This window comes from Pinus tabuliformis, chromosome J (assembly GCF_031772625.1).
Source record: "Pinus tabuliformis cultivar Carrire ecotype Pingquan chromosome J, CPIR1, whole genome shotgun sequence".
Classification (NCBI taxonomy): Eukaryota; Viridiplantae; Streptophyta; class Pinopsida; order Pinales; family Pinaceae; genus Pinus; species Pinus tabuliformis.
The window spans coordinates 394,241,533-394,309,413 of record NC_142295.1 but is presented as its reverse complement, the minus strand read 5'-3'; the positions used below and the strand labels follow the sequence as shown (position 1 = coordinate 394,309,413).

The following is a 67,881-nucleotide window of genomic DNA, read 5'->3' as shown; positions in this document are numbered from 1 at the left end:
AATATATATATATATATATATATATTTATATATATATATATATATATAATACTTATCAAATAATGTCTATTTTACCATATCAATTTAAAATAAGATTTCATAAACCATTAACTTATAATATGATTTTTTTACAATACCCTGGACCAATATCTAGAAGAGAAAGATGGAGAGAGGGAGGGAAAAGTGACAGGAGGGAAGAAAATCATAATTCTATGGGCTAATACCATGGTCTATCAATACCATGGCCATCTAGGATTTTGATTATTATGTTATGGATCTAGGCTTCTATTGCAATATCGTGGGCCAATACCAAGGCTTATCAATACTACATGCCCAAAAACCATAACTGATCTAAAAATTAACATATTTTTCAAATACTTTAATTTAATTTAATTTATTAACAGTTTTTAACTAGCATTTCAACTACATGTTGCAAAGGAAACGCCATAACGCATAAATTGAGGAACAATTTAATTAAGATGCAAAGATGTAGCAGAAATGAAATTGTAAAGTTGTATAAATTGAAGCTGATTTTGTGTGCCTAAGACTATATTTTATATTAATTATTAAATTAATATTGCATATACATTTCATAAAATTCAACCAACTAATAATTCAGGGCAATCTCTAAGTTTGGCTTTGGGTCATTACATGGTGATGCTTTGTCTCAACCACTAAACCACCATAGTAAACCCAATGAGTCTATACACAAGAATTTATTCTTTATTAGAAGAGCAACGATTCTACACACAAGAATTTATTCTTTACTAGAAGAGCATATTTCTTACCCATATCCACAAAAAGAATGCAATGTGGAAAGCATTCCACAGAACAAAATCTCTGTTATTATAACTTATAGCATTGTTCAAACAACAACAAAACCATCTGCACATTTTGGAAGATCAAATGGCAAATAAGTTTTGAAGAATTCCATTAGAAAATGTCCAAGATCATTTGCTCACATGATTAATGTTACCCTACACACAAGAATTTATTCTTTATGGAAAAGCATATTTCTTACCCATATCCACAAAAAGAATGCAATGTGGAAAGCATTCTACAGAACAAAATCTCTGTTATTATAACTTATAGCATTGTTCAAAACAACAAAACTATCTGCATATTTTGGAAGATCAAATGGCAATAAGTTTTGAAGAATTCAATTAGAAAATGTCTAAGATCATTGGCTCACATGATTAATGGTACCCTGTCCCATGAATCTAATATTTTTATGCACTTACAATTAAGGGAGAAAACAAGATCCAAAGAATGTATACCACAGGGACCAATAAACAGTTTATTTGATCATCCTTGTTAGGCTCAGCAATTAACCTTTGGAGTCTCTTTCATTTTCATCTTCATATTCAACTTCAATATTTCCCACTTCATCTTCAAGACAAGAAAAATCACAACAACCTGTTATATTTAAGGCAAAAAAATTGTTGACACCTAATCTTCGTGATTGGGGAATTTGTGTAAATAAATAAATTAGGAATGTGAAGAGTCATCGGGAGATGAACTGAACAATCACTCCTAATTGTATATAACAATAGCCTACCTATGGAATAAAATACCAATCAGTTTTTTCTGCCCTTGGAGAGTTACTGCCTAGTCTGACATGGTATTAGAGCCAACTCCTTTTTAGCTTTTTTTTTCCTTGTAACTCCCTCTGCATATTCTGCTCATATCCTGCCCATGTTCTGCAGGCTGACATGTCTGTCATATCCCTGCGAAATCTCAGTCATTGTTTAGTATATTCGTTGTGTGTGAATTCAATTTTGCTATGCGTTTCAACCCAAGCCTACGCCTGACATATTCTCTGACCACTGACCATTCGTTTGAATGCGTTGAGTTACTGTGTGGTGTTCCAAAGCATCTACCTGTGGTTCGAATGCTTGGACGGGATTAACGCTGAGGTATATCACCGGGTTTCAACGATTTGTGAAGATTGTTTTGGCATTGTATTCACTGGTTGACATATAACATTGAACTGTACATTGAATTTTTTTTAAATGCCACATGTTTCTACGCTCCCTGCATAACTCGCTTTGAACTCAACCCAGAAACCGTGTTCATAGAAAGTATCTTGGTTTCCGTCTGCCCTTTTCCGGGGTATAACCAGTGGAAGATTAGCCAGTATTATGTTGACGTGATCTTTGAACTTCTTCGCAGACTCTGAGTCGAGTTTCTTAGTGCAAACATAGTTGCACAGCATGTTTTCTCTCATTTGAAAAACATATGGAGAGTTCTCAATATCGTCACCACATGTTTTTGCTGGTTCGCTGATATAGGGAAAAACGATTGGGGTTGTTGAAACTATTCTGATTGACGGTTTTATGAATCTGGGTGCACTGTGGTGGTGTGACAAACCTTTTATATCGATCTGCACACTCCTTTGTAGCATGTTCGATAGAATACGTGAATCACAAGTTTGACACAGTTGAAGACGGTGGCTTGGTCATCAAGTATCCTCACCTTCGCTTACCGAACCCGTATTCTTGGTGAACACGTCATTTGAAGTCAAGGTTGTCTGCAGATCTAGAAGCATAATTTTCAAATCGAATGGTGGCACGGTGTTATTTTTATTCTTCAGTCAACGATGTAACAGTTTTTCGCAGGTATTAAAACCGTCATCTGAGAGAAAGGGCCGAGCATAAAATGAAATCCTGGTGATTTCAATAGATTTTGAAATGATGGCTGCGGTATTTTTCCTGTGCATATTTGTTGGGCATTCCTTTTTGGTGTTAAAATATTAAACTATGACTGTATGTCACTTCAAATGTGTATTATTTTTTTCCATATTACCTTTACATGATGGACATGGCATATAATACGGTGAAGATTTTTTGGTTATCAGCATTCCTTTCAAAGGTCAATGATATATAAAAATGGCGTAGCAGAATTCTATCCCTGCTCAGATTTTGGATGGTTTTGAATACACTTTCATATCAGAATCATTTTTTTAGCAGCAGAAGTTTTTTTTCTCCAGAAGAGCACATTTTTTGCCATCAGAAATATTTTTCTATCAGCAAAAGTTTTTTTTACAGAATGCATTCAATCATCTCTATGGTAGGAATAGTTCTCACTGGCAAGGAGAACTATCCTGAATGGTCCCGGATGATAAAACACACCCTCATCTTCAATGATTTGTGGAAGGGAGTGTGTGTCGGAGAAGGAGACAATGACACAGTACAGCCTACATCAGACAAAGAGCTCGTCATTTGGGATAACAAGAACAACAAAGCATATGCATTAATCGAAACATCTGTAAATGAAGAAGTAAGTCACCATATTTCATCATATTCAACTGCCTTTGAAGCTCTACAAAAGCTCAAAGAACTCTATGACTCACATTCTGCACTTGAAGTTGTTCAGCTCATGATTAAACTCTTCACTCTTGAACTGAAAAATAATGATCCTCTTGCTCTTGCATCTGAAGTAAAATCCATAATGCATGATATCAAATCCACTAAGTTTGAGCTGGATATCCCTCTTATTTCTTTTCTCAAGGCACTCTATCCTACTTACTCCAATTATCTTGAGTCTTTACAAGCAAATGGAAATCTTAAAGATATAACCTTTGACTCTCTTCTGAAAAAGTTTGCTGAAAGAGAGAAAGCATTTGGAAAGAAGACAGTCCTTGAATCTTCTAAAGAGACTGTTTGCCTTGCTCATAAAGAAAAGCATCTTGCTCAAGATTCTACAAGAGGAAGAGGTGGACGAAGAGGAAGAGGAAGATACTTCAGAGGTAGGGGGGGCAGACATTCTCAAGGAGAAAAAGCAAATCTGCATTGCATTCGCTGCAAACGAAATGGATCACATGATGCTTCTACATGCAAGCTACCATGGGACAAAATTGAGCAGAAAAGAAACCAGTAGAAAGGTAAAACTGATGATACAGACAAAGGTAAAGCACGTGAATCTGCTCACTATATTGAGGCACAATGTAACATTGGAGTAAATGAAGATTTGTTTAATGCTTCACTTGCTTCATCGAAAAATGATTGGTTGCTTGACTCAGGAGAAACCTGTCATATGACTCATAGGAAAGATTTTTTTGAAGATTTCACTGACAATGTTGATGGAGCAGTATACTTTGCAGATCAGTCAAAAATCAAGCCATTAGGGCTTGGCACAATCAGGCTTAAACTGCCTGGTCTTCCAGACTTTCTTCTGGATCATGTTCTATATCTCCCACAGCTCAAGAGAAATTTGTTGTCCTTGGTCCACATCCGCCAGCAAGGTCACTCTATTCATATGTTTGATGGCAAGCTTGAGGTAAGAAAAGCATCTGACCACTCACTTGTCATGAGGGGAATATAAGAAGAAAGACTTCTCAAACTGCAATGAACCTCTGCTCATGCACAACATTTCTCATATATTTCTCATCATGAAGAAGGTACACTTCCATCAAGTTTATTATGGCATGCTAGATTTGGACATTTAAATTATGACAGTCTCCGCTTATTGAAGAAAAATGGTGTTGCTAGTTTGCCTACAATTCCTAGGAAACATAAGCAATGTGATGCTTGCATTCTAGGAAAGCATAGCAAACAGTCTTTTCATGATTCACATTCAAGAGCACATAGGAAGCTTGAACTCATTCATTCAGATTTATGTGGTCCAATGCCTGTTCCTTCTGCAAATGGAAATAAATATATCATGACATTTATTGATGATTACACCAGAATGTGTTGGGTTTATTTATTGAAGAACAAATCTGATGCCTTTCAAACATTCAAGAATTTTCATAAATGGATTGAAAATGATGCACAATCTCATATTGGGTCTATTTGCACTGATAATGGAAAAGAATATACATCAAATGAATTTGAAAACTATCTTCTCCAACATGGGATCAAACATCAAACAACTGTGCCTTATAATCCCCAACAGAATGGTGTAGCTGAAAGAATGAATAGAACAATCTTGAATATGGTACGATCCATGCTTTTCTTCAAAAATGTAAAGATAATGTTTTGGGCCGATGCTGTTCTATGTGCTGCATATATAAAGAATAGATGTCCATCTAATGCTATAAGAAACAAGACTCCTTATGAATTGTGGTATGGACATGTTCCTTCGGTAAAACATCTCAGGATCTTTGGTTCCACCTATTATGCTTTGATACCAAAGGTACATAGAAACAAACTTGGTGCTAGAAGTCGTAAGTGTATCTTCCTGGGGTATTCAAACACCTATAAAGCATACCGCCTCTATGATGAAGTAAATAAAAAGTTTGTTGTATCTAGAGATGTCATTTTTCTTGAATCATCCAAATCTGACAATGTTGTTGAGCGGCGACTTGATCGCTTGGATAGATTCGCAAAAACGAAATCATTTCTAGAATTTGATAATCAGATTCCACATCTTGAAGGGGGATTCCTATACTAGAACAACATGTGGAATCTTCTTCTGAAGAACAATCTCCTCTGCATGAAACTCCAACAACGGATGATGCTTTAAGTGATGTAATTGATAGAATTGGGAGACTCAATCTTGATTCAGTCCCAACTCAATCAACAGAGTAGCCTGGACCATCTCAGAAAGGTCCCCCAAAGTGGCTGACAAAGACACTTGAAAGTGTTCATCCTGATGAAATTGGAAAAACAGGAACCAGAAATTCAAACCGACAAAATGGAGGTGATGTAGATGACTCTAATTCACCTGTTGATATGGATGTTACTTATGATTGTGAATTGAACTTGTCTACAGATTTTGAACCAACTTCCTTCAAAGAAGCTACTTCTCATGATGAATGGAAAGAAGCGATGAAAAAGGAGTATGATGCCCTCATAAAGAATGGCACTTGGAAGCTGGTTGATCCTCCATTTGGAACCAAACCAATTGGCTGCAAGTGGGTCTACAAGAACAAGTACAAAGCTGATGGCTCACTTGACAAGCACAAAGCTAGGCTTGTGGCAAAAGGCTTTGCACAGAAGGAAGGGGTCGATTATGAGGAAACTTTTTCCCCCACAGCAAAATGGGCCACCATCCGGACACTCTTTGCACTAGCTGCTCAGAACGGTTGGAAAGTCCATCAAATGGATGTAAAAACTGCATTCTTGAATGGAGATCTAAAAGAAAATGTTTTTATGTCCCAGCCTGAAGGATTTTCTATGAAAGGACATGAACATAAAGTATGCAAACTTGTGAAGTCCTTGTATGGCCTCAAACAAGCACCGCGAGCCTGGTATGAAAAACTAACTGAGCATCTTCTGAAACTCAACTTCAATCATTTTGATCTTGATGATGCAACTTTATTTGTCAAGAAAGTTGGCAAAACAGTTGTGTATCTTGTGGTATATGTAGATGATCTTTTAATGACAGGGAACAATGAAAGCTACATTGCATCCATAAAGAAGGAATTAGGGAAAAGTTTTGAAATGACTGATTTGGGCTATGTTCATTACTATCTTGGCATTGAAGTAACCCAACATCCAAAATCCATATTTCTTTCTCAAAAAAAATACATTGGAGATTTGTTAAACAGATTTGGCATGATAGAGTGCAATCCTCTTTCTACTCCAATGGAACAAAACTTAAAGCTCACATCTATTGAAGGAAAGGAATTTGAGGATGCAACAAAGTATAGACAGCTTGTAGGAAGTCTCATCTACCTCACTACTACTAGACCAGACATTTCATTTACTGTTGGAATCCTCTCTAGGTTCATGCAAAAGCCTTGTGAAGGAGATTGGTCTGCTGCAAAAAGAGTTCTAAGGTACTTGAAGGGAACTGAAGACCTTAGAATCAAGTATACACAAGTGGACGACTTCAGCTTGATTGGATACTCTGATTCAGACTTCGATGGAGATAAAGAAACTGGGGTATCTACTTCAGGATATGATATGAGTCTTGGATCAAGAGCTGTTTCCTGGAGATCACGCAAACAATCAGTTCCAACAGATTCCACAACAGAAGCAGAATACGTGGTAGCAGCTGAAGCTACGAAAGAAATTGTGTGGCTTAGAAAAATTCTTGAAGATTTACAGGTAAAACAAGTACAATCAACTCCACTCATGATTGATAACAGCTCTGCAATAAAGTTGGCCAAGAACCCAAAGTTCCATGATCGAACAAAGCATATCAATATTAAATATCATCTGATTCGACATCATGTTGAGGCCAAAACAATCCATCTCTGTCATTGTTCCACAAATGAGCAAATTGCAGACATCTTCACCAAAGCACTTGCAAGGGAAAAGCTTGAACGATTCAGAATGATGCTTGAACTCACCAACATCCCTTTAGATTAAGGGGGGAATGTTGACACCTAATCTTCGTGATTGGGGAATTTGTGTAAATAAATAAATTAGGAATGTGAACAGTCATCGGGAGATGAACTGAACAATCACTCCTAATTGTATATAACAATAGCCTGCATATGCAATAAAATACCAATCTGTTTTTTCTGCCCTTGGAGAGTTACTGCCTGACCTGACAAAAATAACGTAAAGTCTTCTCCAGTTGCAGCTCCTCTACCCACCTTGATCAAACTTGAATATGTACACACTTGGTTTTGAGGCATGTACGTCTATTGGCTATTGGTTGATAGTTTGAACAAATGAATCGAGGGAATGGAGACATGATGTTTGAATTATTATGTATATAAATGAAGAGGAATATTCTTCAGCTATGCGTATGGCAACGGGGTTGATCAGCTCCTCAGACAAAAAACATCTGAAACTCCTCTTCCGCCTCTGCTCTCTAAGGACACGGTCTTGCTATTATTCTCACAAATGGCCTCATTACAAAGTTTATTGGGCCTGATTAAACACAATTTACTTCTTCGAATAGTAGAATAATAAAGACAATTACAAAATGTTGAATAGAAGAGGTCGAAATGCACCATTCTTTGATCCATTTCACACCTGCAGATTTCTTGAACTTGGTTTGTTTTAGATGGCTTGATTCTCCTGTTCTTGGGGATTGGGGTAGGGATTTTGTTGCTCTAGTGCCTCCATTTCCCTGTTGTTCTCAAATGGAATTCCAAGATTCGAACTCATCACCTCTCTTCCTCTTCACTCCACCTCCCCCTCGCCTCTAAAACTGTGCAATATCTCACTCGCTCGTTGTAAATATGTCAATGTAGTATTGTATATAAATCTCATAAAATTCAACCAACTTATAATTCAGGGCTCTAATCTCTAAGTTTGACTTTGGGTCATTAACATGGTGATTCCCTCTCTCAACCACTAAACCACAGGCCAAGAAACAAAAGACTATAAAATGTTATGATCATTACCATAGTAAACCTAATGACTCTACACAAGAATTTATTCTTTACTAGAAGAACATATTGCTTACTCATATCCACAAAAAAAAGCAAGGTGGAAAGCATTATGTAGAAAAAAATCTTTGTTATTATAACTTGTAGCATTGTTCCAACCAACAAAACTATCTGCACATTTTGGAAGATCAAATGGCAATAATTTTTGAAGAATTCAATTAGAAAACATTGAAGATCATTGGCTCACATGATTAATGGTATCCTGCCCTATGAATCTAATATTTTTATGCACTTACAATTAAGGAAGAAAATAAGATCCAAAGAATGTATACCACATGGACCAATAAACAATCTATTTGATAATCCTTGCTAGGCTCAGGATAAAAAAAAAATATTTCTCCTTAAATCCTTCACATCCAATACAAATGTTGTACAACACAAGGCTCATGTTGCTGTCAATCAAGAAATAGTTCTGATCGAGAGTGCCACTAGGTTCCTTCAATCTAATAGAGTGATTAATGCACCAAACATAGGTGTACCAGTTGCAACGACTTATATCATTTTATTGATGATGCCATGTTAAAATCAATGTGATACAGTTAAGTCACCTTTAAGCAGAATCTCATTGCAATTTCTATACAAGGATGTATGTACTATCATTAGTCATTATCACTAAAATAACTTTAGTGCTCACTGTTAACACTTGGACCACAATCTACAAGTGTGATGTAGTTTTGTAGAACAAATGTTCCAAAGTAGCCTTAAGAAAGGATGAAAATTGGTGTTTTATCGTTTGTCTTGGATAGGCTTAAACTGTGCATAAAGAATTCACTCATACCAAGGGATAGTTGAAAGCTTAGACATTACCAACTCACAAAAACTTCTTCAGATTTATAAGTTTAGATCTTTGTATTTGTTTGCAGCAACTCTATGGAATTACCTTTAGAATTATGCCAAGACTTTAACCTTAAAAATGTGCCAAGCATTATTCCCAGAAGTCTTAATTCATCCCTGGTTTCACATCCTATGGCATTTTCCAAAACTGATTTCAATGTATAACATTCCAATCAAACTTTAATTCTTCTTTAGTAATTTTTTGTCAAATGTTTATGCTTATTCAATAAATCACAGGTGAAAAAAAGATGAATGAAAACCCAACTATAAATTCTCTTAATGCACATTTCCATAACAAAATCCTCTTTTTCATATTTGGCTAATTTTTCTTGTATTCATTTATTCATTTGGTAGCATTGTTGGATCGACTTGTTGCATCTCGGTAGTATTGTTGTCAAGGAAAATTTTAAGGATGGAAATTTATCTTAAACTTTAGAAACCTTGGCGAATCTTGCTAGTCCCTAACATGAAAAATATAAAATGTTTAGCAATATGTTTGTAAAGATATTCAAATTTATAATGATTTTATATAGTCTCTCAAAAACTTTGCCGGTTTTTAAGGTAAATTAATTTTATGATATAAAATTTGGGCAAATAATTTTTACGAAAAATGAAAATTAGCAAATAATCTTTTTGGAAAAACATAGACAATTAGCCCACCTATGAATATTAGCCCCTAACATTTTCCCTGATTGTTGGTTGCAATTCTGCTTTTGGGTTTTGCGTTGAATGCAAATTTTTTATCTTTGGTTGTAGTTTGAATGCCATTATGTATTATGGTTATTAGAGAATGTGTACACTTCTTTATAAGAGGGCATTAAATGAAGCCAATGTGAGATTGAGTGAGTCTCTCGTGGTTGAGAAGAAATCACTGGAGAAAACTAAGAGTGAGAAGTTGTCGACTGATGAGCTTGAGTAGGACACCATTGAGGATGCTCAGAATAGGGATCAAGGTCGACAATTTGAAGTTGAAACTGTGTAGAGACAACATGCTTTTGATGTGGTTTGCTTGTAGTATGCAACTCAAGAGCTTCAATGGGTCAAGAAGAACCTCTCCATTGCGATGGATCCTAAGGACACCGTAGCCAAATAAGGATTTTGAAAGAGGCTCTCAATTCGGCATATGCATCATGTTTAATGGTTAAGAATGAAAGTGATGCTATTGTTGCAAAACTGGGAATTTGAAGCCAAATAAGCATCTGCAATGGCAAGTAAGGCTAATGAAGAGGTTCAATTGTTGAATAAATAATTGACCAATGTTACGGATATTGAGTTGAAGTTATGTGATGGACCAAAGTTGAGGTTAACATAACCAAAGAAAATGCAACTAAATTATTATATTCCCTTGAAGAAGCTGAAGTTGAGATTGTTGCAGCAAAAGAAGATGCACAAAGTGCTAATATGGAAATTTCTATTGTTAAAGATGCTCTTCCGGACAAAGAAAATGAGCTTCATCTAAGAAATCAAATGACAATTATGTGTCAATTACAAAAGAAGAGTATGACTTGTTATACAAGAAAGCACAGGAGGTTGAAGATCATGCAAGTAAAAGAATAGTAAAGGTCCTTTCCCAGGTGGATCATGCTAATATCAAGGAAAGGGAAGCCCTGCAAAAGTTAAATGTGGTGAATTCAGATCTCGAGAAGAGTAGGAAAATTACAGATCAATCTTTTGAGTTGCTAGAGGTTGTCCCAATAGCCAAACTAGCCCTAGAAGGAGATTTTAAAAAGTTGAAGGAAGGGCTAGAGTACTGGAAGAAGGTTGTTGTAGTAACAACATCTCACAATGTAGAAATGAGTGGAAAGATAGCTAAATTAACAAAGTATAGCTCAATGTCAGGCTAGATTCTCATTCAACATACTGGAAGTAGGTGTAGAAGACTTGCAAGCATTATTAGATTAATTATTATTCCAAATGTAGACAAAACATGTTCAAAAATAAAAAGATATAATTTAATAAAAGTAAGACCATCTCAAGAAAGAGAAAATGTCTTGGAATCAAACATAGAGCCTTCAAGTAATTTCATGCTAGGGTAAACCATCTTCTAATCAAGGAACAAGAAATTCTAAAACATTACAAAGGAAAATGTCATCCAATGGAGATAATTTTGTTAGAAAGGAAAATGTCATTCAATGGAGATACTTTTGTTAGAAAGGAAAATGTCATTCAATTTAGGTACTTTTACCATAGTTCAAAAAGTAAAATATATGAAATTTCATATAAACCCATGCTACAAGATTTGAGTATATAGTTCTTAGCACGTCAAAATAAGGCACACAAAACCAAAAATAGATAGCTACATACATATTTAAACATTATACACACTTAAAAGTATATAGCAATATATATCAACAACAATAACATAACAAAAGACAAAATGAAGATATCATCATCACAACATACAAAAGGTTGTAGAGAATGCATAAGGCCAATGAATGTGTATGATATATTATTTACTCAACAATTTATCCAGTTGAAAAATGGACAAGTTTTCTAAGCCTTAAGCTAAAATTGACTTTAGAGAATTCCTTAGTACAAACTTTATTATGTTAATATACCTATAAATCAAATTGCAACAAAATACATAAGGCAATCGAATAAAAATTTCAACATTGAACAAATATTCTGAGGATTTATTCTTAAGCGAGCCTCTTTACTACTTCCTTGGCCAAAAGCTTTTCCTTGGCCTTTGTTTTTGCCTGAGAATTGGTTCCCATAATTCCACCACCCCATTGTGACCGATACTCATCAAACTTGTCATTGTAGTTAGCCTGCAAGAAGAGTTAATTTATAATTTGGATTTTATGTGGCATTGTTTGATGAGTAAAACATAGTGACTTATAATAACTTATGCACACCTTTATTTCCTCAACAATATTGCTAAATTCCTTCTTGTCCTCATTCTTCACATAAGTCAAGCACAAGGTTGTTGTTTCTTTTGTGCACAATCTGCAAATTTTTTTTTTCTTAGTGCAGAAGTTCTACATATCAGTTTTCCATGAAAAGGAATCACATATTACTTACAATAAAAAATTGCATAGTGCAGAAGGCATATTAGTTTCCCATGAAAATTAATCACATATTACTTACAATTTAAGCTAATGTGAACTCTGTCATGCTCAAAAACAGTTAATAAAGGTTATAAATATGCATACCCCTGAAGGAGATGTTTGCCCTTGGTAATTGCATATGGGATGTTTATTTTTCTACAAAGTGAAGGAAGCCATACTACCAACTCAATTGGATCGATATCATGTGCAATGACTACCAATTTAGCTTTAATCTACACGCATACAAATATTCCTTATCATGACTGAGAAGAAGAAATAATTTGTTAGAGGAATACATAAAAATACCCCAAAAACAAAGAGCTCTGTTAAAATGCATATTGGAGAAACAATTACAATTACAATTGCAATACTTACTCAATTAGGTAGGTTACTTGATTAATTACATATTTCATAACAATAGGTTTCTTCACTTCAACATGTAGAATTTCTCACTTTTGATCACCTTATAAAGCAATATACTAAATCAAAATACTTGATCTACTTCTACAAACAAACTTGCGGAAGCTTAACCGATTTTGAGCAATATCACATAGAACTCATATAATAGAGAATGAGAAATCAATGACACGTGAACAAAGAAGAATACTCTGGGGAAAGCCTCAGCTAAAAACCCTGCTATGTGTAATATCATACAAGTGGAAATATCTTTGTATTACACAAAGCTTTGTTTCACACGCTATCCAGCTCTTAGTACAATCCCTTAATGCTGCTCATAGACAGAATAGACACAACATATGCCTTCCTTCAGTCCTCCAAGCCTCCCATTTCCTTGCACAGTTTCTCCTAGGTCCTCTGGCTACCACCTGTGTGAATTCACCTCTCACACAACTCACCAAACTCAGAAATAACTGCGCAATCCTCAAGGAATGAATTCCTTCTGCATGCAAGAGATATCCTCAAGGGAATATTCCTGCAACTAATAGTACAATGTCCCATCCTCTGATCTCAACTGGGTCTCTGACTGAACTGACATGCATGAGTTATTTATGAGCGAATATTCAGTTATCTGAAGTACACTAATTACATGCATGCATGCATTAACTAACTGAACTCACAATTAGATCCAAAAAATGTTGGAACTAATCTATCTGGACTTAACTCAGTTAACTGAGCTAACTAATTACAACTCAAAGTAGAACTCATCCCGATCTCCTTAATTAAGGGATAACTTCCTCAATCAAAGAGATAATTGTTTCATGTCTTCACATAGATTTCATTTTTGATTTTCTCCAACCAATTAACTCAAGATGAATTAATTAATTATTTTTCAAACAGTTGCTAAGATCAAATTTGAATTTTAATTCTCAAGTTTAGTTCAGGGACTAAATAAAATTGGAATGTATCCCGAAATGCTATTTATAGAATTTCTATATTTAACATTTCTTTTTTCTATTTCCAACATTGCCTCTCAAAAAGAAAGGGATTATTTGTCACCCTGATCTTGTATCTATGGAACTCGAATTTGCATTTTGACAATGCCTTAGTCAAAATATCTGCATCCTACTCCTCGATCAAAACATATAGCAACAACATGATCCTATTGACCACACAGTCTCGAAGATGATGATACCGGATATCGATGTGATTGGACCTGTCATGAAATACTGGATTCTCAGAGAGTTTGATACAACTATGATTATCGCAATAGATCACAATTGGATCCATCCTCTGATAAAACAATCCAACTAGAATTTTCCACATCAAAATGGCCTCACATGATGCCTGATTGGTAGCCATGTATTCAGCCTCTATTGAGCTAAGTGCAATTGACCTCTGTTTCCTGCTATACCAAGAAACTGAAGTTGAACCAAGGTTGAAAATTCCTCCTGAAGTGCTCTTCTGATCTGATGGACTCCTTGCCCAATCTACATCTGTGAAGCCCTGAAGCTTCACTCCCTTTATCAATCTGTACCATAATCCATACTGAGATGTGCCTTTGAGGTATATCAGCACATGCTCCCTGCCTTCAAAAACAACTTAGTAGACTGAACCATATCTTGACTCAGTTGGTTCACCGCAAAGCACAAATCTGGTCGTGTGTTTACTAAATACATCAATGAACCCAAAAGTTGCTGATAAATAGTAGTAGTTACTACCTCACCTGAAGTAGCATCCTCCTTCCTCCAGTTACCTGCTAGAGGAGTCTGCATGGGCTTGCACTTCTCCATGTGGAATCTCCTGAGTATCTCATTGGCATACTTTCCTTGAGACACAAACACTTCCCCATCCTTATGCCACACTTCCATGCATAGAAAGTAGTGCATAAGACCCATGTCTTTCATCTCAAACTATCTTGCAAGGTCCTCCTTGCAAGACTTGATCAATTGATCATCACCTGCCAATATGAGATCATCAACATAAAGAAAAATGATCAATGGCTTACCTTCTACCATGATGTGGTATAGGTTCACATATGCTTCACTCTTTATGAAGCCCAACCCGGTGAAATAGTTTTCGATTCTGGTTTACCAAGCACGAGGTGCTTACTTCAGCTCATACAAATCTCTCTTGAGTCGACACACATGTGACTCACAATCGAAGGTCTCAAAACCTTCTAGCTACTCTATGTACGCCTCGTCCTCAATCTTACCATTGAGGAATGTAGTCTTCACATCCATTTGATGGATCTTCCTATTAGCCTCCTGTTGCAACAGGTGTTCATCTTTCATGATTGACATTTTTACATGCCAAATATGTCATACTTTGCATGCTGCAATGCTCCATATTTCCTGAAAAGAGGCCAAAGAAGAGGCCATGAAAGTGTGCCAGTCTAAATGCCACTACTGTATCCCAATTTTGATGAGTTATCCATTTTTGAAGAAGTTTTTGTTAAAGGAAGTCCAAACAGCCTAATCTTGGCTTCCCTAGGTTTCAATTTCTTGCTTTAGAATATAGAGAGTCATTATCTGTCCAAACAGTTCAATCTTGGCAGATTTATAGATAGGTAGAGAAACAAAGGAGCCCAACTGCTTAATCTGGGCCCTTGGAAGAAATAAGTGTAGACTTAGATAGAGGGACAACAAGAAGAGAAAAGGATAATCTGTGTCTGCAAGTCCAAGTGCACCTATGCAAACAGAAGAAAAAATGCTAGGTAAGTAGGCTGGGTAAGTAGTTTTGTGGTTGCAGAATCATGCTCTGTAATCCATTTCGTGTTTTCAAGTGTTATATCTTCACAGATCACAGTTATGATGCAGTTTTCCATTCGGAGGAGCTCAAGTGAGGCATGTCTAACTCCCCCTTCTTCTCATTTCCCAAATCACTCACTAACTTCCGTGAAGGGGTCAAGATTTGCTTGATACCTCTTACTTTCATCATTTTCCATATCATTTGCCTTGGTAAAGATCTGCTTTGCTCAAGGCACGTTCATACTTCCTCTATGAATCATTTTTCCCCATAAATAGCCTAATATTCACATACTTAGCACTTTCTGATCACTTGTCATATTAACTACTAATTTTACTATGTAGCTCCATATCTATCTCCCCTTCCCCTAATAAAAATAGGTTAATAATTCCACTATGTACATATTCCCACCCCTTGGCATTTTTTAGCCACATTTATCAAGTCTGGGGAAATATTAAGTCCATCTGGGACCTATATTTAACCCATCCTCGTTCATATTTTGTGATAAAGTTGGTTCGAATCACACCCATGCCGCATTAACCCATAAAAACCCACATTATTAAAGTCCCCCCCCCCCCGCCATATGAAAACACACAAAAATTTTGTGTGGGCCCTGTCCCTAACTGTTCGCTGCCTTACTCGTGCCGCCGACCGTCAGATCTGGCGCGCACAAGATCTACGGTGGGCGGGACTTTTTGTGACCCGACGTGCCGAGGGTTAACGCCTGGGAGATGGGCGGTTTTCCCATCATACTCCCGCCACGCGTCACCCTCTCAGCGATGGCGGAGCCCCCTCCTCTAATACCGCCTGCGCACAAAAGCAGTGCGCTTGAAACCAGATACCGCCTTTCCTCCTCCTGCATCAGCGCCATGTCATGTTGATGTCATCATCCTGAGTCGGCCTCCTGTTGCCGTGTCCTTGCCATGTCACTGCCACGTAACCTCCTCCACCGTACTACCACATCACCCGTCATACTGGGTCCCACCCCATGACGTCATGCTGATGTCACCACCAAAAAGCGCGAGAGGTGCAAATCGCAGCCTAGGAAGCCCGAAATCAAAATCTAAGGCAGTTTTTTATGTGCGATTAGTGCCTAGCGCTAATCACGGATCGCTACGGGAAATAGGCCAAAATGGAAATACCTTTCATGGCTCAGCCCCCAGCAGGCTCGAAAGGCGCAGAATGACATGAATTTCTTCACGCAACATTCAGAATGGGGAAAACACAGTTTTAAAAAGCAAACAGAGGGTCGAACAATAGCCATGAATGGTCGATGCAACAGTTTAAAGAGTATCAGAAGTAAGAAAGGCGCACATTTAGTGCCAAAGCATATCAAGGAAGCGGCAAAGAGTATCAGTCGGAAGTTTTAAATGAAAACCTTTATTCCGAATGCAGGTGGACATTGAATGACCTCCAACAAAGTCAAAGAAAGAAGTAAAGGCCAATCAAGGCTCTCCCATCACAGTTAATGCTCCTCAGAATCACTCAAGAGCATGGATCGAAACCCAAAGCACAATTATGGCTAAGTGATCAGCACAGAGCCATAAAGACACACATTAAACTCCTTTTGGTACAACTGCACCCAGCGCAGCTCGAGGATATTTTCCCGCATTTATTTCAGACATGTGTTAGGTTAAAGACACTTATTACAACAGATATTTCTGAGATCTGATCTTTATAGATATTTTACTTTTAAAAACCACCCTAATTCACTGTTTAAAGGGTTGGTTGGTTGTATAGCTCCAAGAGAGACTCGCTCTGTATACCTGATGTTTTACTTAATCAAAGATTGCTGAAAAGCTTGGAGGAATGACTATGTGCTGTGTGTGAATGTTTTGAAGAATTGAATGTGGAATTCTTGTGCTGCAACATGACTCAATAAGTGTTTGTTACCTTTGTTTTCCATTGATGTACCATCAAAAATAGCAGAAAGAATGAATAATTTAGAATTGGTTTAATTGCCCTCTATGCTCAATTTCTGTTGTTTCTATATGTTTTCATTTGAATTAGAAATGAATATGAATTCCTTGTGGCTCAAATTTCCCCTAATTCATTCATGTTTGACAGTTATCTAGGGATTCTTCACTGCTCCTATATAGAGCTCATTAACCTTCCCTCTGCTAAGCTGAACGAGAGATTCTTAACTGCCTCTCATTCCTAGCCTTCACTCCATCCTTTAGCTTGAATGACTGTTTCATGTGCAGCTAGCTTGCTCCATATTCCCTCTTGTGACCAAGAAAATGCGGTAGCAGTTGTACTCCTTGACTCCACGCCCAATGGTTCTAAAACTTTCATGCTATCCTTGCCTCTTTACTTGAAAGCATCATCCATCCCACCAAAACTAAAACAAAACCCCTTGTACTCAATAACTAGCCTAAAATCATCATCAAAAAAGCTAAATCCTAAAGACAGATCCCTATCTGACTGTTGGTGGGCTAGCACCTGCAGTCCAAAGATTGGTTTGTGGTTACCTCAGCCGTATCCCTCAAGGAGCTAAGGGACAACTTAAGTGATAACATAATGGCGACTCCACTGGGGACATCCTCGGTTAAATCTCACAAATCAAGTTGGAAAGCTCCACTGGGGAAAAACAATGAATTTTCCAATTGCTGCGTATTCCTTAAAACTACAGATGAAGCCTGAATGTCAGCCAGGAAGCCTTTGAAAATTTTCTTGCTTTGCATTTACAGGAGTAAGCAAATGCTACTTCAGTCAAACTTCGTGCTAGTTTTAAGTTATAGATAGCTACTCCAAAATTTGATCAGTTCCTTGCTAATTCTAAAAAAGCATTCACAGAAAATACCAAAACAAGTTCAGAATCTGACTCCCAAAAGGAATTCATGGTGTACAAGGTCAAATCCATACCCAAACCCCCCATCTATTTTTGAAAATCCCAATTTAATCCCAAGGAACCTCAAGAAGCTAGAGCAAAGAGAAGATTTTGTTGACTTTAGCCCTGCAACAATTCAGCCAAGCTGTGTTCCAACCCCTGTCAAGGTTTTATTTCGTTCAACCCCCACTTCCCCTTGTTCATCATCCACCAGTCAAAGCACTCCTTCCAAATCTCCATTTACTGTACATCCTCCCCTGACCGCTGTTGTTACAGCTGTTCCTATTGTTCCACCTTCCCTGTAAACATGACTAATAGATATGCACCCCTGCAATTACTTGCTAATCCAGGGGCTATGCCTCAGGATTATCAAACTAAAATCATGTACTTTGATGGAACTGGTTCTTGCACAGCCCTTCAGCATACAAAGAATATGCAAGACTATTTTGAGAACTACGAGATAGATGACGATAGCGCCAAATGAAGATTTTCGTCCAAAGTTTGACAGGTGATGTTAGAACTTGGTTTAGAGCACTCATAGCCAATTCCATAGCAGACCCAGAAGCCTTATACCAGTCATTTATCAACAGATGGGAGAAAAAGAAAGACCCCTTGCACATATTATCTAAATATGACACCATCAAAAGAGGCCCCCAAGAATCTGTCTTGGACTATTGTGCAAGATTTAATAATAGTTATAATGCAATACCACAGAACTTAAGACCTCCACCTGATATTGCTTCGTATAAATTCCCTGATGGTTTTGACACTGACATGGCCTATTAGTTAAGGGAAAGAGCCCCTCAAACCCTTGCAGACATGCAAAATGTTGTTGTTAGCGTAGAGGCAAATCCGAAACAGAGCTAGAACTGAGAGAAGAACCACCTTTAAAGAGGAACCCTCAGCCTTAGACCAAAAGTTGGATGCTATTATCACTGACATGCACAGGCTGGGAGACAGAGTAGAGAGTGTTGAGAGGAAATCATCATGGGAAGGACAACAACCCAATACCATAAGGAACCCAAATTTCCGGAAAACTCAGAATACAAATGCTGGTAGGTCTAGCCCAGACCATGATGTAAGGCTTCCTTTTCATGAAAATTATGCTGAAGCATCTACATCTAGTGAACAGACGGAAGATACTCACATGAACTTGGTGGATTTGAAGGCTGAGCAACAAATTTTCCTAACTCAACCAGACCAAGATGAACATGACCTTAATCAATTTCAGACTAAGTCTGGTGAATCTTTTGATTTTAAACAAGGCTATGATACTGATGTGTATGAGGTCCACAAACAAAATAAACTGAGGAAAAGAACCATAGATGTGCCTGAAAAGGTTAAGGCAAATGATACCAAGCAGCCGAAGAAGATTAAAGAAAAGGTTTCCCTCATGGAAACTGCTGGTAAAATAGTCCCTAATCCAAAGGATGTCACCATAGAGGACATAACAAAAAAGCAATATTCTAATGATCAGCCTCTGCCACCTTCTTCCTCGAAAGAGAATTTGAACAGCATTCCAAAAAGCCCTCCTAAAGCTGAAAAACACAAGCAATTACTTCCCTTAACGCTGACAAACAAGACCAAACTGTTGATACTCAAATAGAAAAAGGGAAGCCTACCTCCCAAAATACTAAAACCCAATCTGAAAAATCGTTTGACTTAGAGGCAGAAATAGGTAAACTCAAGATTTCCATCCCCTTATCTGAACTTGCCAAACATGAAGTATATAGGAAACAAATTCAAAGATCACTTCAAATGCCAGAGGTTAAGGATGATGTGAATGTTCTTGATGATCAGCCCGAACTGTTGTTCGGTCCTGAAGTTAATGGAAAATCAACATATGGATCTGTTCTACCTTTTTATGTCAGTTTACACATACATGACAAAGTCTTGCACAATGCTATGTTTGACTCAGGTGCCTCACACAACCTTATGCCCAAAGCTGTAATGGAAAAACTCAACCTTGATGTCACAAGACCCTACAAAGATATATTCTCCTTTGACTCAAGTCAAGTCAAGTGTTTAGGCCTTATCAAAGACTTGTGTGTCTCCTTAGTCCAATATCCCAACAAGACTATCCTCATGGATGTGGTGGTTGCTGACATTCCACCAAAGTATGGCATGCTATTATCAAGATCTTGGGGAGAAAAAATCCAAGGATCCCTCCAATTAGACCTCTCTTATGCCACTATATCTGTCTTTGGGCAACCAAAGAGACTATATAGAGAAAAACTGATGAAGTATGTGGTAACTAGTGAGGATAAGCCCCAAAATTTTCCTATACACTCAATCCATTCTGATATGGATTCTTTTATTCTATTTAATGATGAAACAGATACTCTCACTGATGACAAGCCCTTGGCTTTAGAACTGAACACATACACACCGATGAAGAATTGGTTGCCCATACTGATGAAACTGTCAAAACAATCAAGGCAACTAGCGTACAAGAAAAACCTCCCCAAACAGAAATTTCGAATCTGCCCAATCCTAAAATGACTGAAACTCTTGATACTAACCACAAGCAAGAAATCACATGGTATTTAGAGTTTGATGGCTCTGTTAACAAGTTAGGAGCAGGGGAAGGTGTCTGGATTCACAATACACATAACAATCATGTAGAAGGTCAGGCCTACAGACTAAATTTCAAATGCACCAACAACATGGCAGAGTATGAGGCTCTCCTTTTAGGCCTTAAACTGCTCAAAGCTCTAGGAGCTGTAAAAGTGTCTATTCTAGGTGACTCTGATTTAATCATACAACAAATGAAAGGCAACTTTGTCACCAATGACAATAGAATGAGGGCCTATAGGACTGCTGCTACTAATATACTCAATGCCTTCATTGAATCCAAGCTTGCCAAGATTTGAAGAGATCATAACATTCATGCACACAGCCTAGCCACTTTTGCTAGTACATGCAAGCTTCCCTTTGAGCCAAATCACCATTTTACTGCTGAGATAAAACATAGGCCTGCTATCCCAAATAATGTTAAAGATTGGCAATTGTTTGAAAGTGATGACCAGATTAAAAACTTCCTCACTCTTGAGCATGAGTTTTCAACTATTAACATTGACATGGATGCTATGACGGATGAACAACATCAAAAAAATGAAGATCAGCAGGCTGTAACTGCTGTAACAGCCAAGAAAATCTTAAACCCAACTATTTTTGACAATGCAAACATAGAAGAGCTGAAACAGATGCATTTGGAGGATATAGTAGAAACAAAGGCCGAGATCATTGACCTGAAAAATAACTTTCTCCCTGCTGGCCTCACTCCATTAGAAGACATGTTTGATGCAAATGATGTTCCCAAAAAGCCAAAATTATAGCCCCTAAACACTGCTATAGAAGAACACAACATTGGGACAGCCGACAAGCCCAAAATGATCAAAATATCTCAAACTTTACCACCCGACCAAAAACCCAAATACGTTGATTTGTTCAAAGAATTCCAAGATGTATTTGCTTGGAGTTATGAGGACTTGAAGTCCTATGACACCTCAGTGATCCAACACACGATTCCCTTAAAACCAAACCAAAAGCCCTTCAAACAGAAACTTAGAAGAATCAATCCCGTACTCCTTCCCTTAATTGAAAAGGAAGTGAAAAGGATGTTTGAAGCAGGTATCATAGCACCCATCAGGTTCTCTAAATGGGTATCCAATCTTGTGCCCACAAGAAAAAAGACAGGTGAGATTAGGCTATGTGTAGACCTAAGAAATTTAAACCAAGTCTCCCTAAAAGACCACTACCCCTTGCCAAAAATGGACCACATCCTACAAAGAGTAGTGGGGTCATCTAGAATCTCTTTGCTAGATGGCTTTTCAGGTTTTAATCAAATACTGGTTCACCCAGATGACCAAGACAAGACAGCCTTTACCACACTGTGGGGAACATTTAAGTATGTGAAGATGCCTTTCGGACTTAAAAACGCTGGTGCTACCTTTCAAAGGGAAATGGATATTGCATTTGCCAAGGAAATACATGATTTCCTAGTTGTCTACCTTGATGACTTAACCCCTTTCTCCAAATCTGATCAAGAGCACCTAAAACATTTGAGGCAAATATTCATGACATGTAGGAAATATGGCATTTCCTTGAACCCCAAGAAATCCCTCTTTGGCCTTGAAGAAGGCAAACTCCTTGGCCATATCATCTCAAAAGACGGTATTAGAATAGATCCGGAAAGGATCCAAGCCATACTCCAAATCCCATATCCAAGAAGCATAAAATAATTGCAAGCATTCCTTGGAAAAATCAACTTCTTAAGAAGATTTATTCCAAACCTAGCCGAGCTAATAAGACTGTTAAGCAGCATGTTAAAAAAGGATGCTAAGGTAAAATGGTCTCTTGAGACCAAGCAAGCCTTTGAGAGTATCAAAACTACCTTAACCCAAGCCCCTGTCCTCACCAGTCCGCAATTTGACAAAGATTTCATCATATTTTCATTTGCATCTGAGCACACCATAGCTGCTATCCTTTTGCAAAAGGATGATCAGGGAGCTGAAAAGCCAATTGCATTTTTCAGCCGAGCCTTAAGAGATGCCCTTTGAAATACCAAATCATGGAGAAGCAGGCCTATGCCCTTGTTAAAGAAATCAAAGATTTCCGAGTTTACATTTTGTATTCACATGTGATTGCCTATGTCCCAAATGCTGTTGTAAAAGACATATTAACCCAAGAGGGGCTAGAAGGCAAAAGAGGCAAGTGGATTGCTAACATCCTTGAGTATGACATAGAAATTAAACCAACCAAGCTCATAAAGGGACAAGGTTTAGCCAAACTGATGTCCGAAACAAACTTTCAAGCCTTAGACATCAACCAACTAGACAATGAACAGGAGTTGGCGACTCCATAGATTAGTGAAACCTTTTTGCAATCCCCATGGTATGCTGATATATGCTTTGTATTGTTAAAATTGTTTGCTCCCCCATGATTGTCCAGAACCAAGAAAAGATTTTTAAAAATGAAGGCTTCAAAGTTTTGTGTCATAGATGGTGCATTATTTTGGAAAAGTCATGAAGGTATATTGCGTAATTGTTTAACCATGAATGAAACTAACAATGTCATGAAAGAATTCCATGCAGGGGACTGTGGAGGACATCTATATTGGAAGTCCACTGCTAATAAAATTTTAAGGGTTGGTTTCTATTGGCCCTCTCTATTTGCAGATATAAAGATATTTGCTATCTCATGTCATAAATGCGAAATCTTTGAGGGCAAAAGAAAGTTGTTACCTGTTGAAGCCCCGAAAATCGGGTCGACAACAAGGGGGATACCCGCCCGTTCCGGACCTTGGTTGGCAGCTCCTTATCTGTTTGGTATAGCGGGTCCGACTGGGGATAATGGGACCAGTTTCCCAATCTAAGGGTGTGTGTGTGTGCAGAGTTGGATGATGCTGATCTAAGAGTTCTAATCTAAGCTACTTTAATCTAATTCTATGCTATTGTAATCTAATGAAAACAACACATCTAATCTATGCTAACCCGGGATGTATTTCTTCTATTATGCGATCTAAAGAGATTTCAAACAATAACTGGTAATAAAGATCATTCAACTATCATAAGAATGGAAATCAATTAAGATGAACCACTTTGCATAAAAAGTTAGGCAAAACAGTTGTGAACAGCATATCGCATAATAAGTTATTCATATATCAAACATAAATAAATGACTCCACCGTACAAAAGTGCCAAATGGTAACTCAAACATTCATGCAATAACATATAAACAACTAAAATCTGTATATCACTTTAAGAATATAAGCATAAATGGCCAAGAGATAAAAGTACCATTTATGACTAGTCCTACTCATAAGCTTCAAGCAACAATGATTTATCTCTCCTTGTTCTAATATCTACCAAGAGTACAGAAGTGCAACATCAGTAGCAGATATCAAATGTAAACATTAATAAACCTTGATCCATTCATTCATCAAAACCTCCTCTGAGGGTGAAAAGGTGCATGTTTTGAGGACAAGTTTTTGACAAATTTCTGGACCCTTCTCTAAATGCATGAGAAGGGTTTAAATACTGCTAACTAAATAACTTAATTACATAAATTTAGGATACGGTTTAAATGACCGCCCTTTATCTAAGCAAACTTATTTCTAAAAATTGAATCTAATTCCTAACTATTTCTGCATTTGCTCCTTAATGTTGCGAGCATGCAACATTTGCCTGGGAAGAGTTGGCTGTTTGTTTTCTGCTTTTGCTTGTGCTATGCAAATAGAAATGGCAAGCGCCGGCACCACTTTTTAGTAAACTAGAAGATATTTTTGGGAATCATCCTCTGGTTGGGCGAATTTACTGCGTATATACTTGGTAACAACCCAAATTTCTCTCAAATTGCTTCTGCTTTTGCTATCTCGGTTTCCGGACTCGTGGATGACTAAGCAAATTACGGACTTTTCTTTCTGAACAATTTTCTTAGCGATGCGCGATTAGCGCTAGGTGCTAATCACGCATCGAAAACTTCCTCCGTTCTTTGATCCGGGCCTTTCTGGTGCGTTTTCCGTCTTTAGCGCTTTTTCCTTTACCGGGCATAAGCTTCAGAATTTTGTAAACATGCTGCTTTTGTGAGCTTTTGACCTTGAGTGTCGAATCAGCTATTGATATCAGCATCTGTTCAGTAATACTCTGAAATCTGCGTTTCTGTTGCATGCTGTATCTGTTTATGAGGACATCTCTTCTCTGTTCTCCGAGCATTGACGCTTTCCCTTTTTCCTTAGATGTTTCTTGCACATTGCTTCATGTTGTTTCCTATTTTTCATTCCTGCAGTTCACGCAAAGGAAAAGAGTAATGATAATAAATTTTGACACGAAATCTCTAAGCTCTACGAATGTATAAAATCATGACACCCATAGTGAACTGACTCTTCGAAAAACACAAAACTGTCCTTTATGAATACTTTGGCGTACATTCATTAATTTCCTTTAAGGCGCGCGCCCAATTTTTGGTTTAGGGACAACTTTTCTTGAATGCTGAGCTGAGGAAAATTTGCGATGGGTGATTTCTGCGACTCGCATCGCAGCATCGCGGATCGCACTCTCAAGAAGTGTCATCGTAGAGTTTCCTGATCAGTTTATCACAAAATCGCAGCATCGCGTTTATCGCAAGATCGCAGCATCGCGTTTATCGCAAGATCGTAGCATCGCGTTTATCGCAAGATCGTAGATCGTTGCAATTTGTTAAGTTATTGTGTGTTGTTTATGCGATGTTGCGATATGCGATGTCGCATATCGGCCATCGGAGATTTCTTAAGATCTTCATTTATGGGCGTTTCTTAATGTATGCGATGCGATGAATTTCGTCTCGCTTCTTCGCAGTTTTTTATTGTGCTCATAAAGAAATGTTTTACTCTTCTTCGTGCGTGTATTTTAAGGAGTATAATACAAAAAAAAATTATAATTTTTTTTGAAATTTTTACTAGGGGTCCCCACTTGTTTAGTGTTATTGCTAATAGTAAAGAAGGAGGGGGGTTTTTGGTGGCCACAACAATGGCGATTCACTTGGAAGAACCAGTTATCTCAGATTTTCTATTGAATTTTTTAAAATTCCAAAACAGAAATTTTTTCATAAATCTAAACTTTGTTATGGACAGATAGAGTACATTATGCCTTATTCTATCAATGATTTTTTGTTTCAACCTCTTTCTATTCTAATTGTTTGTTTTCTCAGGCTTGTCCTTGTATTTATATCAGCCATTACTTGGTCTTTTAAAGATAAAATAAAGTCTTCTCTGTGTGCTAGCTTTAAAATATGCTCGTTTGTCGTAGGTAGAGCCTCTGCTGCCAGCAGGCGTCCATAGCCTCGACAGGGTTACTTGTTACCTAGCAATGATCCTTTATCCTGCTTAAGGTTATGTACAACCTTCAAAGAAAAATCCACATTGACACTTTTTCTTTTTTAATTCTTAAAGAACAATGTCTTGGTTTGGTAGCCAAATTGTGACACAGTCATTCACTTGATTTACACTTTTGCTGAACAAGTTGGCTTGTGATGAGACCCCTTGTATTTTGATTTCAACAATATTGAGTCATTGCCCAGTTTTGATGGACAGTGTTTGGCAAAGTCAGCAAAGTTATAATATCTGTGATCATGATAAGCCGGCTCGTGATGAGACCTCTTATTCTTTGAGATATAGTGTTTCTTGGATTGTCCCTCTGAATGCTGCGATTTTCTTTAACAGGGAGGAAATCATTGTTATCCTTAAGAAAGCTCTGGACGACAATAATAGAGTTTGAAAACAACAGTTTTACAAAGAATCTTTATTTTTTTATTGATACCTTTCATTGTGCTGATATAAAACAATTTCTTCGCTAAAGGTTGCTTTCATCAATTTTTTTTTGAAGTTGAAACTAGTATCATATCTAGGCTAAAGTTTTTAACTGTATTTGTGAATAATAAAGGTCAAATTTTCAAAAATTTTCTATTCATACAAGCGAAAAGCTCAAAATATGAAAGAGAATTGGTGTCTTTTCATGAATACTGGTAGTAACCATTTACAATTGGTTTTATTATGAAAAAGAAAAAAAATTAAAGCTATTCTACAAAATAGAAGAATAATCTTCTATGGAAAATATATTTTAAGGATTTGTCCATTAACAGACAAAGAATCCCTTCTACTTGCTAAATCCTGTAAGACAAACGTTGATGGACCTATGACTTCAACAATCTGAAAAGGACCAAGCCACATCTTTTGAAATTTTGTATGTTTGCCCTTTTCTTCATGAGCCTTATCCCATTTTAAAACTAAATCTCCCATCTGAAAAAAATTTCTCGTCATTATGTTTGAATCAAAAGAGGATTTTATTAGCGCTTGATGATGAGCATGGGTTTTCTTAGCTTGTTCTCGTTGCTCTTCTAATTTAATTATTTCCATTTGTCTTAGTTGTATGGAGGAAGTAGGTACTTCATCAATGTATTGTATTAAAGACAAAGAGGGAATGACCAAGTGAGTTGGAAGAACCACTTCTTTCCCATAAACTAAATTAAAGGGGGAAGTGTCGATCGAAGTTTTTTTAGTTATTCTATCTGCCCATAAAGCATTTACCAAAGCTTTATGCCAATTCTTTTGGTTCTGGTCAACTGTTCTTTTAATAATCCTGATTAGGTTTTTATTTGTTGACTCAGCTAACCCATTACCTTGTGGATAGTAATTGGCCGAATATTTTAGTTTGAACCCTCTTCTAAGTGCAAACTCAGTCATTGCATTTCCAGAAAAGTATGATGTATTATCAAACATTAAAGCCATTGGCAATCCAAACCTAGTGATTATAAATTGATCTATGAATTCGATAATATTTTCAGAATTAGCCGTCTTGAGAGGAACTGCTTCTACCCATTTAGTAAAATAATCTGTTGTCGTGAGGATGTATCTATGCTGCTTAGAAGAGTGAGGAACGATCTCATCTATTATGTCCAAGCCCCACTGACTGAATGGTTGCTCGATGTTTACCGGTTGTAGTGGCAGGGACGGCTTCTTTTGTCTTCCAGCAGTAGTTTGGCAGACTTGACATTTCCTCACGTAACTGTGTGAATCTTTGAACAGCATAGGCCAGTAATATCTTGCACGTAAAATTTTATGTGCAGTAGCATCTCCAGCATAGTGTCCGCCTGCTGGTCCATCGTGGAGTTCCTGCAAAACTTTTTCAGCTTCAGTTTTTTCAAGACATCTAAGAAAAACAAAATCATAATTCTTTCTAAAAAGAATATCATTTATGAGCTGATATTGTTTAGCTTTCAATCTCAGAGCTCTTTTCTTAGTGTGATCCAGGTGTGATGGAGCATACCCGTTCTTAAGATAATAAATGATATCAACATACAATGATTTTGCATCGTTTAGGCTTACCTCATACATTTGTATCTCTTCGGATGAAATTTCAGAGATTTGCGATGCTCCAGCCAACATTTTACAGAAGCCTTGACCTCTTACAATGTTTGCTGGTTTGATCTCAAGGTCGTATTCCTGTAAAGCAGTGATCCAATTTGCTCTTTTCTCGCCCATATCCTTCTGTACTAGAAGATTTCTTACCGCTGGAAATGGTACTATGATCTTAGTATGGGTTTTAAGTAAGAAAGGTCTGAAATATTTGATCGCTTTGAAAACAACATAGGCCTGTTTTTCCACGTCTGAATAATTGAGTTCAGCACCTTGTAAATTTGAGCTAAAAAACGCAATTGGAGCCTCCGCCTTTTCTTGATTTGCTTGAGTTAGAATCGCAACATATGATTTCTCTGAGGCAAATGTGTATAAAACAAAAGATTCTGAAAAATTCGGGGTTGCTAAAGATGGAGCATTAATAATAGCTTGTTTGATCAGGTTGAATGCTTCATGTTCATCTTGACCCCATTTGAAATTTGAATTCTTTTTAATCATGGTTTGCAAAGGAGACACAATTCGTGAAAAATTTGGGACAAATCTCTTTACAAAATTGATTTGACCAAGGAAAGATTGCATGGCTTTTTTATTATGAGGTAGAGATATTTCAGAGATTTCTTTGATTCTGTCAGGATCAATGTGAATACCGGATTTTGACACTATGAATCCTAGAAGTTTTCCTTCACTTAATGCGAAAAAAGATTTCTTTGGGTTAAGTGAAATCCCATACCTTAAACATCGTTGAAAAATTTGTTTTAAATCTTTGAGATGGTCGCTTCGCTTCTTGGAGTACACTGTTATATCATCCAAATAAATTACTACAGATTTATTGACTAAACCCTTAAATGCGATGTCCATGGCTCTTTGAAATGTAGCGCCGGCATTAATCAAACCAAATGGCATCTTCCGATATGCATATGTGCCCCATTTAGTTCTGAATGTGGTTTTCAACTGATCATCGGGATGCACTAGCACTTGATTATATCCTGAAAATCCGTCCAAGAAAGACATTAGTTCTGAGCCTGCTACTGCCTGTAATATCTGTTCCATAGGTGGAAGAGGAAAATTGTCTTTTTGACAAGCTTTGTTAAGATTCCGAAAATCGATACAGATTCTAATATCTCCGTTTTTCTTTCTAATGGGTACCATATTGGAGACCCATTTGGAATGTCTGATGGGGAAAATTATTCTGGCTTTTAATAACTTATTTAGCTCAGTTTTTATCTGATTTTCTAAATTGGGGTGGATCTTTCTCAGTTTCTGTTGGACAGGTTTTTCGTTGTCAATCATAGGAATAGTATGCTGAATGATAGAAGTGTCGTACATCTTCAGCTCATCGTAATTCCAGGCAAAAACATTTTTATATTGTCTCAAAAGATGAATATACGCTAGTTTTTCTTCAGGGACTAGGCCGATGCCTAGATTAACGTTTTGTGGTTTATCATCGGTTCCTAGGTTTACTAATTCGTAGTTCAGAGTTGGACTGTAGAGCTTTGAATTGGTAGACCTTTTAAACCGATTTTTCAAATCGTATAAGTCTTCTAACTTAACCACCGATTTAGGTATAGCATTATCAGTGCTATTTTGTTGTATTTGTCGATCGTGATGGTCTTTGTCAATTATCTGATTGGAGTAGGATCCTTCAGAAGTGAGGAAATTTACAATATCAGGATCGTCATTGAATACTCTCCAATTTGTAATGTTGTCAGGGATGGACGGTCTAAAGATTAATTCTATTGAGAATCTATCTGGACTAAAATCTTCGGAGGGAATAAGCCTAGAGGCTACGTTAGCCAAAAGGTCTGCGCTTGCATTTTGGAGTCTCGGGATTGAAGAAATATTAAATGCTATGAAATTCTCAGTCATATCTTGTACTAAAGATTAATAGTTTTTAAATGTCCTGATAGGCAATGTATAGTGTTACGTACCTGTTTGACGATAATCTCAGAGTCTCCGAAGACTTGAAGATACTTGACGTTTAACCCGATTGCTTTGTATAGGCCTTGCACCAAGGCCTCATATTCTGCTGTATTGTTTGTGCAATTGAATTCGAGTCTGCACGTAAGCATGGTCTTGTTTCATTTTGGACTAATCAGAACACATCCTGCTCCTGCTCCTTCATTAGATTTAGAGCCATCAAAATATAATTTCCAAAACAAAGATGTATTTACAGGTTCATCTACAAAATTAACACACTTTGAACTATCAGTTTGGGAAAAATTTTCGACTTGGGACAAAACTGAATTTTCTAAGTAAGGTGATGTGTGAGCATTGAAATTACCGAGAAAATAATCTAACGAGTAATTGCCTATGATACTGCTATTATACGATAGTGCTTCATTTTCTACCTCTAATTCCATTACTATGTACTTTTGGTGTAACTCTCGTTCAACCTTTATTTGATTCGGTTTACTGTTGTAGGGTAACCACATGTGCGACCAGTCGGTTGCAAAGTATCCATGGAGTTTCTCAGACCAATCCCTGCTAAGAATTAAGCCATAGAATTCTGGGATATCAGCCACTAGAATTTCAATAACCTGACATACCTTCAGGTTAGATGACAATCTTATGGTTACTTGATTAATTTCAACAATCACTTCGACTTGAGATCGATCAAGCTGAACTATGCGCACGGTGGATTCTTGTGGTTGAACATTTAACTTAGCACATATTGATCTGGGTAAAATATTTGATGAAGCACCGGAATCTACCAAACAATTGTGCACATTCTTATTGAAAATTTCATAAGTGAGAAGAAACAGGGGAGTGTGAGATCTTGATCTTCCTCCAATCAAGGCGATATCATTTGGATCAATATTATTGATCGCGTTAGTTGGAGGTCTTCCCATGTTGTGGGAAGCTTGAGAGAGTACAGCGGTAGGCAAAGGTACAATAGGCACGACATGTAATTCTTTCATCATTATCTTTTGTTGATGCTTCAATTTGCTCAATTCATAAAGGGTAATATTAGCCCTAGTCTTTTTCATGTCATCAATAATATTGTACTCCATTTCATCCAACACTATCATTGTTTTTGATGGAGTTGTTTGATCTGCTTGGACTAGGCTAGATTGAGTCGCTTTAGTGGTTGTTTTCTTTGTTGCAACTTTATCTTTTGTTGTAGGGCTTGCGCTCTTCTGCTTAGGGGTAGTTTCGGGAGGATCAAGCTGATTTCTGCTTCGTGTGCTAACCAGAAATACTTCTTGATCTTCTTCTTATGGGAGGATGAAATACCACATTCCTTGTAATTCCACAACTTCTTCGTCATCGGTCTACCCTTCAGTGGCACTTTCTTCTTCTTCCTCTTCCTCAGTTTCAGCATTGGAGATGGCATTGGGTGGTTTTGCATCCGATGAAGGACCACTTTTAAAAGCTCTATAGGGCTTTTTTAAAGAAGTTTCTGCTACTTGTTTTTTTATGTCAACCATCTCATTATACATGGTCTTTAATACTTTCTGCAATCCTTCCAAATCGAAAGGGTCTTTTGTTTGTTTCTTCTTGGAGTCTTCCTTGAAGGTGACTTTTTTAGACTTTCATTCCTCTATCGCAGATCTCTTTTCCAGGGTTATTACGTGTTTCTCTACTGCTATTGCCTCTGTCATGTTTTCAACTAAGGTTGTTTTATTTGCTCTATCCACGAAGATTGCTATGTTTGATGGTAAAGCAGTAATATACCATTCACATCGTACTTCTTCGCTGGGTTGGGAAGCAGTGGGAATTTTGTTGAGAATTTTATTGAACCGTAAATCGAAATCTTTGATAGGTTCTTTAGCTTGGGCTTTAAGATTGGATAGGTCATTGATTAATGTTGTCGTTGATCTGTCATCACCAAACTTGATAAGGAATTGATTCTGGAAGATATCCCAACTTGTGATAGACCCGGAGGGTAATGAAAAATACCATGACCTGGCTGTCCCTTACAGTGCATAGGGAAAAAGCCGAACAACAGCATCTTCATTAGTAACTCCGTTGATATTGATAGAAAGCATGAAATTGTTTATGTGTTCTTCTGCTAGCATGCCTGCTTCTGGATTAAATTTGGGCAGCCATTTCTCAGGATGGGCCGACATTTGACTCAAGGGCGTGGGAATTAAAACTTCCCCAGGGTTGTTCCATGGAGACTGGGCCATCGTTGAGCTGCTAGTAGAGAAAAGTTCAGAAGATGATCTATGTGGCTGGGAAGATGAGGATACTATGATCGTAGAGGATTGAAGAGGGGTGGTAGGAGTTCCGGTAGACGGATGGATGATGGTTTGGAATGGAGGTGTGGGTGGTTGACTTTGCGGTGAAGTAGTTGAAATGGGCGATGTAGACGAAAGAGTCTCACTGTCAGACTCTTGTGGTGATTTCCTTGCTCTTTTCCTGGTGGGAAGAGGCAATTCAGTTGGCTGGATGCCAAATTTTTCACTCTTTAACCTGGTTAGGGGATGAGCAGGATTGTACTGTGAAGTCACACTGCTTTGAGATTTATCAGACCTCTGAGGAGAAATGGAAAATCCCTGAAGTTTGTGAATCAGAGATTCAACTCCAGGAGGTTTAATGGTAGATTGGTCTGAAATATCAGGGTGTGTAGTAGCGATTGATACTCGAGCGACTTCTAACTCTGGATTTAAATATACTCGAGAAGTCAGGGGAGATGATGAGGGAGATTTACTCTCATAATGGTATTTAGATTTTGATTTAGGTGCCATTCATAGTTCAGGCCCTCCTTCTAGCGCCAAATATGTTGAAGCCCCAAAAATCGGGTCGAAAACAAGGGGGAAACCCGCCCGGTCCGGACCTTGGTTGGCAACTCCTTATCCGTTTGGTATAGCGGGTCCGACTGGGGATAATGGGACCAGTTTCCCAATCTAAGGGTGTGTGTGTGTGTAGAGTTGGATGATGTTGATATAAGAGTTCTAATCTAAGCTACTTTAATCTAATTCTATGCTATTGTAATCTAATGAAAACAACACATCTAATCTATGCTAACGTGGGATGTATTTCTTCTATTATGCGATCTAAAGAGATTTCAAACAATAACTGGTAATAAAGATCATTCAACTATCATAAGAATGGAAATCAATTAAGATGAACCACTTTGCATAAAAAGTTAGGCAAAACAGTTGTGAACAACATATCGCATAATACGTTATTCATATATCAAACATAAATAAATGGCTCCACTGTACAAAAGTGCCAAATGGTAACTCAAACATTCATGCAATAACATATAAACAACTAAAAACTGTATATCACTTTAAGAATATAAGCAGAAATGGCCAAGAGATAAAAGTACCATTTATGACTGGTCCTACTCATAAGCTTCAAGCAACAATGATTTATCTCTCCTTGTTCTAATATCTACCAAGAGTACAGAAGTGCAACATCAGTAGCTTATATCAAATGCAAACATTAATAAAGCTTGATCCATTCATTCATCAAAACCTCCTCTGAGGGTGCAAAAGTGCATGTTCTGAGGACAAGTTTTTGACAAACTTCTGGACCCTTCTCTAAATGCATGAGAAGGATTTAAATACTTCTAACTAAATAACTTAATTATATAAATTTAGGATACGGTTTAAATGACCGCCCTTTATCTAAGAAAACTTATTTCTAAAAATTGAATCTAATTCCTTCCTATTTCTGCATTTGCTCCTTAATGTTGCGAGCATGCAACATTTGCCTGGGAAGAGTCGGCTGGTTGTTTTCTGCTTTGCTTGTGCTATGCAAATAGAAATGGCAAGCTCTGGCACCACTTTTTAGTAAACTAGAAGAAATTTTTGGGAATCATCCTTTGGCTGGGCGAATTTACTGCGTATATACTTGGTAACAACCCAAATTTCTCTCAAATTGCTTCTACTTTTTCTATCTCAGTTTCCGGACTCGTGGATGACTAAGAAAATTAGGGACTTTTCTTTCTGAACAATTTTCTTAGCGATGCGCGATTAGCGCTAGGCGCTAATCGCGCATCGAAAACTGCCTTCGTTCTTTGATCCAGGCCTTTCTGGTGCGTTTTCTGTCTTTAGCGCTTTTTCCTTTACCGGGCATAAGCTTCAGAATTTTGTAAACATGCTGCTTTTGTGAGCTTTTGACCTTGAGTGTCGAATCGCCTATTGATATCAACATCTGTTCAGTAATACTCTGAAATCTGCGTTTCTGTTGCATGCGGTATCCGTTTATGAGGACATCTCTTCTCTGTTCTCCGAGCATTGACGCTTTCCCTTTTTCCTTAGATGTTTCCTGCACATTGCTTCATGTTGTTTCCTGTTTTTTATTCCTGCAGTTCACGCAAAGGAAAAGAGTAATGATAATAAATTTTGACATGAAAGCTCTAAGCTCTACGAATGTATAAAATCATGACACCCATAGTGAACTGACTCTTCGAAAAACAAAAAACTGTCCTTCATGAATACTTTGGCATACATTCATTAATTTCCTTTAAGGCACACACCCAACTTTTGGTTGAGGGACAGATTTTCTTGAATGCTGAGCCGAGGAAAATTTGCGATGGGTGATTTCTGCGACTTGCATCACAGCATCACGGATCGCATTATCAAGATGTGTCATCGCAGAGTTTCCTGATCATTTTATCATAGAATCGCAACATCGCGTTTATCACAAGACCGCAGCATCGCGTTTATCATAAGATCACAACATCGCGTTTATCGCAAGATCGCAGCATCGCGTTTATCGCAAGATCGTAGATCGCAGATCGTTGCAATTTGTTAAGTTATTGTGTGTTGTTTATGCGATGTTGCGATATGCGATGTCGCATATCGGCCATTGGAGATTTCTTAAGATCTTCATTTATGGGTGTTTCTTAATGTATGTGATGCGATGAATTTTGTGTCTCTTCTTCGCAGTTTTTTATTGTGCTCATAAAGAAATGTTTTACTCTTCTCCGTGCGATGTATTTTTAAGGAGTATAATACAAAAAAAAATTATAAAATTTTTTGAATTTTTTACTAAAGGTCCCCACTTGTTTAGTGTTATTGCTAATAATAAAGAAGGAGGGGGGTTGTTGGTGGCCACAACATTACCCTTGCCCCTTAAGCCCATCTCAACCGAGAAACCTTTTCAACAATGGGGTCTTGATTTCATTGGAGAGATCCACCCCTCTTCCTCAGGCCAGCACAAGTGGATTTTAACAGCCACCGACTATTTCACTAAATGGATTGAAGCCATGCCATGCAGATAGGCCAATGACTCCATCATTATTCAGTTCCTTGAGTGCAATATCCTTTCTAGATTTGGCTGCCCTGATAAGATCATCACTGACAACGCCGCTGCTTTCAAATCCAAGAAGATGATCAGTTTTTGCCATAAATTTCACATTACCTTGGGCCACTCCACAACCTATGACCCCCAAGGTAATGGCTTGGCCGAGTCATCTAACAAGAGCTTGATTAATATTATCAAGAAGGTCTTAGAAGAAAACAAGAAGAATTGGCATAAAAAGCTCACAAATGCCCTATGGGCAGACAGACTTTCAACAAAAAAATCCATTGGGATGAGCCCTTATGAGCTGGTGTATGGCATGGAGGCCACATTTCCATCCTCCTTGGGCACTCCTATCATGAAAATGTTGCAAGAGATCCAAGCAGAACCAAATGATATTCAAAGAAGAATCAATCAGACCATTAATCTTCAGCAAACCAGAGAGCAAGTTTATAACAGAGCTCAAATATTACAAGAGAAACTCAAAAAGATGTTTGATAAAAGAGCTAAGGCTGAGGATTTCTACATTGGAAACAAAGTTCTAAGGTGGGACTCACGAAGAGAAGACAAGGGCAAACATGCAAAATTTGATTTTCTATGGAAAGGGCCATTTGTTATTTCTGATGTTCAGGGAAATAACACATATTTCCTGAAGTCTGCAGAGGGCAGCACTGTTGAAGAAGGCCATGTTAACGGAAGAATGCTAAAACATTACCATGATCCCTATTAAGGGGTACAATGCAGCTCTGTACATATCTCTTTGTACATTAATATTTGTATATATTAGCACTTTGTTTTATTTTTTTAGCAGACTGAGTGTTAGAGGAGCAGCAGCAAAGTTTGCTAAGACACAGCCAGTGCAAGTACTCCATTTTTAAGGCTCTATCTCTGCATTAGTCTCAGCAAAACAGTAGGAGTAGCATTGTCATATCACAACAATTCATGATAAAAGGAAAATGGTTCTAGTTTGCAGTATCCAATCAAAAAGTATCAATAAGAGAGGAGCATTGTTTAGTTTCACATCAGAAACTGTTTCTTGACTAGAAGCTAAGAGAAATAAATCAGTTTTGATCCATGTTTGGTTCTATTTCAAAGGCAATGCTCAAGCAATATGGTATATAATAGCAAGCACGCGGAAGAAAGCAGGCAGTGCTATGTATATCACAATATTTCAATGAAGGAGATGGTTGCTCCTATTTCAGAGTTTCACATTTTTAGCAGCAAACACAAGGAAATTCTTCAGTCCACAGCAACAATAGAAGATCAAGGTAGTCTGACCTATTGTTCTTGGCTTTTCACAAGGAGAAGCCATCCCCAAGTGGAGCCACTGTTAGCCTCCTGTTGCAACAGGTGTTCATCTTTCATGATTGACATTTTTACATGCCAAATATGTCATACTTTGCATGCTGCAATGCTCCATATTTCCTGAAAAGAGGTCAAAGAAGAGGCCATGAAAGTGTGTCAGTCTAAATGCCACTACTGTATCCCAATTTTGATGAGTTATCCATTTTTGAAAAAGTTTCTGTTAAGGGAAGTCCAAACAGCCTAATCTTGGCTTCCCTAGGTTTCAATTTCTTGCTTTAGAATATAGAGAGTCATTATCTGTCCAAATAGCTCAATCTTGGCAGATTTATAGATAGGTAGAGAAACAAAGGAGCCCAACTGCTTAATCTGGGCCCTTGGAAGAAATAAGTGTAGACTTAGATAGAGGGACAGCAAAAAGAGAAAAGGATAATCTGGGTCTGCAAGTCCAAGTGCACCTATGCAAAAAGAAGAAAAAGTGCTAGGTAAGTAGGCTGGGTAAGTAGTTTTTTGGTTGCAGAATCATGCTCTGTAATCCATTTCGTGTTTTTAGGTGTTATATCTTCACAGATTACAGTTATGATGCAGTTTTCCATTCGGAGGAGCTCAAGTGAGGCATGTCTAACTCCCCCTTCTTCTCATTTCTCAAGTCTGGGGAAGTATTAAGTCCATCTGGGACCTATATTTAACCCATCCACGTTCATATTTTGTGATAAAGTTGGTTCGAATCACACCCATGCCGCATTAACGCATAAAAACCCACATTATTAAAGTTGTCCTGCCCCTCACCATATGAAAACACACAAAAATTGCACGCGGGCCCCGTCCCTAACCGTCCGCCGCCTTACTCATGTCGCCGACAGTCAGATCTGGTGCGCCCAAGATCTACGGTGGGCGAGACTTTTTGTGACCTGACGTGCTAAGGGTTAACGCCTGGGAGATGGGCGGTTTTCCCGTCGTACTCTCGCCATGTGTCACCCTCTCGGCTGTGGCAGAGCCCCCTCCTCTAATACCGCCTGCGCACAAAAGCGGTGCGCCCGAAACTAGATACCGCCTTTCCTCCTCCTGCGTCAGTGCCACGTCATGCTGACATCATCATACTGCGTCGGCCTCCTGCCGCCGTGTCCTTGCCATGTCACTGCCACGTAACCTCCTCCACCGTACCGCCACGTCACCCGTCGTATTGGGTCCCAGCCCATGACGTCATGCTGACGTCACCGCCAAAAAGCACGAGAGGCGTAAATCGCAGCATAGGAAGCCCATAATCAAAATCTGAAGTAGTTTAGGATGCAAGATTAGCGCCTAGCACTAATCACACATCGCTATGGGAAATAGGCCAAAATGGAAATCCCTTTCGTGGCTCGGCCCCCAGCAGGCCCGGAAGGCACAGAATGACATGAATTTCTTCGCGCAACATTCAGAAAGGGGCAAACACAGTTTTAAAAAGCAAACAGAGGGCCGAACAGTAGCCATGAAAGGTCAATGCAACATTTTAAAGAGTATCAGAAGTAAGAAAGGTGCACATTTAGTGCCAAAGCATATCAAGGAAGCGGCAAAGAGTATCAGTTGAAAGTTTTAAATGAAAACCTTTATTCCCAATGCAGGTGGACATTGAATGACCTCCAACAAAGTCAAAGAAAGCAGTAAAGGCCAATCAAGGCTCTCCCATCATAGTTAATGCTCCTCAGAACCACTCAAGAGCATGGATCAAAACCCAAAGCATAGTTATGGCTAAGTGATCTGCACAGAGCCATAAAGACAACACATTAAACTCCTTTTGGTACAGCTGCACCCAGCGCAGCTCGAGGATATTTTCCCGCATTTATTTCGGACATGTGTTAGGTTAAAGACACTTATTACAACAGATCTGTTTGAGATCTGATCTTTATAGATATTTTACTTATAAAAACCACCCTAATTCACTGTTTAAAGGGTTGGTTGGTTGTATAGCTCCAAGAGAGACTCGCTCTGTATACTTGATGTTTTACTTAATCAAAGACTGCTGAAAAGCTTGGAGGAATGACTGTGTGTTGTGTATGAATGTTTTGAAGAATTGAATGTGGAATTCTTGTGCTACAACATGACTCAATAAGTGTTTCTTACCTTTGCTTTCCATTGATGTACCATCCAAAATAGCAAAAAGAATGAATAATTTAGAATTGGTTTAATTGCCCTCTATGCTCAATTTCTGTTGTTTCTATATGTTTTCATTTGAATTAGAAATGAATATGAATTCCCTGTGGCTCATATTTCCCCTAATTCACTCATGTTTGACAGTTATCTAGGGATTCTTCATTGCTCCTAGATAGAGCTCATTCACCTTCCCTCTGCTAAGCTGAACGAGAGATTCTTAACTGCCTCTCATTCTTAGCCTTCACTCCATCCTTTAGCTTGAAAGATTGTTTCATGTGCAGCTAGCCTGCTCCATATTCCCTCTTGTGACCAAGAAAACGCACCAACACTCCTACTCCTTGACTCCACGCCCAATGGTTCTAAAACTTTCATGCTATCCCTGCCTCTTTACTTGAAAGCATCATCCATCCCACCAAAACTAAAACAAAACCCCTTGTACTCAATAACTAGCCTAAAATCATCATCAACAAAGCTAAATCCTAAAGAGAGAGCCCTCGTTGACTGCTGGTGGGCTAGCACCTACAGTCCAAAGAGTGGTTTGTGCTTACCTCAGCCGTATCCCTTAAGGAGCTAAGGGACAACCTGAGTGATAACACTTCCAACCCATCTGTGCTAATAGTGGCAACATCGATCTGATAGATGAGTACCTTGCCACAGGAGAAAAAATATCATCATAGTTGATCCCCTCGACCTATGAGAAACCACGGGCAACAAACCTTGCCTTTTATTTCTCAACACTACCATCAGCTGCTTGCTTTACCTTGTAAAGCCATCGGGAACTCACCATTGACTTGTCCTCCAGTCTTGGAACAACATCCCAAACACTGTTCCAAACTATGGAAACGTACTCCTCCACCATAACATCAACCCAGACTGGTTGCTGCACTAGTTCCTCGAAGGAAGATGGTTCGGTCTCTATACATTCCCCAACCAGGGCCATGTAACCAGTGTACCACTCGGGTGACCTCCTCTGTCTGCGCTGAGAAGATGGCTATCCCACATTCTCTCTCACATCCATCATCAATATTTCAACTTCCCTTGAGTGTTTCCACCCATCTCTGGAAGACTCTGCATGAGTGGATGTCTCCACTCCTGAATCCTCTACATGCGGCTACTCCACATCAGTCCGAGGCTCCTCCTCCTTAGGAAAGAAATGTTCATCCTCTGCATGCAACTTGAGCTCCCTCTCAAGGGATACTCACATGGCCTTCTGCTCATCGAACTTCAAATCTCTGCGTACCACTGTCCTCTGACTGGTAGGCAAGAACACTTGATAGTTGTGGGGTGTATCAGTGTACCCCACAAGTATCACGAACTTAGCTGTTGAATCTAGCTTCTTCCAAGCATCTTTGGTCACATGGAAAAATATCGATGAGCCAAAGATCCTGAAGTGACTCACATGTGGTCTCTTCTCTAAAAAAGCTTCCTATGGTGTCTTCATCCGTAGTATACAATGCGGGCTTCTATTCTTCAAGTATACTGCTGTATTTAATGCCTCAACCCACAAATGAAGTGGTAGGCCTTCGTCATGCATCATCGCCTGAGTTGCTCCCACAATCGTTCTGTTCTTCCTTTCAGCCACCCCATTCTGCTATGGGTTATGGCGTGTCGTCAACTCCCGTTTAATTCCTTCTGCTATAGATAAGCCCTTAAACTATTGAGAGACATACTCTCCACCATTGTCATTTCACAAGGCCCTTATTTTCTTTCCAGATTCTTTCTGAACGAAGGCCTTGAACTCAAAAAACCTTGAGAAGGTTTGATCATTATTTTGCATGAAGTAGATCCAACATCTACGAGAAAAGTCATCAATAAAAGTAACATAGTACCTTCGTTTAGCGGTGGAGGATTTCGAGAATGGTCCACACACATTTGTATGAACTCACTCCAGTATTGCTCCAACTCAACTATCTCGATCTTGGAAGGAATATTTTTCATACTTACCCAAGGTACAAGCTTTGCATGTATCCACTTGCTCTAGTTTACCCTTGGGAAGTCCGGTAGAAATCTGTTGCATGACCTTGAAGGCCCCATGGTGCAAGTGGCCCAATATTCTATGCCATAGCTCGCCAATATCTTGGCTTTGCACCAACTCTGCTATGGAACTCAATGCAGCACAATCATATACCTTCAGCTTGTAGAGATTCTTTACTTGAATCCCAATCCTCTTGGTCTGTTCCGTGCTGATGTGCCTCAGGAATGCCTTTCCTTTATTAAAGACTACATCATAGCCTTTGTCTTCCAACATAGCGATGGATACTAGGTTCTTCTTCAGACCAGGCACATACTTTACATCAGACATGGTGAGAGGAGCTCCGTGCTCCGTCTGAAACACAATCGTGCCTTCACCTGAAACACAGTACTTTCCATTATCACCCATCTCTCTGCGCATCTGGAGGTCCTTCTCGTCCAAGGTACTAAACAAACTCTTGTCGTCGGTCATGTGGAATGAGGCTCCATTATCCAGGTACCAAACACATCCCACCATCAATAGAACCATGCATTTGATGAGGGTGAAATCCAATTTGAACTGTGAGGTCAATGCCTCACCATATAATCCTTTCGAGGATCCCTTATTGGATTTCTTTTGTGGACAATTCGTAGCATAATGGCCCACCTCATGATAATGAAAGCATCGCACTTTCGATTTGTCAATCTTCTTCCCACGATGGGAAGAACTCGACTTGGAATGGGAAGCCTTCCCTTTCCCTTTCCTCGCCTTACTCGCTAAGGCTAGATTTTCTTCATCATCATGCTTTGATGAATAACCATCTCTAGTGCTTCTCCTTATCTCCTCTTGCATCAGATCCAACCACATTTGTTCCCAATCTGGCAGTTTCTTTCTTCCATTTACTAAGTCTTGGTAGCTATGCCAGCTCTTAGGAAGACCAAGGAGAGCAAGACTCACCATGTCATTAGCGGCTGTCGTGATTCCTACACTTCCAAGCTCATCCCTACAGGTAGTGAGCTTGTTTAGATATGTAGAGACCGTGTCACCCTTTTCACACTTGATTATCCGAAGCTTGTCTTTCAGTGCCAGCTTGCTTTCGTCGTTGTTGTTCTGATATAGATCCTTCAATGTTTTCCACATTGAAAATGGTGTTTGCTTCCCATGGAGACTCGAGATAATGTGGTCTCGAACTCCCTCAAGAAGAATCCTCCTTGCTCTAGCCACACATTTCTTCCATTCTGCAAATTCTTGGGTATTAGCTGCTGCTAGCTTGGGGACTTCTTGATCAATGAAGTCCTTCAAACAGTTGTCCTCTAATACCGCTTCCATGTGATCCTTCCAGGCTATATAATTCGAGCTGCCATCGAGGGCATACTTGAGTCTCAAACTGTTGAACGCCATTGGTGAAATTTGAGACGTGATAAGAATTCAATTTCTATAACTAGGAACTTCAAAGTTCGAACTTCTCCCTTCTTTGTATATTGTTCTCTGTTTTGAACGCCTTTGCTCTGAAGCCATGTAGAATTTCTCATTGTAGATCACTTGATAATGCAATATACTAAAGCAAAATACTTGATCTACTTCTACAAACAAACTTGCGGAAGCTTAATCGATTTTGAGCAAGATCAAATATAACACATATAACAGAGAATGAGAAATCAATCACACATGAACAAAGAAGAATACTATAGGGAAAGCCTCAGCTAAAAACCCCACTATCTGTAATATCATACAAGTGGAAATATCTCCGGATTACACAAAGCTTTAGCTCACAAGCTATCCAGATATCAGTACAATCCCTTAATGCTGATCATAGACATAATAGACACAAGATATGCCTTCCTTCAGTCCTCCAAGCCTCGTATTTCCTTGTGCAGTTTCTCCTGGATCCTTTGGCTGCCACCTGTGTGAATTCACCTCTCACAAAACTCACCAAACTCAAAAATCACTGTGCAATCCTAAAGGAGTGAATTCCTTCTGCATGCAAGAGATATCCTCAAGGGAATATTCCTGCAACTGATAGTACACTATCCCATCCTTTGATCTCAACTGGGTCTCTGACTAAAATGACATGCATGAGTTATTTATGAGAGAATATTCAGTTATCTGAAGTACACTAGTTACATGCATGCATGCATTAACTAACTGAACTCACAATCAGTTCCACAAACTGTTGGAACTAATCTAACTGGACTTAATTCAATTAACTGAGCTAACTAATTACAACTCAAAGTACAACTCATCTTGATCTCCTTAATTAAGGGATAAGTTCCTCAATCAAAGGGATAACTATTGCATGTCTTAACATAGACTTCATGTTTGATTTTCTCCAACTAATTAACTCAAGATGAATTAATTAATTATTTTTCAAACTAAGATCAAATTCGAATTTTAATTCTCAATTTTAGTTCAGGGACTAATTAAAATTGGAATGTATCTCGAAATGCTATTTATAGCAATGCTATTTTTAGCATTTCTATATTTAGCATTTCTTGTTGCTATTTTCAACACAACAATTTTCCCTTCTGCCTGACCCTAGGATTTTTTTAGAAGCCTTTCCTTCTCTGCAACTTTATCTTCTAGCCTATATTTTTTAATCATCTTGAAAAGGTTGACAACTACATTAAAACAAAAAGTATAAGCCAAAGGGATCAACCAATACACAATGTAAAAAAACAACCACAGACAGTAGAAAATAAAAAGATACAACTACTCTATCTACTCTAACAATATACATCGGTCCTTTAAAGATCATTTCAAAATAAGAAGCAAAAAAAGCATAATTCATTCATAACTAAAATACCAAAAATACTTAAAAGCAGAAAAATTCTACTTCAAGGTGGTCTTGGCAAAAAATAATGTTGCTACACAATGATCTATATTTGAGCACAACGATAAAAAACATGCACAACAATTATTTCTCATATTTGTCAAACATTGGTGGAAAGAAAATTATATGGTAATCATCAATAAAACCATATTCATATGTTACGCAATTAAGTCAACAAAATATAGAATTGATTGAGATACTCTACATAATAAATATGAACTGAAAGGATCTATTTCCAGGTGTTTTAACTTTTTTCTTTGTTATTATGAGTATGAAAATATCTTGAAAGCTTACCCTTGAGTCAAACTCTGTTCAGCGTTGCTGATGGGCCATGTTAACATATTCATAAGTCATATTTTTTGAATATGAATCAAGCTCACAAATATTCAAATTCACCAACAAGAAGTTAGGCTCACATTCCCTCATCATTGAAGCTTTCTAATTATGGCCAAACAACTACAAAAATCAAATTAGTTGTTGTTAATAATTTTTGATTTTCTTTTATTTCTATAATTCAGTTTTAGAGGATGTTTACACTTTAGTTTCTTGTACAATAGTTGTTGTTAGTCAAGTGTTTTTATAGTTTTACAGAGGTGATCGAGTTTGATTTTATCTAGGGGAAATGACATCATAAAATCAAGCCCATCCACTATGCTCCCTATACTATTGTATAGTAGGTGGGTGCGAATGCATGTGATTTAGATTTTCCTTTCTAGCTTGGAAAAATAAAGAATAGTGAATTATAATAGCTTATTCACACCTTTAATTTCCTTGGCAATATTGCTAAATTCCTTCTTGTCCTCGTTCTTCACAAAAGTCAGGCACAAGGTTGTTGTTTTTTTTGCACAATCTGCAAAAAAAAAAATCTTAGTGCAAAAGTTCTACATATCAGTTTCCCATGAAAAGTAATCACATATTACTTACAATTTAACAAAAATAGTTAACAAAGATTATAAATATACATACCCCTCCAAGACATGTTTGCCCTTGACAATTGCATATGGGATGTTTATTTTTCTACAAAGTGCAAGAAGCCATACTACCAACTCAATTTGATCATCATCATGTGAAATGACTACTAATTCAACTTTACTCTGCACCACACAAAAATATTCCTTATCATGACTGAGAAGAAGAAATAATTTGTTGGAGGATTACATAGGAATACCCCAAAAAGAAAGAGCTATGTTAAATCTTATAAAAGGAATTTGCTGAGGAACATAGGATACAACTGTTTTGAGAATCAATATTCTTATGCATTTTATGTTTAAACATAAAAATCTAGGAGAAAAAACACCAAGGTAACTCTAAAACTGAATTTGACCGAATCTTCCAGCTCACATCCAAGGAGCAGAGTTGTTGGAGAAAAAGTGAAGCACAAGGAACTCAACAGAAGAAGTTTTGAGTAAATTCCAACAAAGGGCATGACAAGAACAAAAATGAGCGTATCATGCACTTAGAAAGGGAGCAACTGGGTAGTCATGCACAAAAAGGGGAGGATTCATTATATCACCTAGATGAGGTAAACAAAGACACAACTATGTCATTCCAACATACAGATCCAAATGTCAATTCATGCCAAAAAGAGAAGCTTATGGAGCAAGAAAGATCCAAATGTCAATTCATGCCAAGAAGGGAAACTTATGCAGGAAGAAGGTTTTCACATCAATAGATTTACTAGGATTCCTAATGCAGATAATTTGGAGAACAATGCAGAAATTTATGAGCAAACACCAGAAAGAAACTACTAGTTTCATTCAAACAATGTGATTTTGGACTTTTAATCCTAAAACAGAAAGGTTGGAAATACATCAGTCTATGACAATAATGACGACGATGACGAAGACAATGATGAAGACAACGGTCATGACAACGAGGACATTTATCACACAACAAGGATATTTTTATTTCTTTGCTATAAATAAATCTCATTTTTTTTAATTAAAATATATTAAAATTAATTTTCAAATATATATTACTTTTTCCTCTTGGCAATAAAGATATTGAATTATTAATAGATGAATTTCTATTTGGTGGGATTTATTTTATGTTTTTATTCAACTAAATTTAAAAATCTATAATATTATGGAGAGAGTGATGAGAGTTAATAGGCCTCACAAATTATAACCCTGCCTTGATACCATATGTAACAATCCATATTTAAAATATACAACTAATTTTTTTAATAATTAACACACAAACTGTTCAACTAAATGACATAGAATTTTTGAAACCATTAGCAGAGAAGACTTACTAGTAGTGATGATATACCTTACCTATGATTCCGAGTTGTAATGCTACATAGATCTTGTTGACCGCAACAAAGGTTTGGGGACGACTCTCCACCCAACCATAGGCTCAGTTGCACATAATATTTCTACAGTTGGCCACCCCAAGCCCTAAATCAACTACTACTACTAGGGAATCCTTTGTCTCACAACACTCTCCTTCCAAAGGTATGAATAATGCTTCTCATCTCCCTTTTTTCCCATTAAATAGAAAAGTTGGTTGCAAAAATGGAAAGGGATTGGAAAGATATCCACATGCACACAATCCATGTGTCAACATGCCAACTTTTATTTATTTATTATAAGATTTACTTAATTCAACCTTTTTTTCTTAATTTTTTTTTCTTATTCTATTATTTATTGTTTTATTTCATTATATATTAATATTGTTTCATTTATTATTATTAATATTATGGGGCATTACATCATAATGTAATCCAAATGTATTAGTGAAATATTTATTACATTTATTATTTTATTTTCTAGTTAAAGCATGTTCTTCATGCTTTTATGGTTTATTGAGTCAAAATAAATTTGTCATGAGTAAAAAAAAAGTACTTGAGTCAAAGTCCCATTTGGACTATTGTAAGAAAAAGGAAAAATATCTAATTTTCAGTCAACATAGCCAAAAATGTCACCGCAAGCCCAAGTCAGCATCCTGGACATGTCAACCTAGAAGAGGCAACTATTTGATATTCGACCCTCCTGGATGTGTATAAATAAGACAAGTTCGACCTCATTTCATCACTCACTCGCAACTTCGATTTTTGTGCAATAAAAAGGAAGAATTCTAGTGAAAGTCAAAAGATAAAGAAAGCAGAGTCAAAAAAGAGAAAAGTTATATTTTTTGCCCTAATATATTCACATGTGCAAGATTTTTTGTGGTATTTCAGCATTGGTACAGGGCCGAAATTTAGCCATTTATTGCGAGTTTGAAAATTCGATGGTTTGATAAAAGTTTCAGATATTTGACTAGTGTTGACCTTCCTGACTTTGATTTGGTTGGAAGAGAAGTGAGAAAGGGCTGACTTGGGTCTTATGGCAGTGTTAGTCTTGGTTTTTGGGTCTTGGAAATCTCAGTTTGATCTCATTCTATAAGAAGAGGGTTTATTGGGTTTTCCCCCTTGTGGGGTTTTTCCCTGGCTTGGAGCCTACATCTTTATGTTCTTTGTCACTTGTGATCTTCATGTTTGTATAATTTTGGTAATTTCTTGATGAAGAAAAAATTATAAGGGTCATAGCATGGATCTAAATTACACATTTTAGCGAAATGAGGGCACATTTTGGTGAAAAATATATGCTCAATCAAGCAATTTTTAAGAGCTTGATCGAGCGTTTAAATAAACCCTCAATCAAGACATTTTCTAACTTGAGTTAATGAATTGATTGAGAGTTATGGCTCAATCGAGCTATATTTTTTATCAAGCTATATTTTACCATTAATAACATTAATAGATTTTGGTAAGGGGGATGACATGTTAGGATTTTTAATGGCTCAATTGAGCCTATGGATCAATCGAGCCGCTGGTTAACCACATATGCGACTCGATTGAGGGTTACTTTGTTGATTGATCAAGTAATTTTTATTTTTATTTTAAGCACTCGATTGAGCTCTTGAAGTCCTAAAAATTACTGTTTCAGCACCCCTTCTGCAAATTCCTCTCCAACCCCATTTTGTACCATAGTTGATTTAGGGCAGAATTAGTCCTTAAGTAGCGGAGTTGATCATGTTGGATTCGTGAAGTAATCCTCTATCCAATGGCATATGAATTTGAAACTTTTGAATTCATATGATATTTTTCATCTAATTTCTTTTAAACATAACACTTGAAATTTTTTTGGTCAGTTTCAAAGGGGATGAATAAAAAATCAATAACATAAAATATACACAACGAAAAAATTTCAAAAAATACCACTATCTTCATTGATGAGTCCTCTGCAAAAAGGTACTCTTTGTTTTTGAAGTTATTTTAAGAGTTGAAAAAAATCTTACGTGAACATATGTCTCCAAAATGAAATTGAAATATTACTTCACCAACTTTGAAAAATAATAAAAAATATAATTTTGCATTAAAAAACAAAATTTTAATATGAGAAAATTAGTTCATGGAGCCTCTAATTTCAAGGCTTGGAAGAAAAGAATTGATTTGGTTCTCATAGAAAATGAAGTCATGGATTTTGTTCTTGGTAAAGTTCCATAACTGGATAAGAACAATGCTCAAGCAGTGGAAAAATAAAATAAGAGAGAAGCCATGGCTCAAAGAATCCTCTTTTAGTCTATCAAAGATGATCTCATCTCCTTTGTTTCAGATTTGTCCACATTCGAAGAAGTCTATGAAAAATTGGTGAGATTATATTCCGTCAATACTATTTGTTAGAAAATATCACCAAGAAATAAACTTTATAGTACAAGGATATCAAAATATGAAGATATGGCCTCATATCTTATGAAGGTGTCAAAATTGATGGATCAATTTCAAGGAATTGTAAAAGTAATATCTAATTCGGAATTAATCACTTTTGTACTCAATTCCCTACCTCCAGATTGGAGTGGTTTTGTAAGTAGCAAATATGCAAGAAAATAAATTCCAATATTCAAAGAAATTTAGGCACAATGTGTTCTAGAAGAAGCAATGATAAGGTCCAGGAATGACACCAAACCTAATAGTGAAAATGCTCAAACTTTGGTTACTAGATCAAAGAAGAATTTTGGAAGATTTGGAAAATTTTGAACCTTGTCATAGGTACAATAACAACAACTACAATCAACCATGTGGAAATCAAGACATGTCTAAAGTGCAATGCTTTGGTTGCAATGGATTTGGAGATTATAAAAGAGATTGTCCCAAAGATCCTAAGAGCAAGAAGAACACTAAAAAGAAAAAAAGAAGTGAATATTACATTTCAAAAGATGAAGAAGCTAAGAAATCAAAGATTGAAGACAACAAGGACCTCTATTATTAAAGGATTTGACTAATACTATGTTTGCATAAATTTTATTTGTATGGGAGTTAGAGTAGAAATTACAATTACATTTGTGTAGAAGAGTTTTGAGATTCACAAATTATAGTATTTGAAGAAGCATATAGCATTGGAAGAAGTAAATTATATATGAAGTTATAGAAGGGATATGCTCCATTTCATATCTTCACAAAAGAGTTGAAATCAATCACATCATCCAATTAGCCAAAATAGAAGAGTTTGGGTCATAAAAAATTGTGTTCACATCATTATGCAGTCACAAGCATTCTATAGTCACCAAAGAAATTATTTTCATCATGAATATATTGAACCAATCGTATAACAAGTAAGGACTGCAAGATTTACAATAGAAGCAAAAATATAATAAAATCAAGGTTGTTTTGCAACAATATAGAAGTTTCAAAGTTTAACATTTGAATGGAAGAATTAAAAGAATTTATCATAAATATATTCTACTAGAAGAACATGGAAACAACATTGAAGCAATCTAGAAGTATAAAAGTATGAAAATAGTCTAAAAGCAACATGGAAGCATAAAAGAAGGAACCTCATCATTTATGGACATCATCTTCAAAGAATGTTAATGTAGCAGTTCAAAAGTAGTCAACCGAATGAAAGCATGAGAGAAAGAAGTATGTTTGTCTCAAAAAATGTTCTTCATTAGACATCCAGAAAAGGACTCATATCTTCGAAAGAATTGAAGGAAGAATTTAATGCATGAAATATAGTTGGACATGAAATTAATAGAAAAGACATGATATGTCTTGGTAAAAGAGTTGAAAAGGAAAGTCAAGATACTTCTAGATGGACATTTGACATATGGCAACAAACACACATCATTGGAAGAACTTTTTGATACTACCATTGGTATTTATTCAAAATAATTTCTTGAATATTGTTAAGAAGGAAGTAATGTTGACTTCAGAAGGAGCTAGAAGCAGAAATTGACTTGAAGGATATTACAACTTGAAAACTGGAGCAACATCAACTATTTTGGAAACTCTGAGAATAAGGAATGACATCAATAATGTCCGGGATATGGTAAGGCTGCACAATTTTTTTATATAGGAGTATATACACTATAGGGGAAGAAAAGGAAGTGAATTGATAGAAGAAGTCATGAGACAATTTGTTGTTCACTTGATGATATATTGGATTTGATATTGATAAATAATCATCTCACCCACCTCATCTAGAAAGACGAAGCTATAATTAGTTGTTTTGTCAGGTATTATTGCTGATAAAGATACCACTGATGATTGGAAGCTGTTATAATTTCTTGCAAGCTGCTATAATCACTGATAAAGATGCCTACTACATTGCTCTTAGTGGAGGTTAATCATCATCATCATCATCATCATGATTTGTTAAATTGAATGAATATTTTATTTATGTTTTAGAAAAGAGAGGTGTCAACTCCACGTTGAGCACAAATGAAATCAAGTGGCGTCAAACATCACCCTCATTATGGGCTTTAAAATACACCTCTCACACAACTATTAATTTGATTAAATTTTTTTTTTCTCGTTAAAACTATTCTATTTTATATATATACATAAAACAGTTACATCATTTCAAGACAAAAAGAACCAAGTTGCCTGTAATGACAGCTTGGAACAATTGAGACTACATTGTCTGAGGACTTAACCAGGCCAAAAATAAACCAGCCTTCGTAGGGGCGCCAGCAGAACAACAGATTAATCCCGTGCAGGGGAAACAGACACTTGCCAACCATGGAAGAAGATTCCAGAACCCAAAACCTAAACATGGAGCAGATTTCCAACCGAACATAAACATGAAAACCAAAACATAATCAAAATAGCGAGAGAGGCCGAAAGTCCTAACAGATGTGCCGCAGAGACCTGGAACGAATGCGGCACTATTCTTCCGGTTCCTCCTGAATCACCCGGCACCACCCGTATTCCTCCACCTTCACTGCAGTTGGAACTGTTTCCATGTTGACATCTTCTCTTTTGCTGATCATCGTCTCCTGAGCCAGAGGGCTTTTTGAGACATTCTCTAGATCTGCAGTGGGCGTCTTCATGATATTCTATGAGCTGTCAGCTGGCTGCTTCCCCCGACTGTCTTGAGTATTACTGCCATCCGGGGCTTCTTCGATGAAGAGAACCGACACATGGGCATTGATCCGGGGGTAGTTCAAAGAACTGTTGAAATTGAAAATGGCAGAGCCGACGGCGGGCGAGGAAGCAGAATCAGGAGCGCGTGAATCCAAGAATTGACTTGACTTAAGGGGGTTGGCTTCATGGGCACGATAGCAATGGCAATGGCAGCAATGGGGAGATGTATCATCTACAGGAGGGTGCAAAGACCCTCCACTGGAGGAGCCTCGACGGTTGAGTATTCGCTGTCGAGGCGTAACCATGATGGCAGGGGCCGAATGGGTAATGCGCAAAGCGAAATTGAAAATCAAACCAGTCCCAGGGAGGCCACAAGCAGATAGCGAGTTGGCCCAGACGGAAAGACAGCCGCTTGGAGCTACTCACAGCTTCAGAGGTTGCAAAAACATACCCTGAGGATGAACCATGAACAAACCATAAACCGACGCAGTGAAGCCCAACCCACCATTGCATTTAACATGTCTTCCTTCACCTCGAAACCCGTCCGCCATTACTGCAACCTCCATGCGAGCCGAAGAGACGGAATCTACCTTGCATACAAGGGTGGACAGAGCATTTAAGCTCGTCTGGTAATTATCAGACAGACCAGTCCCACGCGACTGAAAACAGGTCTGCGCCCATGTGTATTCCTTGCGATGCGCATGGCTGGCACGTGCCCACATTTAAACGCGTGTCCCATCTGTTCTATCACCTGCATCCGGGGAATTTGATTAAATTTTCAATTAAAAATAAATTTTAATTTTATAACCATATATAAGTTGTATTTAATTAAAGTTTCAATTGAAATTAAAACTTTAATTTTATAATCTTTCATATTTAAGGATAAAATACGCACACATACAACTAAAAAATACTTAATGTAGCCTTACATTGTAACTTTATTATTTTATTGGGATCTAAAAAGACTTCGCATAGCCTTACATTGTAATTCTATTGCATCATTATTATATCTACTGAGGTAGTTATATAGCGATCATTATGCCACTAACTATATATTAATTGTGTTAACTTATTTTTAATAATTTTCTTTTAGGCAAAGTTTTAGTGCAACTAAGCAGTGGAGGCTCAGATGATAATGCTTAACCAAAGTTTTCCTTCTGTTTGATTGGGCAACCAAATGAAACTCTTATTGCAACTTTTCTTTCCATTAATTGGAACAGTGCATTAATTTTACAACATATCCTAAGTTTTATTTTGAGCACCGTATTAACTTTTCAACATATCCTAATTTTTTTTTGGAAGTGTATTAGCTTCCTTTACAACATTCATAAGTTTTATTTTGAGCACCAACTTCTAAATACCATATACTAAGTTTCTATTTTTAGGTCAGTTGAACAATGTCGTGGAACATATTGTTGCCATGTGAGCTATTTGTCACCCTTCCCACACAGTTGTTGTTAGGGTTTCCTACTAAAATCACAATGAGTCCTACGGGTTATTGTTTTAAACTTAATACTTGGCTTTTCTCTGTATCTTCTCTTTTGGTCTCAGATCAATGAGCTCTTGTACTCGATCTTCATGTGTACACTCCCTTCTAGTACTTGATCCTTATGTGTACTCTCTTTTATCATGACAATAGGCATAAGATTCTTCGATAGCAACAGGAGTAAGGAGTAAAGGAAGAGGATTCTTTAACAACAGGAGTAAGGAGTAGAGGTAGCACTTGCATCATAGTGCATCATATATTACTAGTTGGATTATTGATTATTACATTGTTGTTAGACTCTTTATGATTCCTTCCAATAATGACATCTAGAGCATGGTTTTGACCTGTCTCGACTCAATCACTTTTGTCAATTTGCAACAAAACCTTCACAAAACCTTGTAATTAAACATAAAACCCTATAAACAACAACTCAAATATTAGAATAATGAATTTGTAAAACCAAATTAGGCACTTTCCATTCTATAAAAGAAATGTGGCAAAAGAAATGTGTAAAAATAACTATGTACTTTGGGCAATTGCAAGTAAGAATAGGTGCCCAAGTGTCAATACCAATGGACTTTGTAAGTCCTCGCCTTCTTTCATCTAGGTTTTGTAAGTATGGCAATGGATTCATACAAATCAACTACTCGAAAGTCCCATGCTTTTTCCCGCCTTCATAGAACTCAGGGTGCTTCATAGCCGTCTCCCAGGTTTTGCAAACTGCTCTGAGGTTTCCATGGGAATGGTAAGGAACTCTTAACAGACACTCGCTGTAATTTCCATGGAAGAACATTAAAAGGTTCCATTTAAGACATGTACTACCAGATAGTGAATATGAACTTGGGAGACTCTTTCAAATCAGATAAGCCAGAACCTAAGCTAACCTAAGTATAGAAGTAGACTTTTCCTGCTTGGATAGGCTAAGCACAATAAGTTCCGTCGATACCAAAGGCAGATGGAACATAACATACAATAAAGAAGCACAGAGATGGAATGAAAGGGAGAAAGATCAGAATAAATAAGAATTCAGGTAACAACAGCGAAACCCTACTAGGGAAACCCTACAAACTTTTCCTGCTTGGATAGGCTAAGCACAATAACTTCCGTCGATCCAGATGGAACTTAACATACAATAAAGAAGCACAAAGATGGAATGAAAGGGAGAAAGATGATACAACAGCGAAACCCTACGAGGGAAACCCTACCAACTTAACCGAAAATGGTAATTTTTTTTTTCTTTTTCGGTATGGGGTAAATTGTTCCTTTTTTCTTTTTTTAAGGGTCTTTTTCCCTTTTCGAAGTTACTGAAGATATAAATAGATTTAATATTTTGAATATACTTTAATTGTGGAGGGTTTATAGGTCAAACTTGTATTTACAATATACTATTATGATATTTTTAAGTAATTTTAAGGGTTATTGAAGATACAAATAGATTTAATATTTTTAATACACTTTAATTGTGGAAGGTTTATAGGTCAAACTTGTATTTACAATAGACCATTATGGTATTTTAAATAATTTTAAGCAAAAAACGTGCCAAAAAATTTCCTTTTTTTGCTACAGCCAGGTGTAGTGTAATAGGGTAAATGTGTAGGACTCAAATGTAAGATGTGAGATGCTAAATATTTTTTAAATTTAATTTTGGTTTTTATCAATAAAATTATGAACAATTTTTTAGATTAAAGAAAATATAATATACATATCACATTAAAATATAATATACATATCACGTTAAAATATATATATATATATATATATATATATATATATATATATATATATATATATATAAATATAATACTTATCAAATAATGTCTATTTTACCATATGAATTAAAATAATGATTTCATAACCATTAACTTATAAATATGATTTTTTACAATACCCTAGACCAATATCTAGAAGAGAAAGATGGAGAGAGGGAGGGAAAAAGTGACAGGAGGGAAGAAAATCATAATACTATGGGCTAATACCATGGTCTATCAATACCATGGGCCATCTAGGATTTTGATTATTATGTTATGGATCTAGGCTTTTAATTATTCTATTGCAATATCGTGGGCCAATACCAAGGCTTATCAATACCACATGCCCAAAAACCATAACTGATCTCAAAATTAACATATTTTTCAAATACTTTAATTTAATTTAATTTTATAACAGTTTTTAACCAGCATTTCAACTACATGTTACAAAGAAAACGCCGTAAGGCATAAATTGAGGAACAATTTAAATAAGATGCAAAGATGTAGTATAAATGAAATTGTAAAGCTGTATAAATTGAAGTTGATTTTGGGTGCCTAAGACTATATTTTATATTAATTATTAAATTAATATTGCATATACATTTCATAAAATTCAACCAACTTATAATTCAAGGCAATCTCTAAGTTTGGCTTTGGATCATTAACATGGTGATGCTTTGTCTCAACCACTAAACCACCATAGTAAACCCAATGGGTCTATACACAAGAATTTATTCTTTATTAGAAGAGCAACGACTCTACACGCAAGAATTTATTCTTTACTAGAAGAGCATATTTCTTACCCATATCCACAAAAAGAATGCAATTTGGAAAGCATTCCACAAAACAAAATCTCTGTTATTATAACTTATAGCATTGTTCAAACCAACAAAACTATATGCACATTTTGGAAGATCAAATGGCAATAAGTTTTGAAGAATTCAATTAGAAAATGTCCAAGATCATTGGTTCACATGATTAATGTTACCCTACACACAAGAATTTATTCTTTATTGGAAGAGAATATTTCTTACCCATATCCACAAAAAGAATGCAATGTGGAAAGCATTCTAGAGAGCAAAATCTCTGTTATTATAACTTATAGCATTGTTCAAAACAACAAAACTATCTACACATTTTGGAAGATCAAATGGCAATAAGTTTTGAAGAATTCAATTAGAAAATGTCCAAGATCATTGGCTCACATGATTAACGGTACTCTGTCCCATGAATCTAATATTTTTATGCACTTACAATTAAGGGAGAAAACAAGATCCAAAGAATGTATACCACAGGGACCAATAAACAGTTTATTTGATAATCCTTGCTAGGCTCAGCAATTACCCTTTGGAGTCTCTTTCGTTTTCATCTTCATCTTCAACTTCACTATTTCCCACTTCATCTTCAAGATGAGAAAAATCACAACAACCTGTTATATTTAAAGCAAAAAAATAACCCAAAGTCTTCACCAGTTGCAGCTCCTCTGCCCACCTTGATCAAACTTGAATATGTACACACTTGGTTTTGAGGCATGTACATCTATTGGCTATTGGTTGACGGTTTGAACGAATGAATTGAGGGAAGGGAGATATGATGTTTGAATTATTATGTATATAAATGAAGAGGAATATTCTTCAGCTATGCCTATGGCAACGGGGTTGATCAGCTCCTCAGAAAAAAAACATCTAAAACTCCTCTTCCGCCTCTGCTCTCTAAGGACACGGTCTTGCTATTATTCTCACAAATGGCCTCATTACAAAGTTTATTGGGCCTGATTAAACACAATTTATTTCTTCGAATAGTAGAATAATAAAGACAATTACAAAATGTTGAACAAAAAAGGTCGAAATGCACCATTCTTTGATCCATTTCACACCCGCAGATTTCTTCAACTTTAGTTTGTTTTGGCTGGCTTGATTCTCCTATTCTTTGGGATTGGGGTAGTGATGTTGTTGCTCTAGTGCCTCCATTTCCTTGTTGTTCTCAAATGGAATTCCGAGATTCCAACTCGTCACCTCTTTTCCTCTTCATTGCACCTCCCCCTCACCTCTAAAACTGTGACAATATCTCACTCACTCATTGTAAATATGTCAATGTAGTATTATATATAAATCTCATAGAATTCAACCAACTTATAATTCAGGGCTCTGATCTCTAAGTTTTACTTTGGGTCATTAACATGGTGATTCCCTGTCTCAACCACTAAACCACAGGTCAAGAGACAAAAGACTATAAAATGTTACGATCAGTACCATAGTAAACCCAATGACTTTACACAAGAATTTATTCTTTACTGGAAGAACATATTGCTTACTCATATCCACAAAAAAAAAATCAAGGTGGAAAGCATTATGCAGAAAAAAATCTTTGTTATTATAACTTGTAGCATTGTTCCAACCAACAAAACTATCTGCACATTTTGGAAGATCAAATGGCAATAAGTTTTGAAGAATTCAATAAGAAAACGTCGAAGATCATTGGCTCACATGATTAATGGTATCTTGTCCTATGAATCTGATATTTTTATGCACTTACAATTAAGGGAGAAAATAAGATCCAAAGAATGTATACCACATGGACCAATAAACAATCTATTTGATAATCCTTGCTAGGCTCAGGAAAAAAAAACATTATTGCTCCTTAAATCCTTCACATCCAATACAAATGTTGTACAACACAAGGCTCATGCTACTGTTAATCAAGAAATAGCTATGATCGAGAGTGCCACTAGGTTCCTTCAATCTAATACAATGATTAATGCACCAAACATAGGTGTACCAGCTGCAATGACTTATACCATTTTATTGATGATGCCATGTTAAAATCAATGTGATACAGTTAAGTCACCTTTAAGCAAAATCTCATTGCAATTTCTATACAAGGATGTATGTCCTATCATTAGTCATTATCACTAAAATAACTTTAGTGCTCATTGTTCACACTTGGACCACAATCTATAAGTATGATGTAGTTTTGTAGAACAAATCTTCCAAAGTAGCCTCAAGAAAGGATGAAAATGGTGTTTTATTGTTTGTCTTGGATAAGCTTAAACTGTGCATAAAGAATTCACTCATACCAAGGGATAGTTGAAAGCTTAGACATTACCAACTCACAAAAACTTGTTCAGATTTATAAGTTTAGATATTTGTATTTGTTTGCAACAACTCTCTGGAATTACCTTCAGAATTATGCCAAGACTTTAACCTTAAAAATGTGCCAAGCATTATTCCCAAATGTCTTAATTCATCCCTGGTTTCACATCCTATGGCATTTTCCAAAATTGATTTCAATGTATAACATTCCAATCAAACTTTAATTCTTCTTTAGCAATTTTTTGTCAAATGTTTATGCTTATTCAACAACTCACAGGTGAAAAAAATATGAATGCGAGCCCAACTATAAATTCTCTTAATGCACATTTCCATAACAAAATCCTATTTTTCATATTTGGCTAATTTTTCTTGTATTCATTTATTCATTTGGGCAGTTTTGTTGGATCGATTTGTTGCATCTCAGTAGTATTATTGTCAAGGAAAATTTTAAGGATGGAAATTTCTCTTAAACTTTAGAAACCTTGGCGAATCTTGCTAGTCCCTAACATGAAAAATATAAAATGTTTAGCAATATGTTTGTAAAAATATTCAAATTTATAATGATTTTATATAGTCTCTCAAAAAATTTGCCGATTTTTAAGGTAAAATAATTTTATGATATAAAAATTGGGTGAATAATTTTTACGAAAAATTGAAATTAGCGAATAATCTTTTTGTAAACATAGAAAATTAGCCCACTTGCTAATATTAGCCCCTAACATTTTCCCTGATTGTTGGTTGCAATTCTGCTTTTGGGTTTTGCGTTGAATGCAATTTTTTAATGTTCGGTTGTAGTTTGAATGCCATTATGTATTCTAGTTATTAGAGAATGTGTACACTTCTTTATAAGAGGGCATTAAATGAAGTCAATGTGAGATTGAGTGAGTCTCTTGTGGTTGAGAAGAGTGCACTGGAGAAAACTAAGAGTGAGAAGTTGTCGACCAATGAGCTTGAGCAGGACACCATTGAGGCTGCTCAGAATAGGGATCAAGGTCAATAATCTGAACTTGAAACTTTGTAGAGACAACATGCTTTTGATGTGGTTTTCTTGCAGTATGCAAGTCAAGAGCTTCAATGAGTCCAGAAAAACTTCTCCATTGAGATGGATTCTAAGGACACTGTAGCCAAATATGGATTCTGAAAGAGGCTCTCAATTTGGCATATGCATCATGTTTAATGGTTAAGGATGAAAATGATGCTATTGTTGCAAAAATGGGAATTTGAAGCCAAATAAGCATCTGCAATGGCAAGTAAGGCTAATGAAGAGGTTCAATTGTTGAATAAATAGTTGACCAATGTTAAGTATATTGAGTTGAAGTTGTGTGATGCACCAAAGTTGAGGTTAACATAACCAAAGAAAGTGCAACTAAATTATTAGATTCCCTTGAAGAAGCTGAAGCTGAGATTGTTGCAGCAAAAGAAGATGCACAAAGTGCTAATATGGAAATTTCTATTATCAAAGATGCTCTTCTGGACAAAGAAAATGAGCTTCATTTATGAAATCAAATGACAATTATGTGTCAATTACAAAAGAAGAGTATGATTTTCTATACAAGAAAGCACAAGGGGTTGAAGAACATGCAAGTAAAAGAATAGTAAAGGTCCTTGCCCAGGTGGATCATGCTAATATCAAGGAAAGGGAAGCCCTGCAAAAGTTAAATGTGGTGAATTCAGATCTCGAGAAGAGTAGGAAAATTACATATCAATCTTTTGAGTAGCTAGAGGTTGTCCCAATAGCCAAACCATCCCTAGAAGGAGATTTTGAAAAGTTGAAGGAAGGGCCAGAGTATTGGAAGAAGGATGTTGTAGTAACGACATCTCACAATGGAGAAATGAGTGGAAAGATAGCTAAATTAACAAAGTATAGCTCAATGTCAGGCTAGATTCTCATTCAACATATTGGAAGTGGGTGTAGAAGACTTGCAAGCATTATTAGATTAATTATTATTCCAAATGCAGACAAAAGACCTTCAACAATAAAAAAGATATAATTTAATAAAAATAAGACCATCTCAAGAAAGAGAAAATGTCTTGGAATCAAACATAGAGCCTTCAAGTAATTTCATGCTAGGGTAAACCATCTTCTAATCAAGGACCAAGAAATTCTAAAACATTAAAAAGGAAAATGTCATCCAATGGAGATAGTTTTGTTAGAAAGGAAAACTTCATTCAATGGAGATACTTTTGTTAGAAAGGAAAATGTTATTCAATTTAGATACTTTTACCATAGTGCAAAAATTAAAATATATGAAAGTTCATATAAACCCATGCTACAAGATTGAGTATATAGTTCTTAGCACGTGAAAAGAAGGCACACAAAACCAAAAGTAGATAGCTACATGCATATTTAAACACTGTACACACTTAAAATTATATAGCAATATATATCAACAAAAATAACATAACAAAAGACAAAATAAAGATATCATCATCACAACATACAAAAAGTTGTAGAGAATGCATAAGGCCAATGAATGTGTATGATATATTGTTTACTCAACAATTTAATCCAGTTGAAAAATGGACAAGTTTTCTAAGCCTTAAGCTAAAATTGACTTTAGAGAATTCCTTAGTACAAACTTTATTATGTTAATATACCTATAAATCAAATTGCAACAAACTACATAAGGCAATCCAATAAAAATTTCAACATTGAACAAATATTCCGAGGATTTATTCTTAAGCGAGCCTCTTTACTACTTCCTTGGCCAAAAGTTTTTCCTTGGCCTTTGTTTTGCCTGAGATTTGGTTCCCGTAATTCCACCACCCCATTGTGACCGATACTCATCAAACTTGTCATTGTAGTTAGCCTGCAAGAAGAGTTAATTTATCATTTTGATTTTATGTGGCATTGTTTGATGAGTAAAACATAGTGACTTATAATAACTTATGCGCACCTTTATTTCCTCAACAATATTGCTAAATTCCTTCTTGTCCTCATTCTTCACATAAGTCAAGCACAAGGTTGTTGTTTCTTTTGTGCACAATCTGCAAAAAAAAAAAATCTTAGTGCAGAAGTTCTACATATCAGTTTTCCATGAAAAGGAATCACATATTACTTACAATAAAAAATTGCATAGTGCAGAAGGCATATTAGTTTCCCATGAAAATTAATCACATATTACTTACAATTTAAGCTTATGTGAACTCTGTCATGCTCAAAAACAATTAATAAAGGTTATAAATATGCATACCCCTCAAGGAGATGTTTGCCCTTGGTAATTGCATATGGGATGTTTATTTTTCTACAAAGTGAAGGAAGCCATACTACCAACTCAATTGGATCGATATCATGTGCAATGACTACCAATTTAGCTTTAATCTACACGCATACAAATATTCCTTATCATGACTGAGAAGAAGAAATAATTTGTTGGAGGAATACATAAAAATACCCCAAAAACAAAGAGCTCTGTTAAAATGCATATTGGAGAAACAATTACAATTACAATTGCAATACTTGCTCAATTAGGTAGGTTACTTGATTAATTACATATTTCATAACAATAGGTTTCTTCACTTCAACATGTAGAATTTCTCACTTTTGATCACATTATAATGCAATATACTAAAGCAAAGTACTTGATCTACTTCTACAAACAAACTTGCGAAAGCTTAATCGATTTTGAGCAAGATCAAATAGAACACATATAACAGAGAATGAGAAATCAATGACACAAGAACACAGAAGAATACTATGGGGAAAGCCTCAGCTAAAAACCCTGCTATGTGTAATATCATACAAGTGGAAATATCTCTGTATTACACAAAGCTTTGTTTCACACGCTATCCAGCTCTCAGTACAATCCGTTAATGCTGCTCATAGACAGAATAGACACAACATATGCCTTCCTTTAGTCCTCCAGGCCTCCTATTTCCTTGCGTAGTTTCTCCTAGGTCCTCTGGCTGCCACTTGTGTGAATTCACCTTTCACACAACTCACCAAACTCAGAAATAACTGCGCAATCCTTAAGGAATGCATTCCTTCTGCATGCAAGAGATATCCTCAAGGGAATATTCCTGCAACTGATAGTACAATGTCCCATCCTCTAATCTCAACTGGGTCTCTGACTGAACTGACATGCATGAGTTATTTATGAGAGAATATTCAGTTATCTGAAGTACACTAATTACATGCATGCATGCATTAACTAACTGAACTCACAATTAGTTCCAAAAACTGTTGGAACTAATCTAACTGGACTTAACTCAGTTAACTGAGCTAACTAATTACAACTCAAAGTACAACTCATCCTGATCTCCTTCATTAAGGGATAACTTCCTCAATCAAAGGGATAATTGTTGCATGTCTTCACACAGATTTCATGTTTGATTTTCTCCAACTAATTAACTCAAGATGAATTAATTAATTATTTTTCAAACAACTGCTAAGATCAAATTCGAATTTTAATTCTCAATTTTAGTTCAAGGACTAACTAAAATTGGAATGTATCCCGAAATGCTATTTATAGCATTTCTATATTTAACATTTCTTGTTTCTATTTCCAACACTGCCTCTCAACAAGAAAGGGATTATCTGTCACCCCGATCCTATATCTATGGAACTCGAATTTGCATTTTGACAATGCCTTATTCAAAATATCTGCATCCTGCTCCTCGGTCGAAACATATAGCAACAACATGATCCTCTTCACCACACAGTCTCGAAGATGATGATACCGGATATCGATGTGCTTGGACCTGTCATGAAATACTGGATTCTTAGAGAGTTTGATACAACTATGATTATTGCAATAGATCACAATTGGATCCATCCTCTGATCAAACAATCCAACTAGAATTTTCCACATCCAAATGGCCTCACATGCTGCCTGACTGGTAGCCATGTATTTAGCCTCTACTGAGCTAAGTGCAACTGACCTCTGTTTCCTGCTATACCAAGAAACTGAATTTGAACCAATGTTGAAAATTCCTCCTGAAGTGCTCTTCCGATCTGATGGACTCCTCACCCAATCTACATTTGTGAAGCCCTGAAGCTTCACTCCCTTTGTCCATTTGTACCATAATCCATACTGAGATGTGCCTCTGAGGTATCTCAGCACATGCTTCGTTGCCTTCCAAAATAACTTAGTAGGTTGAACCATATCTTGACTCATTTAGTTCACCGCAAAGCACAAATCTGGTCATGTGTTTACTAAATACATCAATGAACCCACAAGTTGTTGATAAATAGTAGCAGTTACTACCTCACCTGAAGTGGCATCCTCCTTCCACCAATTACTTGCTAGAGGAGTTTGCATGGGCTTGCACTTCTCCATGTGGAATCTCTTGAGTATCTCAATGGAATACTTTCCTTGAGACACAAACACTTCCCCATCCTTCTGCCACACTTCCATGCCTAGAAAGTAGTGCATAAGACCCATGGCTTTCATCTCGAACTCTCTTGCAAGGTCCTCCTTATAAGACTTGATCAACTGATCATCACCTGTCAATATCAGATCATCAACATAAAGAACAATGATCAATGGCTTACCTTCTACCATGATGTGGTATAGGTTCACATCTGCTTCACTCTTTATGAAGCCCAACCCGGTGAAATAGTTGTCGACTCTGGTGTACCAAGCACGAGGTGCTTGCTTCAGCCTGTACAAAGCTCTCTTGAGTCGACACACATGCGACTCACAATCGAAGGTCTCAAAACCTTTCGGCTTCTCTATGTACACCTCTTCCTCAATCTCACCATTGAGGAGTGTTGTGTTGACATCCATCTGATGGATCTTCCAACCCATCTGTGCTGATAGTGCCAACATCGATCTGATAGTTGAGTACCTTGCTACAAGAGAAAAAGTCTCATCATAGTTGATCCCCTCGACCTATGAGAAACCATGGGCAACAAACCTTGCCTTATGTTTCTCAAAACTACCATCAGCTGCTTGCTTTACCTTGTAAAGCCATCGGGAACTCACCATTCACTTGTCCTGCTGTCTTGGAACAACATCCCAAAAACTATTCTAAACTATGGTGACATACTCCTCCACCATAGCATCAATCCAGATTGGTTGCTGCACTGGTTCCTCGAAGGAAGATGATTCAGTCTCTATACATTCCCCAACCAGGGCCATGTAACCAGTGTACCACTCGGGTGACCTCCTCTGTCTACGTTGAGAAGATGGCTGTCCCACATTCTCTCTCACAGCCATCATCAATATTTCAACTTCCCTTGAGTGTTTCCACCCATCTCTGGAAGACTCTGCATGAGTGGATGTCTCCACTCCTGGATCCTCTACATGTAGCTACTCCATATCAGTCTGAGGCTCCTCCTCCTTAGGAACCGAAAGTTCCTCCTATGCATGCAACTTGAGCTCCCTCTCAAGGGATACTCACATGGCCTTCTGCTCATCTAACTTCAGATCTCTGCGTACCACTATCCTCAGACTGGTAGGAAAGAACACTTGATGATTGTGGGGTGTATTAGTGTACCCCACAAGTATCCTGAACTTAGTTGTTGACTCTAGCTTCTTCCGGGCATCTTAGGTAACATGGAAAAATATCGATGAGCCAAAGATCCTGAAGTGACTCACATCTAGTCTCTTGTCAGAAAAAGCCTCCTATGGTGTCTTCATTCCCAGTATACGATGCGGGCTTCTATTCTGCAAGTATACTACTGTATTGCATGTCTCAACCCACAAATGAAGTGGTAGGCCTTGGTCATGCATCATCGCCCGAGATGCTCCCACAATCGTTCTGTTCTTCCTTTCAGCCACCACATTCTGCTTTGGGTTATGGCATGTCGTCAACTCCTGTTTAATTCCTTCTTCTACACATAAGTCCTTAAACTATTGAGAGACATACTCTCCACCATTGTCACTTCACAAGGCCCTTATTTTCTTTCCAGATTCTTTCTCAACCAAGGATTTGAACTCACAAAACCTTGAGAAGGTTTGATCCTTATTCTACTTGAAGTAGATCCAACGTCTACGAGAAAAATCATCAATAAAAATAACATAGTACCTTCGTTTAGTAGTGGAGGCTTTCGAGAATGGTCCACACACATCTGTATGAACTCACTCCAGTATTGCTCCAGCTCGACTATCTCGATCTTGAAAGGATAGATTTTTCATACTTACCCAAGGTACAACCTTTACATGTATCCACTTGCTCCAGTTTACCCTTGGGAAGTCCGGTAGAAATCTGCTGCATGATCTTTAAGGCCCCATGGTGCAAGTGGCCCAATCTTCTATGCCATAGCTCACCAATATCTTTGCTTTGCACCAACTCTACTTTGGAACTCAATGCAACACAATCATCTACCTCCAACTTGTAGAGATTCTTTACTTGAATCCCAATCCTCTTGGTCTGTCCAGTGCCGATGTGCCTCAGGAATGCCTTTCCTTTACTAAAGACTACATCATAGCCTTTGTCTCCCAACATAGCGATGGATACTAGGTTCTTCTTTAGACCAGGCACATACTTTACATCAGTCATGGTGAGAGGAGCTCCATGCTACCTCTGAAACACAATTGTGCCTTCACCTGAAACACAGTACTTTCCAACATCACCCATCTCTATGCGCATCTGGAGGCCCTTCTCCTCCAAGGTACTGAACAAACTCTTGTCGTCGGTCATGTGGAATGAGGCTCCACTATCCAGGTACCAAACACATCCCACCATCGATGAAACCATGCATTTGAGGAGGGTGAAATCCAATTTGAACTGTGACGTTAATGCCTCACCATATAATCCTTTCAAGGATCCCTTATTGGATTTCTTTTGTGGACAATTCGAAGCATAATGGTGCACCTCATGATAATGAAAGCATCGCACTTTCGATTTGTCAATATTCTTCCCACAATGGGAAGAAATCGATTTGGAATGGGAAGCCTTCCCTTTCCCTTTCCTCGCCTTACTCGCTAAGGCTAGATTTTCTTCATCATCATGTTTTGATGAATAACCATCTCTGGTGCTTCTCCTTATCTCCTCTTGCATCAGATCCAACCACATTTGTTCCCAATCTGGCAGTTTCTCTCTTCCATTTACTGATTCTTGGTAGCTATGCCAGCTCTTAGGAAGACCGAGGACAGCAAGACTCACCATGTCATCAGTGGCTGTCGTGATTCCTACACTTCCAAGCTCATCCCTACAGGTGGTGAGCTTGTTTAGATATGTAGAGACCATGTATCCCTTTTCACACTTGATTTTCCAAAGCTTATCTTTTAGCACTAGCTTCCTCTGATCATTGCTATTCTGATATAGATCCTTCAATGTTTCCACATTGAAAATGGTGTTTCCTTCCCATAGAGACTCGAGACAATGTGGTCTCGATCTCTCTCTACAAGAATCCTCCTTGCTCTAGCCACACATTCCTTCCATTGTGCCAATTCTTGGGCATTAGTTGCTGCTAGCTTGGGGACTTCTTGATTAATGAAGTCCTTCAAACAATTGTCCTCTAATACCACTTCCATGCGATCCTTCCAGGCTATATAATTCGAGCTGCCATCCAGGGCATACCCGAGTCTCAAACTGTTGAATGCCATTGGTGAAATTTGAGTCGTGATAAGAATTCAATTTCTATAATTAGGAACTTCAAAGTTCGAACTTCTCCCTTCTTTGTATATTGTTCTCTGTTTTGAATGCCTTTTCTCTGAAACCATGTAGAATTTGTCATTGTAGTTCACCTGATAATGCAATATACTAAAGAAAAATACTTGATCTACTTCTACAAACAAACTTGCGGAAGCTTAATCGATTTTGAGCAAGATCAAATAGAACACATATAACAGAGAATGAGAAATAAATCACACATGAACATAGAAAAATACTCTAGGGAAAGCCTCAGCTAAAACCCCGCTATTTGTAATATAATACAAGTGGAAATATCTCTGGATTACACAAAGATTTATCTCACAAGCTATCCAACTCTCAGTACAAGCCCTCAGTGCTGATCATAGACATAATAGACATAAGATATGACTTCCTTCAGTCCTCAAAGCCTCCTATTTCCTTCTGCAGTTTCTCATGGGTCCTCTGGCTGCCATCTGTGTGAATTCACCTCTCACACAACTCACCAAACTCAAAAATCACTGCGCAATCCTGAAGGAATGAATTCCTTCTGCATGCAAGAGATATCCTCAAGGGAATATTCCTGCAACTGATAGTACACTATCCCATCCTTTGATCTCAATTGGGTCTATGACTAAACTGACATGCATGAGTTATTTATGAGAGAATATTCAGTTATCTGAAGTACACAAGTTACATGCATGCATGCATTAACTAACTGAACTCACAATCAGTTCCACAAATTGTTGGAACTAATCTAACTGGACTTAATTCAGTTAACTGAGCTAACTATTTACAGCTCAAAGTACAACTCATCCTGATCTCCTTAATTAAGGGATAACTTCCTCAATCAATGGGATAACTATTGCATGTCTTAACATAGACTTCATGTTTGATTTTCTCCAACCAATTAACTCAAGATGAATTAATTAATTATTTTTCAAACAACTGCTAAGATCAAATTCGAATTTTAATTCTCAATTTTAGTTCAGGGACTAATTAAAATTGGAATGTATCTCGAAATTCTATTTATAGCAATGCTATTTTTACCATTTCTATATTTAGCATTTCTTGTTGCTATTTTAAACACAACAATTTTCCCTTCTGCATGACCCTAGGATTTTTTCAGAAGCCTTTCCTTCTCTGCAACTTTATCTTCTGGCCTATATTTTTGAATCATCTTGAAAAGGTTGACAACTACATTAAAACAAAAAGTATAAGCCAAAGGGATCAACCAATACACAATGTAAAAAAACAACCACAGACAACAGAAAATAAAATATACAACTACTCTATCTACTCTAACAATATACATCGGTCCTTTAAATATCATTTCAAAATAAGAAGGAAAAAAAGCATAATTCATTCATAACTAAAATACCAAAAATACTTAAAAGCAGAAAAATTCTACTTCAAGGTGGTCTTGGAAAAAAACAATGTTGCTACACAATGATCTATATTTGAGCACAATGATAAAAAACATGCACAAGAATTATTTCTCATATTTGTCAAACATTGGTCAAAAGAAAATTATATGGTGATCATCAATAAAACCATATTCATATGTTACCCAATCAATTCAACAAAATATAGAATTGATTGAGATACTCTACATAATAAATGTGAACTGAAAGGATCTATTTCCAGGTGTTTTAACTTTTTTCTTTGTTATTATGAGTATGAAAATATCTTGAAAGCTTACCCTTGAGTTAAACTCTGTTCGACTTTGTTGATGGGCCACATTAACATATTCCTAAGTCATATTTTATGAATATGAATCAAGCTCACAAATAGTCTAATTCACCAACAACAAGTTAGGCTCACATTCCCTCATCATTGAAACTTTCTAATTATGGCCAAACAACTACAAAAATCAAATTAGTTGTTGTTAATAATTTTTGGTTTTCTTTTAATTCTATAATTCAATTTTAAAATATGTTTACACATTAGTTTCTTGTACAATAGTTGTTGTTTGTCAAGTGTTTTTATAGTTTTACAGAGGTGATCGAGTTTGATTTTTTCTAGGGGAAATGACATCATAAAATCAAGCCCATCCACTATGCTCCCTATACTATTATATAGTAGGTTGGTGCGAATGCATGTGATTTAGATTTTCCTTTCTAGCTTGGAAAGATAAAGAATAATGACTTATAATAGCTTATGCACACTTTTATTTCCTCGGCAATATTGCTAAATTCCTTCTTGTCCTCGTTCTTCACAAAATTCAA

General features: G+C 37.0%; 2 pseudogenes; both read right to left on the bottom strand.

The window, feature by feature from the left end:
- Positions 1–11,766: 11,766 nt before the first annotated feature.
- LOC149227448 (large ribosomal subunit protein eL8y-like) lies at positions 11,767–51,529 on the bottom strand (annotated as a pseudogene).
- An 8,283-nt stretch (positions 51,530–59,812) lies between these two features.
- LOC149227447 (large ribosomal subunit protein eL8y-like) lies at positions 59,813–67,487 on the bottom strand (annotated as a pseudogene).
- Positions 67,488–67,881: the final 394 nt, after the last annotated feature.